At 49.8% G+C, this 60,948-nt stretch overlaps 3 protein-coding genes and 1 long non-coding RNA gene across 5 annotated transcripts; 3 read left to right on the top strand and 1 right to left on the bottom strand.

Moving 5' to 3' along the window:
• Nucleotides 1-11,129: 11,129 nt before the first annotated feature.
• Nucleotides 11,130-12,024, top strand: LOC123600968 (histone H3.3). The gene is given in 2 exon segments (XM_045483532.1): nt 11,130-11,393; nt 11,396-12,024. Coding segments are annotated over 2 exon segments (396 nt in total). The 5' UTR covers nt 11,130-11,251; the 3' UTR covers nt 11,650-12,024.
• Nucleotides 12,025-23,590: 11,566 nt separating this feature from the next.
• Nucleotides 23,591-30,803, top strand: TRIM17 (tripartite motif containing 17). Of its 2 annotated transcripts, XM_045483557.1 has the most exons (7): nt 23,591-23,722; nt 25,799-26,232; nt 26,935-27,030; nt 27,413-27,643; nt 29,621-29,643; nt 29,734-29,834; nt 30,079-30,803. In XM_045483557.1, the coding sequence occupies exons 2-7, from the start codon at nt 25,804-25,806 to the stop codon at nt 30,624-30,626; spliced, it is 1,428 nt and encodes a 475-aa protein (XP_045339513.1). In that variant the 5' UTR covers nt 23,591-23,722; nt 25,799-25,803; the 3' UTR covers nt 30,627-30,803. The 2 variants fall into 2 exon arrangements, with proteins under 2 accessions (XP_045339513.1, XP_045339519.1); XM_045483563.1 differs by lacking the exon at nt 26,935-27,030.
• On the bottom strand, nt 30,789-31,589 carry LOC123600995. Its single transcript, XR_006713920.1, has 2 exons — nt 31,297-31,589; nt 30,789-31,129 (listed from the first exon to the last, which is right to left on the bottom strand). It is a non-coding gene; the product is annotated as an uncharacterized LOC123600995 (long non-coding RNA).
• Nucleotides 31,590-31,705: 116 nt separating this feature from the next.
• On the top strand, nt 31,706-40,200 carry TRIM11 (tripartite motif containing 11). Its single transcript, XM_045483544.1, has 6 exons — nt 31,706-32,247; nt 35,148-35,243; nt 35,450-35,680; nt 38,048-38,070; nt 38,159-38,259; nt 38,780-40,200. The coding sequence occupies exons 1-6, from the start codon at nt 31,840-31,842 to the stop codon at nt 39,325-39,327; spliced, it is 1,407 nt and encodes a 468-aa protein (XP_045339500.1). The 5' UTR covers nt 31,706-31,839; the 3' UTR covers nt 39,328-40,200.
• The last annotated feature ends 20,748 nt before the right edge of the window (nt 40,201-60,948 follow it).

Consider the following 60,948-nt stretch of genomic DNA (forward strand, 5'->3'; position numbering starts at 1 on the left):
ACACACACGCAAGGAGGGATGACCTTGTGAGGACACAGGGAGAAACAGCCATCTATACGCCAGGGAGAGGAGGCCTGGGGAGGCACCAGCCCCCCCCCCCCCCCCCCCCCCGGCCTGGATCTCAGACTCCCTGCCTCCAGGCCTGGGAGACAATACATGTGTGTTGTTCACGCTGCCCAGGCTGGGGTATCTGTTATGTCAGCCTTAGCAAATCAATACACAGGGATTCTGGCTCAATGCTCAGCTCATGCTCATGGTTTTATAAGACTGCTTTGCTACTGCACACAGTCGCATGGTCGACACCAAATGAACAACGCTTTTTTAAAATTTTAAAGAGAAAGGAAAAGAGTTTTATTTGAGCCCAAATTGGGACAGCTGCCTAGATACACAATCTTCACAAGGAAGAGAGTGGTCCATGGAAGGGACATTTGGTACAGGGTTATATGTGCTTTTTTACATGAAGAGTCATAAGTCATCATGGTGAAGAACACTCCAGAAAGTCACAGATTTTATCTTATATTTTTAGTATGTGCAAGGCTGTGTGACTTTAACCTTTTTTAAAAAGTGTTTATTTATTTTTGAGAGAGAGAGACAGAGAGACAGAGCATGAGTGGGGAGGAGCAGAGAGAGAGAGAGAGAGGGAGACACAGAATCCAAAGTAGTTGTCAGCATAGAGCCAGCCTCAGGACTTGAACCCAGGAGCCATGAGATCATGACCTCAGCCGAGGTCAGACACTTAACTAAGCCACCCAGGTGCTCCTGTATGACTTTAATTTTAAAAACCAGGGAGGTTTTTGTTTTTCTTATCTTTGTGTTTGGAATGTTCCTTTTTGTTGTGTTTTGTTTTGTTTTGTTTTGTTTTGTTTTGTTTTGTTTTGTTTTTTAACAAAGCAGACATACAGAAATAGACACCACACTTTGAGGTTTTGCCGAATCATTATGGCTATGGTAAATGTTAAAGTATAGCTTCCCTGGGACCCCAGGATTGGGGCCCACAAACATTAAAAGTTGAAACAGTTCTTCATCAATGCTTATAAGCTCTGTGTAGGATACTGTTGAGAAGTTTTATTACTGCTTAACATCTGGAAGACAGGATCTTCCTGTTCTATCAGGATGATGAGTGTGATTAATTATATCCCTGAAATATCATACAAAATTCTTTCAGTCAACTGGGATGGCATAGGAACTCAGGGAAATATTTATGCATGAAATTATACAATATTTTGGATTTTATTTTTCAAAAGAATCTGAGCAAGAGAAGGAAAGACGTATAAAGTCAAAATTGGTCTTCAGCTGATAATTGTTGAAATCTAGTCCACCTGACTATTTTGTCTACCTTTGTATGTGTTTGAAATTTTCCAGTTTTATAAAGAAAAAAAAACAGTTATTTAACACATTATAGTTGACCCTTAAACAACACAGGTTTATGGGGTGCCTGGGTGGCTCAGTAGGTTAAGGCATCCGACTTTGGCTCAGGTCATGATCTCGCAGTCCGTGAGTTGGAGCCCTGCGTCAGGCTCTGTGCTGACAGCTCAGAGCCTGGAACCTGCTTCAGATTCTGTGTCTCCCTCTCTCTCTGCCCCTCTCTGCTCATGCTCTGTCTCTCTCTCAAAAATAAACAAACAATAAAAAATAAATAAATAAAAATAAATTAAAAACAACACAGGTTTAAACTGTGCAGGTCCACTGATACACAGATTTGTTTTTTAATATAAACATAATACAATACTATAAATGTTTTTTCTCTTCCTTATGATTTTATTAATAACATTTTCTTTTCTCTAGCTTTATTGTACAAATACTGTATATAATACATATAACATAGAAAATGCATGTTAATTGACTGTTAATGTTTTTGGTAAGGATTCCCATCAACAGCAGGCTGTTTAGTAGTTAGGTTTTGGGGGAGTCAAAAGTTATACATCAATTTTCAACTGCTTAGGGGATCAGCACCCTAAACCCTGCCTTGTTCAAGGGCCAAGTGTATTTTTGTTTTTCTTGAATCTGAACCACAGACTTTTTTTTTTACATTTTTTTCCAATATATGAAATTTATTGTCAAATTGGTTTCCATACAACACCCAGTGCTCATCCCAAAAGGTGCCCTCCTCAATACCCATCACCCACCCCCCATCAACCCTCAGTTTGTTCTCAGTTTTTAAGAGTCTCTTATGCTTTGGCTCTCTCCCACTCTAACCTCTTTTTTTTTTTTTCCTTCCCCTCCCCCATGGGTTTCTGTTAAGTTTCTCAGGATCCACATAAGAGTGAAAACATATGGTATCTGTCTTTCTCTGTATGGCTTATTTCACTTAGCATCACACTCTCCAGTTCCATCCACGTTGCTACAAAGGGCCATATTTCATTCTTTCTCATTGCCATTGAACCACAGACTTTTTAAGGTCACCTTATTTATCATGACCCTGATCATAAGGTCATAATGAAAACCATGGCCACACATGTGTTAAGCATACATCCTGGGAGGATGTAATTTTATTACTGCCCTCATTTCTTTCCAGTGAGAGTAGACATATTCTGCTGTGAATACATTTTGTACCCATGTGTAACCCTAATGTCTGTTTGCTCCAACTTCCCATGCATGCCCCCAGATTGTCCTATTCATTCACTCAAGCAAGAAAAATATTCCCACCCTGCAAAAACTCAGACCTAACAGTGCCTTCTTTTCCACGTTAGGGCTCTCTGGCACACCTGAGTTTCATCAGGTCGTTTTTCTGAAAAACAAAACAAAGTAAAAGGCGGCTTCCAGCTTTGTTATATCCCCTTTGATTGAGCCATCTGTGAAGGTCCATGTGGGATGTGAACCCTGCTTACACGTATGAGTCTACCTAGGGAAGAATGAGCTTTATTTTTACTACATAACCTCCCTGATTTGAATAATAGACGACTAAGTAGGTCCCAGGGGAAAAATCTGTTTATAGGTGTCTACAGTAGGCCGACTGCAGCCCCCACCCTCACCCGCCCCTGCAGGACCTGTCACAGGGCTAAAGGGACTTTGCAGCTGTCATTAAGGCTACAGATTGAAGATAAGGGGATCATCCTGGATGTCCCCCATATAATCACAGGCGCCTTAAAGGCAGAGAGGAAGAAAGACGCCGCACGGAAGTTGGACAGATTGGAAACAAGAGGGGGGTGTGACCCGCCCCTGCTGGGGGCACCTGGGTCACCAGAGCGGGACTGTGGGCAGGGTGTGGGCGAAAAGAGCCCGCACGCAGTCAGCTAGGAAAGGAAGCCTGGGGGCGATAATCCAGAGCCCCCAGGGAGGAAAGCAAGGTTGCGGACACCTTGATGTGAGCCCCTGAGCCTCCACAGAGGACCCGGTTGAGCCTCGACCTCCACTGGCAGAACCGCAAAAGAATAACTAGGCTTTGTTTTAAGCTGCTATTTTGGGAGGTAATTTGATACGGCAGCAATAGGAAACCAATATGAAATATTTTTATTTTTATTTATTTTTATAAAGTCTATTTTCAAAGTAGCTGGGAAGGTTTGGGTAACAGAGAGGGTCTTGGAATTTACCGCAGAAAAAAAGCAGCCCCCTTGCAGCTAGTGAGCCTGGGGATCTGGGCGTTTCCATCCTTCTAACACCAGCCACATCTCGCCGTCACTCCCTCCCAGGAGCAGAAATGCGTTTCCAGTGCAGACGGCGCTGGTCCTAGAGAAGGTGGATGGCACCCCGGTACTATTTATATGGATTATATGCAAATGAGGGATTGGGCAAACGCAACATGTGATTGGATCAAAGAACATTTTTAAATAGCCAGAGGCAGTGCGGCTGTCTGATTGGATAAAATTGCTGGGGATGTCAGCCAGTCAGAACACAGATATCCCCAGAAGCCTTCCAAATACCGCTCCGGCCAGGCACTCCCAGGATGGGTTACTGGCATGAGTTGGAGACTTTCCCACCTGGGGAAATCTGTGAACATAACCCGTGATGTTGATGGTAAATTCATGATTCCTCATTGTCCTAAAACACGTAGCTCTCAAAGCCCAGCAAGACGTATAGGTGAAATCTATCATTCCTCGAGTATCAAAGAAGTCAGGGACTATATTCTGGAATATTAGAAAATGTAGAGAAAGAGGGTTTGGGAGTGTTTTTGTGGGTTTTGTTTGTTTGAGTTTTTAATGCCTGGAAATCCTAGAGCAGTACAGAGTGTGGTCCTGAACCAGCATTGGGTCATTTGAGAACTTGTTAGGAATGCAAACTGGGGTTCAGCCCAGACCACTGAGTCACAAAGGGGATGCCCAGTCATCTGCTTTGGAAACCTTTTCAGGTGTTCAGATGGATGTGAACCTTTGAGAGCCAGTTCCCCCACAGAAACAACTAAAACACAATTGAAAGGGCTCACTGGGAGATTCAGCGACACACAAAATTATCTTTCCTGTCTCCAAATGAGTCAGTAAAAAATCGAATGGGGAAAACTTTGCTCATTGTGGTAAATAAACAAGGGTAATCTTGGAAAAAGTAGAATTTATTTTCATGAAAGTATAAACCTCATTGAGAGGTGGATAGAGGTTTAAATAAAAGAGGGAGATCCCACTTCCTTGGCTACTAAATTTGAAAAAAAAAAAGATCTATTTTCCCTTAAATTGATCTATAAATTCAGGATTTTATTTGTTATTTGAAAAAAAAAATTGTAAAGATCTTGTACAAGGAAATAGAAAACAGGCAGGAAAAACCCCTTAAAAGTATAAGAATTTTCTTTCTTCCTTTTAAAAATGTTTTAATATTTATTTATTGTTGAGAGACACATAGAGTGTGAGTGGGGAGGGACATAGACAGAGGGAGACACAAAATCTAAAGCAGGCTCCAGGCTGTCAGCACAGAGCCTGACGGACGCGGGGCTAGGACTCATAAACTCCAAGATCATGACCTTAGCCAGAGTCATACGCTTACCCAACTGAGCCACCAGGGGCCCTCAGAAATTCTACCTTAAAATATTAGGTACAACACTAAAACAACGCCAATGACAAATTTGAATTTCTTGGAGGAATCATAGAATCATTCAGTATTGGAGAGAACGTAAGTCACCTCAGTTAGGTCTGAAGAGAAAAGAGATGCATATAAGAGATGCTTATATGCATCTCTAATCTTTTATCATTTTTTGAAATTAATAATCTGTGAGTTAGGATCAGTGGAGGTCCAGCATCATGTTGCTGGTGAATTACTTTAGTGTGGCTGCCATTAGGGCTGGAAACAAATCAGAGAAGCCCACTGTTGCCATTAGTATTTACCTTTATCCTGGAATGTCCACTGTCACTCAGTATTTGGCAAAGAAGAAACTTTTAAAAGGTACCGGATATGCAGAAATGACAGAGTGCAGTTACACAAATACAAAACAAAAAACAAAAAAATAAAAATATAAACCCTGTGCCCATTAAGTAATCGATTACAAACAAGGAAGAGGGAATGTAATAAGGACATCCATTCAGTAGAGCACAATAAATATATACATAAATATTAATATATTGTTGAAAAATTTTACAGCTACAAATACCCTTGATGAAGTGTTTGCACATTGGGATGAAGAAAAGTGTGCAAGTTTGTAGATGGTTAAACATGATTCTAAGAAGCAGAAAGTGGGGCACCTGGCTGGGTGGGTTGGTGGAGTGTGCAACTCTTGATCTCCGGGCTGTGGGTTCAAGTCCCACATTGGATGTACAAATTACATAAAAATAAAATCTTGGAGTGCCTGGGTGTCTCAGTCAGGTGAATGTCTGGCTCTTGACTTTGGCTTAGATCATTATCCCAGGGTTGTGGGATCAAGCCCCACATTGGGCTCCATGCTCAGTGTGGAGCCTGCTTCTGATTTTCTCTCTCCTTCTGCCCTTCTCCCCTGCTCTCTCTCTCTAAATTAAAGAGGTAAAAATAAAATAAAATGTTTTAAAATATTCCCAGCTTCACCAAACTGCCAGAGGGGTTCATGAGGCCAAAAAAAGAAAAACAAAATTAAATTCTTGCTATCTCTTCACACTAAACAGAAAAAGAAAACCTCCCGAAGAGGCCAAAGTTACAAAGCATGATTAGGAAATGTATTTAACCACATGGCAGAATTCTTTCTTACTGTGGAGTCCACGGGGAATCACTGCAGTGGAGACAACCCCACACTGAGCCTCTTATGAAATGGGCTAAACGGGAAGAAGACCCTGTCCTGAGGACCCCATTAGGGCTGGAGAAGAACCAGGCGCATTGCATGGTTTCGGAGCACTTTGGTGCCATCTGCATCCTTTGAATGCTGCGAGGTGGCTGATGGTGTGAGTGACTGGGGCGAGCCCCATGCCCCTGGCACTGCGTGGGGTTCTGGGCGACTCAAACTGAATGCTGTCTGTGCTTCAGGCCCAGAGAATGGGAAGGCAGGACCTGGACATGGTCAATGGGAGTTTCCTATAAAGGGGGCCAGAGAAATGGGGTACTAGCTGGGGTATCAGCAGGGTCCCCCCAACAACTGGGAACCCTAGCGTCCGCTGTAGCTGTCAGCTCTGGAGGGGCTTTCGCACACTGTTTACAGGACCACCTGCCCCTGCAAGAACCCCACTCTGCCTTTAGACTGAGCTCCTGAAAGTCCAGATGGTTCCCAGCTTGCTGTCACGTGAGCAAGGGAGAATAGGGAGTTTTTATGCTAGAGAACGGCATCGTGTGTGTGTGTGTGTGTGTGTGTGTGTGTGTGTGTGTGAAAGAGAGAGATATGACGCACACGGTCAACCCCCTGTGACCTAAAATCCCCAAGGATCTACAACAAAGCACTACACACAACCCCATATTTCCTTAGTTGTGTGTGCAAATTCCATGAGTGATGAGAGCAAGGGAAGAACATTCCAGGTTAGGGAGGGTTGCCCTCCAGCACTGGATGGTAGTCGGTGCTTGGTTGCCAAGCGCAATGGTCAAGAATGAATTCTTGAGACGTTTTATGGTGCAAAAAGATGCTGTTATCATAGCACAGGGACCAGACACATTGGGCAGAAAGAGTTGCCCTGCGATTGTGAGGAGTTACTGATAATATATATTTAAGTTTGTGGAGGGAGGCTGAGTAGAGATAATGCAAGTTTCTAAGGAATTGCTGTACGCTAAGACTGACGTTTCCCGGACCTTGGAGGTCTGGCTGTTGTCAGGATAAGTTTGGTTTTAGTCTCTACTAAAACATCAGCATGAAGTCAGCCATGAGTTACTTGAGGAAGGTCATGCTCCGCATGCCTCAGGGATTAATGAGTGGCCTGCAAGTTGTAGGGACACTTAACGTTAGCTACATCTCTCTTCCCTTTGTTCTCCCCATCAAAGTGATCAGCACCAAATTTATGCACAGACCTGATCTATAACAAAGTGTACGTGTCCTGGACAAGTCAGTATTTGGGAGGAAATGCTTGCATCTGAAGCGCTCTTCAGAGAGACCAAATCTCTCAGGAAGTTTTTTTAGGGGATGTGTTTCCCTGGGCCTCAGTGCCTCTGAGGGAGTAGGAACCACATGGAAGTCGGTTGCTGAGATCATGAAAACTTGTCAACTGAACCAACTGCGAAGAGGTTTTTGTTTTGTTTTGTTTTGTTTTTAATTTGTTTAATGTTTATTTATTTTTGAGAGAGAGAGAGAGAGAGAGACAGAGCACCGAGAGGGGGAGGGACAAAGAAGGAGACACAGAATTCGAAGCAGGCTCCTGGCTCCCGGCTCCCAAGCTGTCAGCCCCTCATGGGGCCCAAACCCAGGAACCGTGAGATCATGCCCTGAGCTGAAGTCTGACGCTTAATCAACTGAGCCACCCAGGTGCCCCTAAAAAAGAGGTTTAACATGTGATAAAGGAAACTCTCAACTTTTCTTTTTTTTTTTTTTTATTTTTTAATGTTTATTTATTTTTGAGAGAGGGAGAGAGAGCACGGGCAGGCGATGGGCAGAGCAAGAGGGAGATAGAGAGAGTCCCAAGCAGGCTTTGCGCTGTCAGAGCAGAGCCCGACACAGAACATGACCCCGTGAACCGTGAGATCATGACCTGAGCCAAAATCAAGAGTCAGACACTTAACTGACTGAGCCACCCAGGCGCCCCAATTCTTGACTTTTCTGGTTTGTGGGATCTGCCTTCAGGCTCCCAGGGAAGCTATACTTTAGCCTTTACCAAGGTCAAAAAGACTTGGCAAGGGGTGCCTGGGTGCCTCAGTTGGTTGTGTCCGGCCCTTGATTTCCGCTCACATCATGATCTCACGGTTCATGAGTTCGAGCCCCGTGTCAGGCTCTGTGTTGACAGCATGGAGCCTGCTTGGGATTCTCTCTTCCTCTCTCTCTGCCTCTCCCTTGCTCTCTCTCTCTCTCTCTGTCTCTTTCAAAAATAAATAAATAAGCATTTAAAAAAACTCAGCAGAACCTCAAAGCATGGGGTCTATTTCTGTATATCTGCTCCATTAAATATATATATATATATATATATATATATATATATATATATATAACGAAAAAGGAGCATTCCAAACATAAAGAAAAACAAAAACCTTCCCTGGTTCCCATAAGATTAAAGGCATACAGCCTTGCACATACTACAAACATAAGATAAAGTCTATAACCTTCTGGAATGTTTTTCATCGTGATGACCTGTAACTCTTTATGTAAAAAATAAAGAATAATAATGATGATGATGATACTAATGTAACCCTGCACCAAATGTTCCTTCCTTGGAACACGCTTTTCTTTGTGAGGATGGTGTATCCAGGCAGCTCATATAAAACTCTCCACTCTTCAAAATTTAAATAGGTGGGGGAAAATTTTTTTTAAAGGTTTGCTCAATTTGCGTTGACACATGTAATGCAGATTATGGTTTCAAATCCCACTGCAGGTGGGGAGGGTGCATAATAGGCAGCCCCCAATTCCATGTTTTGTGTGTGTATTTGTTCAGACACATGGAACCAGGTAACATTTTGCCTCATGTCCGGGGAATGGACTCAAGTCCCCTGGGAATCTAGAAACATAAATCTAAAAACAGAACTGGGGCGACAGAGTGACTCAGTTGGTTGGGTGTCTGACTCTTGATTTTGACTCTAGTCATGATCGTGCGGTTTGTGGGTTCAAGCCCCATGTTGGCCTCTGTGCTGATAGCTCAGAGCCTGGAGCCTGCTTCAGATTCTATGTCTGCCTCTCCCCCACTCACACTCATTCTCTCTCTCAAAAATAAATAAACATTAAAAAAAAAAGTAAAAATAAAACTAAAGCTCTTGTGGTCAGAAGAGAAGGCCTTAGACGTGCACCCAAACAGTCTCAAAGTGCCGCCTGGGTTTCCATCCTCAGCCACGTAGCCCGAGTTGATCCCCAAAGGGCTCCTTCCTGGGTGCTCCTGTGCAAGTCACACCTGGTGCCAGAAATCCAGCATCCACCCACCATTGTCCCCTTTAGCCCTTGGGACACCCAGAGCTCTGGACTCTGTCTGCCCTGAAATAGGGACAGCTCTGGGAGATTAACCAACAAGTCCCTGTCAGACTGCGTCAGATCCACACCATACACAGCAGGAGACCTTAGGTGTGTCCCTTAGTCCCTCTTCCTGGTGCTCAGCCAACCCAACCTGACTCAGGGATGGCAGTGGGGATTCTGTGTGACAATCATTAGCAAATAAAAAAACATGCAGATTTAGTAAGGAGAGATTTTATCTGAAAGGATTATTACAAGGCAGGGGAAAGGACTATTAGGACAGGAAAAATTCTTTTTTCTTTTTTTTTCAACTTTACTTATTTTGAGAGAGAGAGAGATGCATGGGAGGAGCAGAGAGTGAGGGAGAGAGAGAGGAAAATTCTTGCCTCTACTCATCTTAGGACTTGGCAGGGACTCTGTAACCAAAGACAGATTCAAGGAAAGCTTTTAGGTTTTACTGTGACACAGGACCCTTCAAAAGGGAATGAAGACTTACAGAAGGGGCAAAGCCTAAATGCTTTTTTACACTGGGTTGAACAGAGGCAACTGTGGGAAAGTAACTTAAATGCAAGGGGTGGGGGCGCCTGAGTGGCTCCGGCGGTTGAGCGTCCCACTCTTGATTTCGGCTCAGGTGGTGCTCTCAGTTTGTGGGTTCAAGCCCCGAGTGGGGCTGTGCGGTGATTGTGTGGAGCCTGCTTGGGATCCTCTCTCTCCCTCTGACCTTCCCCCTGCTCATGCTCTCCCTCTCAAACTGTAAAACAAAGAAAAAAAAAAAAAAAAAAAAGACGTGGGCACACCGAAGGAAGATCAGAATTACGTCAGCAAGGCCTGTGAGTGCGGGGTCCAGTGGGTGATGATACAAACGCTTCTTTCCTCCAGGTACAGGTCAGTCTTCACACACAGGAGAATTACCTCCTGTTTTCAGGAAAGAAAACAGAGGCATCCGAGCTCTCCTCTTACGTCTGCCGTTTTTCAAGTGCCTTTAGCTCAGAATAATCCTTGCAGGGAAGTTGCATTTGAGGATGGCACATCGGGGTGCCCAAGTGTCACTGGGGTGGGGCAATGGGGGATCTCCTTCCATAGGATGAAAGGAACACGACAGGGCAGCTGACGGGACAGTGGGTCAGGGAAGGTTTGCCCTGGGCCGACGGGTTCCCAGGAGGGGCCAGGGATCAGGACACGGAGCAGCACGGACGCTTCACCACATCCGGGCAAATGGGCACCTTGTTTGGATCCGCCTATGGAGGCAGGCAGTTCAGCCAACTCTCCCTGGGGGAAGGGAAGGACGGGGATGTGGACAAGTTGTGCCCCATGGTGTCACGGGTCAGCAAAGGGGCACCCCTGATTCGCGTCAGAGTCAGGCAGACACGAGGGGTGGGGGACCCCTTTAACTGCTGGCAGGGAAAACTATGTGGTCACCCCGGAAAAGCTGAACTCAGAATGCAGGCTTCTAGAAGGGTCTTTGGGCCCTGGAGCGTTCGGGAGCCAAGAGGAGTGTTGAGGGGGAAAGGAGGGAGCTGTGTGGGAGAGGCAACGCCCACAACGACGCCTTAGGCGAGATGACCTGACCTTGACCCTTACCCTGACCCTAGCCCCTGGCCTGCAAGCGCAAGATCAAACACTCCGTGGAACCAGGAGATCCCCCTACTAACAGTCTTGCCGCAGAGGTGCGGAGATAAAGGGGCAGGCGGCCGAGTGGAGCATCCCGCGGGCCCATCAGAGCACAGCTTACCATCACGCCACCAGCGGTCGGCCAATGGGAAGGCCGAGGCCTCTATAAAAGCTGACACTGCCGTGGTTTTTGTTTTTGTCGATTTCCATAGGGACAAGTGGCTTCGGTTTTTTTCTGTAACACTGCAAGCCATGGCTCGCAGGAAGCAGACAGCGCGCAAGTCCACGGGCGGCAAGGCCCCGCACAAGCACCTGGCCACCAAAGTGGCCCGCAAGAGCTCGCCGGCTACCGGCGGCATCAAGAAGCCGCACCGCTACCGGCCTGGCACAGTGTCTGCCACTACCAGAAGTCCACCGAGCTGCTGATCCGCAAGCTGCCGTTCCAGCGGCTGGTGTGCGAGATCGCGCAGGACTTCAAGACCGATCTGCGCTTCCGGAGCTCGGCCGTCATGGCGTTGCAGGAGGCGTGTGAGGCCTACATGGTGGGGTTCTTCGAGGACACCAACCTGTGCGCCATCCACGCCAAGCGCGTTACCATCATGCCCAAGGACCTACAGTTGGCGCGCCGCATTCGCGGGGAGCGCGCTTAAGCGCCACGCGCATGTGTGGGCCGCCAAGCCCTGAGTCGTCGCTCTCCCCCTAAAGGCTCTTTTCAGAGCCACCACCAGTCCACAAAGGGTGCTGTGCCAATCTGGGGTTCTTTATGGCTGGTTCCAGCTTCCTTAGCTTCCAGTTAGCTGGTTGTGTTCCCTAGGGTTCACGCGGGGGTTTAACCAAATGAAAACCCTAACAACCGGGGTGGTTACCCATAAGTCCAAGAGTGGAGAGGAGCCCACCAGAGTAGGGCTACCTAGAGAATGCGGTTGGAGGGCTTTTTCCCACTGGGTGCCAGCATGTTTGGTTTTATTTTAATGTTTTTTATTTAAAATTTTTTAACGTTTATTATTGAGACAGCATGAGCAGGGGAGGGGCTTCAAGTCTTTAAGCTGTCAGCACAGAGCCTGATGCGGGGCTCGAACTCACCCGCGAGATCATGACCTGAGAGGAAGTCAGTTGCTTAACCGAATGGGCCACCCAGGTTCCCCTAATGTTTATTTTTTGACCCAGAGTGTGAGTGGGGGAGGGGGAGGGTAGCAAAAAGGGGGGGCAGAAGATCCAAAGCAGGTTCTGTGCTGACAGCAGAGAGCCCGGTGTGGGGCTCGAACTCCCCAACCGAGAGATCATGACCTGACCTGAAGTTGGCTGCCCAACCGCCTGAGCCATCCAGGCACCGCACAAGCATGTTCATAATTAAAATTTTAGGTTGATAGAACTCTAGGGGCTCCTGGGTGGGTCAGGCAGTTAAATGTCCAACTGGGCTCAGGTCATGATCTCACAGTTGGTGAGTTCCAGCCCCGCATCAAGTTCTGTGCTGACAGCTCAGAGCCTGGAGACTGCTTCAGATTCTGTGTCTCTGTCTGTCCCGTGCCTACTCATGTACCGTCTCTTTCAAAACCAAACTTTAAAATAAAATTTGTTTTTAAAGTTGGTAAAACCCAGTCGCTGGCCAGTGCTGGTCACCTGCAGACGGCCAGCCTACACTTCCCAGGTCCTCCTAGCTGAGTGAAGGCTCAGACGGAGAAACACTTGGTATGAACGTGTTTGCGTGACAGCCCAATGCTGTCTGTGTGCAAGGGTGAATTTTCAACCTCAGACCCAGTTTGTTATCCGTTAGACTTCATTCAAAAGCTTCAATGAAAGTAGCACATGCAGAAGTGTGTTTTGAATGTTGAGAAGAATCCTGAAGTTTTAGGATGTACACAAGCTTACAGTGTTCAGGGAAGCCCATGTTCTGGCTTGAAAATCAGTGCTAACCTTTAATGCTAGGCTCCTTCTAAGTAGATCCAAGTCTGGCCACTGTGTCTTTACTGTGCTCACAAGTCCCTTTTCTTGGCAAGGGTTTTTCCAATGCGGGAGAGCTAACCCTCCATGCCCTTCCCCACATTACCATATAACCTGGGGCTGGGCAACTAGCTACATCTGGGGAAACCCAGATGATGGGAAACCATGCAGATGATGTGTCCTTGGCAGGATAGGCTACATATCATGATGGAAGACCATGGGGTGGGAGAGCGGGGCAGGTCCACGTCATTCTGTTCTGTTCCAGAACAGACTCTGACAGAGCATGTTCTGCCCGAGGACCAGAGGTGAGGAGCAAAGAAAAACAAAGAAGTGATGATAAAGGAAGAAGGTAACTGACATCCCTCACAGTCATATAAATGGATAGTGAAGGAAGCCTTTCCCACACACTTATCTGAACCTGTGGTTGTGTCCCTGCAGCAGGGGTTGGGGGGGGGGGGTGGGAGGGGTGGGGGGGTGCGAGTTGGGGGGAGTGGCGGCGTTTCCTCATTAAGCAAACCCTCTGCACAAAACCACCCTCAGGAGATCTGATCTGGGCAGAGCCACTGCCAAGGGAGACACAGCCTCCTTGCTCTCCAGAGAATGTTCTGGCACCCTCGCAGCATGGCAGGGCACGAGAGAGAGGACCACGGGAAAAGTGGGAAAGGGAGACAGCACAGGGGCAGGACGTGCCAGGAGTTGCCTCACTTGTGGTGTAGCTGGGATCCGTCAGCAAACACATATATATGCACATCGAGGGAGTGCTGTCATCTGAAGTGCACAATTGCATGAATATTTGTTTCAAATTTTTTAATGTTTATTTATTTTTGAGAGAGAGTGAGACACAGAATCAAAGCAGGCTCCAGGCTCCAAGCTGTCAGCACAGAGCCCCACGTGGGCCTCGAACTCACGAACTGTGAGACCATGACTTGGGCCAATGTCAGACGCTTAACTGACTGAGACACCCAGGTGCCTCATGAATATTTTTTTAATGTTTATTTACTTTTGAGAGACAGATTATAAGCAGGGGAGGGGTAGAGAGAGGGAGACACAGAATCTGAAGCAGGCTCCAGGCTCCGAGCTGTCAGCACAGAGTCCGATGCAGGGCTTGAACTCAGGAACCGTGAGATCATGACCTGAGCCAAAGTCGGATGCTCAACCGACTGAGCCACCCAGGTGCCCCATTTTTTTTTATAATGGTTTATACAGATTAAATATTTTATTTTTTTAAAGTTTATTGAGAGAGAGAGAAAAAAAACACAATTGGGGGAGGGGCAGAGAGAGAGGACAGAGGATCGGAAGCAGGCTCTGTGCTGACAGCAGAGATCCTGATGCGGGGCTCAAACTCACGAACCATGAGATCATGACCTAAGCCAAAGTCAGATGCTTAACAGACTGAGCCACCCACGCACCCCTCAGGGACAGAAGTTGTAAAACTAAATGAAGGAAGGTAGGCCTGGACAGGATCGCTGGCTGGGGTTCAGAGTGGGACTACCCAGACAGACACCTGTGAGACAAGAACACACACACGTGCTCGAATTGATGAGAAAAAGCTAGGCTCTGATAAATTGAGATGGTTCATGGTGGGGAGGGGGCAGGATGGGGCACATGGTGGTTCAGACATATCCCGTGGGCCAGCGATGTTCCTTTTCTCATTCATCATACCTCATGCATACTGTATTCCGGTGTGTGCATTTACGGCTTAATAAAATGAATCTTTCTCCTTGTGCTCCTTACGGGCTGTGAATATATGCCCTAATTTGGGGCAGGGGTGGGGAGCAGGAGGGATCCTCAGTGCCTGAAATATTGCCAGCACACACACACACACACACACAAAGTGCCACACTGAAAGAAGAGGATGGGCCACGTGGATTCCAGCAATCCGTGGAGGACACAAGAGTGCTGGTTCAGGAGCCCCATGACAGGCCGTCGTGGAAAGGAGGGCACAGCAGGTGCATTCAAGGACAGCCCTGTGGGGCTGGCACTCCAGAAGGACATGGGACATAAATAGCTGGGGTTGCACTGGGCCTGGGGCAGAGTGGGGAGCAGGCTGGGCTTCCCGACTAGGGAGTCAGGAGGAATCAGGGGCCCCCCACCCCTGACTCTTCTTAAAGGACAATGTTGGGGAATGACATCAAAAGACACAACCACCGTGACACCTGATTAAGCATCTGACTCTTGATTTTGGCTCTGGTCATGATCTCACCGTTCGTGAGTCCGAGCCCCATATCCGGCTCTACACTGGCGTCGTGGAGCCTGCTTGGGATTCTCTGTCTCCCTTTCTCTCTCTGCCCCTCATGCACGCACTCTCTCTCTCTCAAAAGAAATGAACATAAAAAAAAAAAAAAACACATGACCACTGATTGACCCGAGAGCTGGCCCCAGGCATTCAGAGGCCCCTCACTTCCACCCCTTGTCTTAGGAATGTGGCTCCCATTTGCCTTTCCCACTCCCAGAGGCTGCTCCAAGATAGAGCCTTGAGATGCTGATGTGGTGTTGAAACAGCTACGTGATATACATGGCTGAGTCCAGTTAAGGCCCCTTTACAAGTGTTTCAGATCTGGTGGGCCTGTGTGGGTATCTATTTGTCTTGCTGGCCCCCAAGACAAGCCTTGGGTGTAAGTTCCCTTTGCTTACCACAGCTGCCTCCTGCCATCCTCTCTTTTGGATGCCCCTCTGCCTTCTGAGTCCAGGGACCCATTCCAGATTGCACCTGGGGAGCTCCCCGGGGGGTTACAAACCAGCAGATGGCTCCTGGTCATCTGCCAGCCCCACTGCCTGAGATCTCCAGCCATCCCACTGAGCCTGTCCTGCGGTTTTTGAAGGACATAATACCTTCATTTGAGTCCCTGACTCAGGTGTGCATATCCACCCTGAGCTGGGCCACAAGCCCTGGGCATAAGAATGTCTGTTCCCAGACCAGAGGGTTCCCAGAAAATCACATCAGAAAGTCCCACTAAGGGGATGCCCAAGCGTGTCCACTCCCTGTTATGGGGTGAATTGAGTGTACCCCCAAACCCTGCAAAATTCCTGTGCTGCAGTCCAACTCCCAGGACCTCAGAATGAGACTGTGTTTGGAAATGGGGCCTTTAAAGTGGTGTTAAGATAAAATGAGGTCACTATGGTAGGTCCTAATCCCCTAGGACCAGTGTCCTTATAACAGGATAGGACACAGACACGCACAGACGGGCGACCGTATGAGGACACAGGAAGAGGATGGCTGTGATGCTGTGATTGATAATGAGACATATTTGGTCTCCCTCTGCATGCCTGGCATAGAGCTCCCAAAACCTTTGGAATTTTCTGTAATGAGAGTGATGGATTTCATGATGTCCATAACAGTCCCCTGTATCTGTGTTGTTGCAGTGACTTTGGAAAGCCCCCAGGGATGGTGGCTAGTGACTGGGGGGCCCAACAATGGGACCAAACGGTTAGAGGCTTCAGTGCCGCCTCCTGACCTCTGGGGAGGGGAGAAGGAATCAATCACCAATGGGCAATGGGTTAATCAATCATGCCTGTACAATGAAGCCCCCATGAAAACCTAAAAGGATAAGGTTCAGAGGGCTTTTGGGTTGGGGAACAAGAATGCATCCACATAGTAGGAGGGTCGTGCTCTCTCCACTCCATGGGGACAGCAGCTCCTGCAGGCGGGATCCATCCAGATCACGCTGCTGATTCATATGCTTTCGTTTCTTCTGTAATAAGCCACGAATCTATCAAGTGAAACATTTCCCTGAGTTCTCTGAGCCCCTCCAGAACATCAAACCCGAGGAGGGCCCATGGGAAACTCTGATCTGTCACCTGTGGGTCAGAGCACGGTGACATCTGGACTTGGGATTGGCGTCTGAAGTGGGGATGGTCTTGTGGGGCTGAGCCTGTGGGGTCTGATGCTGACTCCATGTGGACAGGGCCAGAGCAGAGTCCACATAGATGGTGTCCTAACTGAGTTGTGCTGTAGGACCCCCACATCTGCTGTCGCAGACTTGCTGGGTGTAGGGAAAGAACCCCTCCCTCCCTCCTACATATATGTGGTGATTAGAAGTGTCAGAGGAGGGGTACCTGGGTAGCTCAGTCGGTTGAGCATCTGATTTCAGCTCAGGTCACGATCTCCTGGTTTGTGAGTTCAAGCCCCGTGTCGGGCTCTGTGCTGACAGCTCAGAGACTGGAGCCTGCTTCAGATTCTGTGTCTCCCTCTTTCTGCCCCTACCCTGCTCACACTCTGTCTTTGTCTCTATCTCTGTCTCTTTCTCTCTCAAAAATAAATAAAAGCTAAAAAAAATTTTTTTTTAAAGGAAGTACAAGAAACACACAGAAGTGCATTTTTTCATAGCAGGCTCATCTACACACCAGGGAGAGACACCTGGGGACGAACCAGCCCCGCCACCACCTGGGTCTCAGACTTCCTGCCTCCAGGCCTGGGAGACAATGTATGTGTGACAATACACATCCAGGCTGTGGTATTTGTTATGCAGCCCAAGCTGACTGATATGCTATCATCACAATTAAAATCAGCACTCAAATTAGTTGTTTTTCTCCCTCCCACTAGACAGAGGTTTCTAGATTTGGGGGCAAGAGAGACTTGCCTTACTCTTGTTCTGGTGGGTGAAGCTGAGACTCTGGGGCTGTTGGTCATGCCATTTAGTGTCATGTGAAGCTGGCCCAGGAAGCTGGGACCTGGATTCTAGGCTTTGTCCACTGCCCTCCTGCTTCTCCCTGTTTGATGGACCCCACCAGGAACTCCCTCTGACGGTCCCCTGCCCCGTCCCCAAGAAGAAAGACAGGTGCTACCCGGGGGGCAGAGGGTGCACAGTGGATAGAAGGGCACATACAGAAGATGGTCACCCAGGAAAGGATAACATCAGACCCCAAAACAGGAAAGCCCCCGTGGTCTCAGCTGCCTGGATTGGGATATGGGAAGGAGCTGAGACATGGTCCTGGGGAGGCTGTCACCACCTGCTAAGGCAGCAGAGGCCCAAACAGACACTGCCAGCCATCACTGCAGAGCCCTGGGCCTCGGGTCCCAATGGCTCAGATTCATCGGGGGTCTCATTAAGCCAGAGGAGCAACCTTCCCGCATTTTCTGGAGTCACTGGCTTTGAGAGCTGGTGACCCCCGTCACGTGGTAGAGGCTGTGAACTGGCCTCCTGACTGAGGATGTGTTGCTGTATGATCACTGAGAGGCTGAGGGAAATGGGGCTATGCTACCCCAAAATACACCACCTTGGCATCCTGATGATTTTAGCTGAAGGCAATTGAGAAACAGCAAACACAGGAGGAGCTCTCTGCCCTCCCACCTATTCCACTTAAAAGCAAAGCAAAAATCCCCATTTGGTCAGGAAATTTCCATTGACAAAGGTGCCCCCTCTCCTGTACCAGAAAGAGGACAGGGTGAGCTCCTGTCACCAGAGATGGGACAGAGATGAGTCTGTGTAAACAACGCTTACCTATCATTGGTTCCTCCTTCAAGTTTCCCAGACACCCTCCTACAATTCACCTCCAGAAGCCCCAATCCCCTTTCCTTTGTCTAGTTACTTCTCCACAATCTGTCACCCATAAGCCAATTTGTGTTTTTGCTTCCTTTCTGTGAAGGCCCATACACATAACATTACAAACATAAGATAAAATCTGTATGCCTTCTCTTCTATTAATCTGGCTGTTGTCACCTTAATTCACAGACCCCAGGTACAGAAGGTAAGAGGGTAGGAGAAAAGATCTCCCTCCTCCCCTACAAGGTCCCTGGTGCCCATATAGTGAGTGTGAGAAACAACCCTTGCTGTGGTGAGCCTCCAGGATGCAGAACTGTGTGCCTCTGCCACAGAATCCTCACAGATACAGCTGGTTCTGTGGTAACTGCAGATAAAAACAATCACGTTAGCAAGAAATTTGGAAACCAGGGTCTGCAAGAAATGGTGACAGCAATGCAGGTAGGGGGCTACAATCTGGTAGGCAGGGGACAGGGGGAACGGGGTGGGGTAGGGTGAGCCACAAAATTGAGACCTGCAGATATTTGAGGGACTACACGAGGTAGAAGAAGACAAGGATGACTCTGTGCAGTTTCCAAAGGAAAAGCCAGAACCCCACCTTGAAGCTGCAGGGTTGCCAGCACTTGACCTAAGGCCGCTCCCCCCAGATTCCTGGTACAGGACAGAAAAGCATGTCGCTCTCCAGGAGCCAGATGCCCATTGTGAGGGTTCCTGCAGGAAGGGTCCTGCTGTGTCAGGAGGGGGAGGGGAGGGGGAATGGCCCTCCAGCTTCCCCATCTACATCCCACATCACAGCTCTGAGGGCGTTCAGCTCATGCTTCAGTGCTGACCAAACCAGCCAGGCCCCCTTGAGTTCTCTTCTCCACGAGTCACCTGTGGGACCTCACCCGTGGACTTCTGTGCCCATCCCAGCAGAGCCCAGCTATAGCAAGAATCCTGCTGAGTCTGCCTGGTGATAGATCTCACCCTGCCCCGATGCTTGATGTCTGAGTAAGTTCCTCACCCCCCATCTTTTTTTTTTTTTTTTTTAGGTTTTAAAATTTATTTTGAGAGCGAAAGAAAGCGCAAGTGGGGAGAAGCAGAGAGAGAGGAAGAGAATCCCAAGCAGGCTCTGGGCTGTCAGCACAGAGCCTGATGAGAGGATCAAACCCACGAACCACGAGATCGTGACCTGAGCTGAAGTCAGATGCTTAACTGAGCCACCCAGGCACCCCCCTCACCCCCCACTTCTGACATTTTTGTATATCCTTGACCCGCCTGAGTAAGAATATTGAAAACCCAATGCCACCGACTAAAGGTTTGTGTCTCTCCAAAATTCATATGTTGAAACATAACTGCCAGTGTTGTGGGTTTTGGAAGCAGGGTCTTTGGGAGCTGATGAGGTCCTGAGGGTGGAGCCCCACTGGTGACATTTGTGCCCTTATAAAAGAGACTCCAGACAGCAGCACCGTTGCTCCATCCACCAGTGAAGACACAACGAGAACACACTTCCCAGAAACCAGGAATTAGGCTTTCACCAGATACTGAATCTAGCAGCACCTTGATCTCAGACTTTCCAGCCTCCAAAATTATGCAAAATATGTTGTTTATAAGCCACCCTGTCTATAGTAGCCTGTTAGGGCTGAGCCCCTCTCTCACTCACTGATAGAAATCTCCAGCTGTCTCTGCTGCATTCAGAGTTCAGCTCAGTTGAAGTGAAAAGAGCATCTTTCCATTCTTGCTGAATAAAATGCCTTTACCACCTTTACCTAGTAACCAGCTCTGTGCATCTCAGATCAAATATGTCAGGGAATCAAAATATGTCACCCCTGAACATTCCACTTTGGCATAAGGGTTATTATGAGCACAGGATGGGCTTTCTGCTCTTTTCCTATCTGCCTAAAAGCAGGGCATAAATCCCCCTTGTGAAGGAAACGGAGAATGACCTTATTACCAGAGATGGAGGCAGCACGGAGATGAATCTGCATAAGAAAAACCTTACTATAACCCTTTTTAGTTGGTTTCCCCCACATATATTTACCTTCTCATGATTTAACATCCAAAGAAGCCCAAACTCCCTTTTGTCAGTTCTGCACAATATATCACCCTTTGTTAAAATTGCATACAGACCCCCAAGTCTGTTGCTCTGGGTTTTTCAATTCTTTTCTATGAAGCCCCATGCACATAAAAAAATAACACTAAATCAAATTCATAGGCTTTTCTTCTGTTATTCTGTCTTTGTCAGTTTAATTTGCAGACCTCGGGCTAAGAATCTAAGAGGGTAGAAAGATTTCCTTTCCCTACACCTCAGAAGTCCTAAAGACTAAACACTACAAATGCACAAAAATCATCATTTGAAACTTTGTATTTCCTTTCATACTTTAATTTTGTGTTTCTGTTCCTCTGACTAAAAGTGGCAAATGTGGATAGAAACCAAACATCAAAATCTTTAAGTAAATCAGATCATGCTCTAAACCAACAGTTCACAACAGTTCACAACAGTGGCAGCAAGTTAATGCTGGGGAAATATAATGAAATGCAATGAAATTTGCTCCCAACCCAGTGAAACAAAGAGAGAAACAAACAAAGAAAGAAAACAATTTTGTTGTCGAATGAACATTCAACCAGACCACCCACCACGTGTTCCCAGTCCCTTCTTCAGACATTGAAAGGATGCATTTCAAAAGCACCAGGAGAAAGGAAGTCTCTTATTTTCAACACAGAGAACCAAACCTCTTGTTTTTTATTGTATTTTTTCTGACAGTGAGAGGCTTTCTGACAGCTTTAAAAATAGTGGTGCAGGGGCGCCTGGGTGGCTCAGTCGGTTAAGCATCCGACTTTGGCTTAGGTCATGATCGCACGGTTCATGAGTTTGAGACCCGCGTCAAGCTCTGTGCTGAGAGCTCAGAGCCTGGAGCCCACTTTGGATTCTGTGTCTCCCTCTCTCCCTGCCCCTTCCCTGCTCATGCTCTATCTCTGTCTCCCCAAAATAAATAAATGTTAAAAAAAATAGTGGTGCCAGATCCTTCCACAGAGATTCCGAGCTGCCCCTGCACAGAGTTGTGTAAAGCTCCCCGGGGGAGGGGCCCCTGGGTAGCTCAGTCGGTTAAGTATCTGATTTCGACTCAGGTCATGAACTCACAGTTCCTGAGTTCGAGCCCCATCTCAGGCTCAGTGCTGACAGCTCAGAGTCTGGAGCCCGCTTCAGATCCTCTGCCTCCCTCTCTCTCTCTCTGCCCCTCCCCAACTAGTGCTCTCTCTCTCTCTCTCTCTCTCTCTCTCAAAAAAAAATCAACATTAAAAAATTTTTTTTGAATTAAAGCTCCCTGAAGAAGACCGAGGGAGTCCCCACTGTGTAGCCCTCTTACAAAGCTCAGCTCTAAAGCAAACCTTCCTTGGCAAGGAGTTCCCAGGAATGACAGTCGATGGTGGTTATGTAAAAAACCCAGTTTTGGAGATGTGTGGGAAGTGTGGGGGCCACTCCGGACCCCAGAACTGCCACATTATTTTAAGACAAAGTCACTTAAGATTCAACAGATGCAAAAGAAAGCTGCCTTGGGGCTTCTCTTGTTTGACTAAAAGCAGCAAGTTCTGGGAACGAGGTTGCTGGAAACCTCTCCATCCCCAAGGAGACGGAAAGACCACTGGCAGCTGTGGAGACAAAGCTTATCTCCTGTTCTCTCCCAAAACCCACTTGCCTTTCCTAAAGGAACCTGTTTTTCCCACAGAGGCTACCTGTCCCCCTCCCAAGGTGCGCATGAAACTCACACCCCTTCTAACCTTTTTTGGCTCCCCAAGGATACACAGTAAGGTAGTTTTTTGTCCTGTCATTCTGTCTGTCCTCCTCCAGGTATTGTCTGGAGCAGGCAAAAGATGAATCCAGTACTGTCTGGGGTTTGCTTAAACAACACAACGTTTAGGGCGCCTGGGTGTTTCAGTCAGTTAAACGTCTGACTTGGGCTCAGGTCATGATTGCACAGCTAGTGGGTTTGAGCCCCGCATTGGGCTCTGGTGCTGACAGCTCAGAGCCTGGAGCCTGCTTCAGATTCTGTGTCTCCCTCTCTTTCTGACCCTCCCCTGCCTGTGCTCTGTCTCCCCGCAGACAAAACAACAGGCCAGATACATCAAACGCGGTAAAAGGCTCATCTGGGCACTTTATGCACGGGATTCGTTGCTCTCCTGTGGGTCTTCCTGACACCTTTTTACTCAAGGTTTGAACATTCCATGATTCTGTTTCCTGAAGGGAAAGACATCCTCCGCCCAGAACGCCCCAGCTGATGGAAAGGGCAGCAGAGGGATCATGGCTCTGGGAGGGGGGATTAGAATCAGCATCAGGCTGTCCACCTGGAGCCTCTTGCACCGCCCAGGCCCAGGCGCACATAAAAAGGGTGAGCGCCCAGCCTGTCCTGGTCCTGTGCGTCTACAGCCACATGCCTGTTTTCCCCGCCCTCCTGCCCTGGCCCAGCCTCAATTTCCTCATCTGTCGGGTCCCCCAGACCCTAGGACTTGGGGGTGCTCAGCCACCAGCGAGCTCTAGGTCCGGGTTGAGGGCAGCTACCCGCCGAAGCAACCTCCGGGCGGGGGCCGGACCCCAAGGGGTCGACCGCTCCCAGTGCCCGTCCGATATGATCCTCCTTTCCTAACCGGGGATCTGGACAACGCCCCCTCCCCTGGACCCGGCTCTGAGCACTAGCGAAGTCACCACCGGAGAGGTGGGGCTGTTGTGAGTGGGCCGCCCGCCCTGCTGCCTCCTCCAGCGACCCCACTTCATCCCCACCCGCACCCAGCGATCCCTTCACCTCCCGCACCTCCCTCCCCCCCTCCACGCCGCGGGGAGCCCAGACTTGCTCTGTCTTCTGCTCTCATCTCTTCCCCATTGTGGATCCACCCCTTGCCCCTTCCCCACCTCCCCCCTGCCTGCAACCCTCTTTTCCCACATCTCTCAGAAAGATTACCCCCCACTGGCCTTTGTCCCTGCAATCCCTATCATCCCTCTTCCCTCCTCCCGGCTGGGTTGCCAAAACCGCCTCCTTCCCACCCTTGAACCACTCTGCGCTGGCCCCCGCCCCATCCCCAGGCTGCTGACAACCCGCCCCACAAAGCCTCCCGCCCCCATCCCCTGCCCCCACCTGATAACTAGCGCCCCCCCCCACGCCGCCCTTGCCCCCGCCCCTGTTGACGCCACAAAGCCCAGCACCCCCGGGGCCCCCACGCCCTCTGTGACCACCGCCCCATGGTCTTCACTGCGCAAACGCAGGCTTTCCAGGGCACTATTTGCGCGCGTGGCTGAGGACGACCGCGGCCTGTGGCCCCCTCCCCGGTTGTGAGTACCGGTCCCTCCAGGGAGGGGGCAGGCGGCACGTCACCCCTTGTGCGCTGAGGCTCTGGTGGGAACTTCGTGCGCTGCCCCTGTAGCAGACACAGCTTCCAGGATGGTTACCGCCTGGGACCAGACGGGTGAACTGGTTTTGCCCCTTTACAGAAAAGCATTCTCCGACGGAGGGTGGCCTGTCCATCCTCACTGACCTGGGGCCCTTGGGCGTGTCACCTCCATCCTGAGCCAGACCCCCAGCCCACCAGCTTGCCCCGCTGGCCCGCGTTTCTGTTGGGTGGGCAGCAGTGCCCCTTAGGGTGGAGAGAGCAGAGGGACACCCTGACCTCACAGTGTCTGCAGAGACAGCTCCAGATAAATTGAACCAGGGTCTGGGACGTGGGAGGCCTGAGGCATCCAGCCGTGCTCACTGCAGATGACTGCAGAGAAAGGAGCTGGGATAGTAAAGTCCAGAAATGATGTTCCAGTCCCCTAACAGGGCTCGAATAACACCCTGTGACCTGCAGAGGGGGCTTTGGACCTCCCTGGCATAGGGTCAGGGGTACAGCCACACCCAGTGTGACCATGTGTGTGCATGTGTGTATGTGTGTGCTCTCATGTGTGCATGCATGTATGCATGTACGTGTGTGCGTGTGACTGTGTGTGCATGTATGTGTGTGCCTGTGAGACTATGTGTGCGAGTGTGTATGCGTGTGCTCTCATGTGTGTGCATGTATATCTGTGCGTGTGCTCTCGTGTGTGTGTGTGCATGTGTGTGCATGTATGTGCTCTCGCATGTACGTACATGTGTGCATGTATGTGTGTGGCCGTATGTGGGTGTGCTGTCGTGTGTGCGTGCATATTTGCATGTATTTGTGCATGTATGTGTGTGCATGAGTGACCGTGTGTGTGCATATACGTGTGTGCATGCATGTGTATTTGTGTGCATGTGTGCACTGTGTGTGCATATGTATGCTCTCGTGTGTGTGCACGTATGTCTTGCGTGTGTGACCATGTGTGTGCGTGTGTGACCGTGTGTATGTGTGTGTTCTCATGTGTGTGCATGTGTGTACTTGTGTGTGTGCTTGTGAGACTGTATGTGTGCATGTGTGTGTATGTCTCTGTGTGTGCATCTGCGCGCATGTACATGTGTGTATTTGTGTGCATGTGTGCATGCATGTGCGCGCATGTGTGCGTACATGTGTATTTGTGCGCGTTTGTGTGTGCATGTGTGCTATGTGTTCTGTGCAAGTGTGCACACGTGTGTACATACATGGTCTCTGCACATGTGTGCTCTCGTGTATGTGTGCATATGTGCGCATGTGCGTGTGTGCTCTCATGTATGTGCATGTGTGTGCATGTGTTTGCATTGCGTGTGTATGTGTATGTCTGCTTGTGTGCGCATGTGCATGTGTGTGTGTGCACGTGTGTATGTTTGTGTGTTCATTTGTGCACGTATGTGTGCAAGCATGCATGTGTATTTGTGTGTGTGTGTGTATACATGTGTGTGTGTGTGTATGTTCTGTGCATGTGTATGTGTGTATATGTGCGCGTGTGTGCATGGGTGCGCTCTCGTGTGTGTGCATATGTGCACGTGTGTGTGTTTGCTCTCGTGTGTGTGCTCTTGTGTGTATGCATGTCTGTGCATGCACTCACGCACACCAGGTGTCTTTTCTGCACTGCACCATGTGGCAGAACACCAGAGCTGATGCGTAGTCAGGACAGTAAAAACAGACTTTGTTCAGGATTACTGTAATAGGGGATGAGAGATCCCAGCAAAGAACTGGCTCAACTCAGTATAGGGTGGACCAGTGGGGATTTATGGCGGTTCAGGGGAAGTGAGGGTTAGTGATGAAAAATCTCTGATAGGGAGATTCTTGCCAAACTGGCCGAACAGGATTCTTGCTGTAGACAGGTCAGTGGGAGGTGAGGAGCCAGATCAGACATTATGTAGGGGGTGGGGGGTTGGGGGACGCTCTAATGCAACCTAGCAAGATTCTCCCTACAGTGGGTGGGGCCGGCCACAGACAAGGGTTTGGTGTGGAGAGGATCAAGGAGCATGTGAGGGACACTCCACTCCCTGCCCAGGAAGCATGGATGCCTTGGAACTTGCCAGAAAGCTGCAGGAGGAGGCCACGTGCTCCATCTGCCTTGACTACTTCACGGACCCGGTGATGACCTCCTGCGGCCACAACTTCTGCCGCGAGTGCATCCGGCTGGCCTGGGAGAAGGTCAAAGGCAGGAAAGGGGGGAGGAAGCGGAAGGGCTCCTTCCCATGCCCCGAGTGCCGGGAGCTGTCCCCCCAGAGGAACTTGCGGCCCAACCGCCTGCTGACCAAAGTGGCTGAGATGGCGCGGCAGCACCCGGGCTTCCAGAGCAGGGACCTGTGCGCAGAGCACCAGGAGTTGCTGAAGCTCTTCTGTGAGGACGACCAGATCCCCATCTGTGTCGTCTGCAAGGAGGCCCGGGAACACAGGACCCACAGGGTGGTCCCGGTCGAGGAGGCCGTGCAAGAGTACAAGGTGGGTCACAGGGACATCCTGGTGCACATGTAGTAGGCAGGACAAGAGCCCCCATAATGCACAGCCCAAACGTCCACAAAGCTGGTGGCCTGGAGTCCACACTATTGGAGGCCCTGCCCCAGGTCGGTGCAGTTAGGGCTCCAGGACCATGGGCTGATAGCCCTCATCCTGGTTCCCTGTCCTCTCTGGGGGGGAGCTCTGTGGGGTCTGTTGTATGATCACACTAATCCCATTCCTGGGGGCATCACCCTCATGACCTGATTGCCCCCCAGGAGCCCCCACCTCCTCACTCCGCGCTGGGGGTTCGTATTCAGCATGTGGGCTTGGAGAAATGTGCCAAGCACAGCAGAAAGCAAATATAGGGAAACTCACGGAAGAGAAGGGTTGTTAGTGCACATGCATCGGGGCACCAGCTCGCCACCTTCCTGTAGGGCCATAAACCTTCCTGGGATGAGACCCCTGGCCCTCCTCTTCCTCTGGCCTTTACTCAGTTAAGGGGAGCCCCGGGAAGGTCTATTTCTGCAGTGCTGATCCTTGATTGGCCCCAGCTCATAATAACCCTCCTGCCCAAGGCACATGTCTCGGGTGCCATGTGTTCTTCCCCAGGACCCCATCACGTCCTTCTCTGGGGTGGGGGCACTGGGCAGATGCCAGGGCATAAGGGCCTCTGACCCCACACTCTGCGGTCCATGTGTCTCACAGCTGAAGCTGCAGGCCGACATGGGGCACCTTCGGGAGGAGATGATGAAGACTGGGAGGCTGCAGGCCAGGGAGAGACAGACCTTGGCTGAGTGGCAGGCAGGTGCCCAGGGACGGGGTGCACACACAGGAGCCCAGTGGGTTCGGACAGGCCACACAAGAGCTGTGTGGATGCGAACACATAACCGGAGCTCAGGATTCCCGCTAGAATCAGGATCCAGAACACACGCCCAGCCCAGGCTGGCCACCTTGGAGATGCAGGGATGCTTGGGTGCCGCTGCTTGGGGCTCAGCAGGTGACCCCCACAGAGGGGCTCCCTCCCCTGCTAGGCTAGCTTCTTCTCTGTGGGTCACCAGGACCCTGGGGGGTTACAGCATCCTGGGAGCTGCCCTCCCATCTGGCTGGCGGGGAAAGGGAGTGGACACGGGTCCAGGGTCCCTCACACCCGCAATCCCCCCTCTCCCACCGCTGGCTCCTGCAGGAGAAGGTGAAGGAGCAGAGGCGGCGCATCCTGGTGGAGTTTGAGAAGATGGGGCTTTTCCTCCTGGAGGAGGAACAGCGCCTGCTCCAGGCCCTGAAGACTGAGGACGAGGAGGTGGGAGCCAGGCTGCGGGAGAGCTCTGCCATCCTGGAGCAGCAGGGCCACTCCCTGGAGATGCTGCTGCTCCAGCTGGAGGACAAGAACCAGCACAGCCCACTGCAGATGTTGCAGGTGAGGGGGCGCCCTGCTCTCTGGGGGGAGGAGAGTCCTCAGTACGCCTGCTCCCTAGGGGTGTGGCGAGTCCTCAGTGCACCTGCTCCCTGGGAAGGAGTCCTCAGTACACCTGCTCCCTGGTGGGGGTGGGGGAGAGTCCTCAGTACACCTGCTCACCTGGGGGTGTGGCGAGTCCTCAGTGCACCTGCTCCCTGGGAGGGAGTCCTCAGTATACCTGCTCCCTGGGGGGGTGGGGGAGAGTCCTCAGTACACCTGCTCACCTGGGGTAGGGGAGACCCCAGGACCCCTGCTCACTTGGGGGGGAGACCTCAGGACCCCTGCTCACCTGGGGAGGAGGGGAGACCTCAGCAACCCTGCTCACCTGGGGGAGTGGAGACTTCAGCACGCCTGCTCCCTGGGGGAGGGGAGTCCCCAGGACACCTGATCCTGGGGGAGGGGAGACCTCAGCACCACTGCTCATATTGGGGGGTGGGGAGACCTCAATACAGCTGCTCACTTGGGGGGGAGGGGAGACCTAGCACCCCTGCTCACCTGGGGGAGGGGAGACCTCAGTACACCTGCTCACCTGGGGGGGAGGGAAGACCTCAGTACACCTGCTCACCTGGGGGGTAGGTGAGACCTCAGCACCCCTGCTCACCTATCTGGATAGGGGAGACTCATGCCCAGGTGGGGGGGACTCATGCCCAGGTGTGGTCAGGTGGTGACTGCAGTAACTAGTACACACAGGGGAAGGCTCTGTCTCAGCTCAGGCTGCCTCACAAAGACCACAGGAGGTGGCTCACACAGTGGACTGTGTCTCCTGGTCCTGGAAGCAGGAAGTCTGGGATCCAGGTGCAGGCAGGGCTGGTTACTCCCCAGGCCTCTCTCCCTGACGTATACCTGGCCATCTTCTCCCTGAGTCCTCGCAGGGTCATCCCTCTCTGCCTGTCTGTGTCCTAAACTCCTTTTCTTGCAAGGACACCAGTGTTAGGGAATTAGGGTCCAACCCTAGTGACCTCACTTTACCGTAAATCGGCTCTTTAAAGACCCAATCACCAATACAGTCCCCCTCTGAGGTCCTGCGGGCTGGGGCTCCAGTGTGTGAATCTGAAGCCCAGTCAGCCCATAACAGGCTCTCGTCCTGCAGATGTGTGTCCCCTCCCTTCCTAGCCCAGGGAGGTGGCCTGGGGGCGGCTGTCATTAGTGAGGTGATGTGGAGCACAGACACACTGGCCCAGATAGACACCCACGACTTCACAGGCAGGAGGGAGTCATGTGATTGCACGCCAGGATGGCAGTCACGAGAGGTCACAGCTGGCCTTCCAAGGACAGACCAGCCCACCGAGGCCCTGAAAGCAGGGGGTTATGTTGGCCAACAAGTGGGTGATTCACCAACTATGTGGAGGGACGGAATCCACGGCGACAGATAAGATTGCACACACTCCTGTGTGCATGTTTCCACAAGAGAAGCAAATGCCACATGCAGGGAATCCATGCATCCATCCCGTTTGCCTGGCTCAGGCCCAGGTTTTTGTCTGTTGTCCTGACCTCTGTGGATTTTGTCCCCAGGAAGGGGCCTGTTCTAGGTGACAGGTTATATGGTAGCTCAGGCTACGTAGCTCAGAGGAACGTTTTGTCTTCTATTAAAAAGCAACCTATCTACAAACTAACATGTGGACCTTTTTGTCACTCACAGTGATGCTGAACTACAAAAGGCACATTGATGGTCACCTGCCCTGTGCTCCCAATTCCACCCATGGGTTCACTGGCACAGCTTCCATGTCCCCAGGCATTATGTGGGGAGAACAGGAGGCCTGGCCGGGCCAGCGCGTAGGATTCCTGTGTGCAGCCAAGACCGGGTTATGTTCTGGAAAGTGGGCACAGGGCTGTGGGAAAACATCTTAGCCTTTCTAGCACTACAGACCAGAAATGCAGGCACAATGCCCCAGATTCCTCACGAGGCTTTGCCAATCTCCCTCCTTCTGTGTCTTGCAGGACATGAAGGAGCTCCTGAGCAGGTACGTGGCCAGCTGCAGGGAAGGCACTGATGGGCGCAGGGAGGGCTCCGCGTGGGGTCAGAGGGGACAATGACCCTGTGTCCACTGGAGGAGGAACAGCTTGAGTGTACAGTACCCAGAGGCCACCCCAACTGTGCTGAGGACAGTCTGCAGGGTCCCTGGGCAGATAGAGGTGCTGAAGAGTTTCCAAGGTAAGCAGGGGCCCAGCCGGGGGGACTGTCCTTTATGGGACATTCACACTCTGTGCCCTTTCTGTTCCTATGGGGACACACGGTGAGGTGCCCAAATGGCCCCCCAGCTCCCAGCTCGTTAGCACCACCAATATGGACAGTTGGGGGAGGGACCCCAGTGGCCCAGGTGTACAGCTGGACTCAGCCCTGGGGCCTGGTTAGGGAGAGCAGGGATGATTCGCTGCCCCCTTCCCTCCATCTGCAGAGGATGTGGTGCCGGACCCCGCCACCGCCTACCCCTACCTCCTCTTGTACGAGAGCCGCCAGAGGCGCTACCTGAGCACGCCACTGGAGGGCGCGCTCCACAGCAAGGACCGGTTCCTGGCCTACCCCTGCGCCGTGGGCCGGGAGACCTTCTCCTCGGGCAGGCACTATTGGGAGGTGGGCATGAACCTCACCGGTGACGCTCTCTGGGCCCTGGGCGTGTGCAGGGACAATGTGAGCCGGAGGGACAGGGTCCCCAAGTGCCCCGAAAATGGGTTCTGGGTGGTGCAGCTGTGCAAAGGGAAGAAGTACACACCCGGCACATCTGCCCCAACCCCTGTCACGCTGGCCGAGCCCCCCAGCCACATGGGGGTCTTCCTGGACTTTGAGGCGGGGGAGGTGTCCTTCTACAACCTGAAGGACGGGTCCCACATGCACACCTACGCCCAGCTGCAATTCTCCGGCCCCCTGAAGCCCTTCTTCTGCCTGGGGGCCCCCAAATCAGGCCAGATGGTCATCTCTACAGTGACGCTGTGGGTGAAGGGATAGGGGCACAGGCCGGGGGAAGGGGGGCGCGGGCGTCCCTGGTTTCTCCAGAAGGTGAGGTGGCTCCACTCAGCGCAGGCCACCTGGCAGACATATCTAAGGTGGTGGAGCGCTTGTGAGCCACTGGCTGGCTGCTCTCAAAGCTGAAGTGTAATCGCGATTAAAGCCTTTAAATATCAAGAGACTGTATTCACACATGCGTCATAAAGGAGGCTTTGAAAACCGCTGGGTTTCACAGTGGGCCGATTCTAAGTGAGGACCTCCCGTGCCCGGCGCAGCGTGGGGTGCTGGTGTTTAGCCCCCACTTCGACACACGCCCACGCAGGGATGCTGCCTGCGCATGGGCTGCTTGTGACTCGCAGAGCAGGGCCCACCTTGTCTTCCAAAACTTCCACGTTTGCACGCACCTTTCGCGGGTGTCATGGGGAAGGGGGGACCATGGGAAGATGACACTTTTCAAACTGCATCGCTGCAACCCTCAGAGCAGTCCAGCCTTGAAGGTGCACCTGCAGGGATCACGGGTCACGGGGGGGGGGGGGGGTGGTGGTGGTGGTGGTGGTGGGAGGAGAGTCCTTTCTGGCCCCCGCCCCCGCAGTTTCAGGCTCATTCACCGCCCTACGCCAGGCCGGGCACCCAGAATCCCAGTCGGTGTATGTCTACCTTAAGTGTCTACCTTAAGGCCAGAGTGCCTACAGGCCGAGCCCCTTCCTGCACTGATCCTGATCGTGCCCGGCGCAGGGGCGCACGGGAGACTGCTTGGGGATCGCCGCCGCGGCCTCAGACTCCCCTTGTCCTCGAAGTCGCTGTGCTGTGCGGGGAACCCAGTGAACGTGTGAGGCGCCCGCCGGCCCGCGTCCTGCAACCGGTCCTTCCCGGGACGCCAGGGAGAGGTGACCCACAGCCTGGAGCGCACGCGCGCGCGCGCGCAGACAGCGGAGGCTACGCCACGAGGTCAGCGGGCATGCAGCCTCCAATTCAGTTGGGCCCGCGGGCCGCGTGGCCGGCCTCAGCCAATCCGGAGCTAAAGCGGGTTGTTCCAAATAAAAAAAAAAAAAAAAAAAAAAAAACCAGCTGCTTCCTGCTTCCGCCGCGGCGCCTCTTCCTCCGCGCGTCCCTGGAGTCCGCGCGTCTCCGAGTGCTACCCGGAGTCTCGGTGACGGAGGCCACACCGCCCGAGCCGGCGGAGAGCGCCGCCCATCTCCGCCCGACCGGCGCCATGGCCGCCCCCGACCTGTCCACCAACCTCCAGGAGGAGGCCACCTGCGCCATCTGCCTTGACTACTTCACCGACCCCGTGATGACCGACTGTGGCCACAACTTCTGCCGCGAGTGCATCCGGCGCTGCTGGGGCCAGCCCGAAGGCCCGTACGCCTGCCCCGAGTGCCGCGAGCTGTCCCCGCAGAGGAACCTGCGGCCCAACCGCCCGCTCGCCAAGATGGCCGAGATGGCGCGGCGCCTGCACCCGCCGTCGCCCGTCCCGCAGGGCGTGTGCGCCGCGCACCGCGAGCCTCTGGCTGCCTTCTGCGGCGACGAGCTGCGCCTGCTGTGCGCCGCCTGCGAGCGCTCGGGGGAGCACTGGACGCACCGCGTGCGCCCGCTGCAGGACGCGGCCGACGACCTTAAGGTGCGCGGCGGGGCCCGGCTGGAGTCGGGGCCCGGGGGTGGGGGCTCGGCCCGGGCGGGATCCCGGGGGTGGTGTGCTCCTGGCTCGGGTACAGGGAGTGCACGCAGCCGGCTTCACACAGCACCCTCTGGTTGTCGGGGTTACCCTGGCCCGGGTTCTAAGGAGCACGGGATGTGAGTGCAGCAAGCCCACACCAGCATCCTCCTGGCTGGGGGTGCACCCTGGCCGGGTTGTAGGGGTGCGCGTGCAACAATGGAGACTGGTACCCTCTTGGGGGGGTGTGTGTGCAGCCAGTCCCAGACCGGTACCATCCTGGCTGGGGTTTAGGGGAAACAGGGTCTGAGTGCAGCAAGCCTACACCAGCACCCTCTGGCCAGCGAGTAGGGGACACAGGGTACCTGTACAGCCGGTTTAGGCTGGCACCTTCCTGGCCAGGGTCTAAGGATGAGGCACAGGGTGTGTGTGAAGCCTGTCCCAGATCTACTGGCTAGGACACCATTCACCAGTGGGACACCGGCCTGAAAATCAGGAATGGAGCCCAGAGAAGGAGAAAGCAGGAAGAGAACCTTAGGTTCTCTGCGTAGACAGAAGTGGGCTCAGCCCTCAGAGGGCCATGGGCGAGGCAAGGCTGTGGGGTGGAGACGAGATTTGAGGAATCACTGGGTTGGGATGGGTGGGGACACAGCCATTGCCCTGGGAGGCAGGTGCCAGGGTCCCCGCAGCCCGTCAGGCTTTCCGAGTGGGATGCTTGGAGCCACTTGTGCCACCTGACATGGCAAGATCCACCCGCTTTGTTCTGGAAACGCATTTCCTCAAAATCCAGGCCAGCCCTCGCCCGACTGCTGAGAGCTCGGGGCAGACACCCATGTGCGGTCCTCACTGGGCCTCAGGAGTGTTTGCTCCTGGAGCCCCAGGTATTGACTACACGGCTGACACCTTGCCAACGTTTGGATTGGTGTGTGTTGTGCTTCATGGCCCAGGGCATCTGCTGGCTTGCTCCAAGGACGTGGCGTAGCCACGTGAACCAGTACTTGGCCAGTTTGTCACTGTTCTAGAACCAACAGGACAAACTTGGATCCTGATCTGCATCTGTGGGCTTGTCCTGACGGAGACCCCTGAAGTCTTGCCTTCCACTTTGAGGCACTACACGCGGATGCCCCACCCCTTTTGTCGGTCCAGCAAATGTGCTCTCCTGTCACTGAGCAGAAAGTGACCATGCCGCTCTCCAGAGGCCCCTCTCGGTTGGCCTGATAACGCCTCTTGGGGCAGCACTTAAACCCCTTCCTATCGTAGGGGAGGGCAAAGCTTTATGTTCAACTTGTTAGGTTCAGTGACTGAGGCTTGCAAATTAAGCTAACAAAGGCAGAGTAACAAGTGAAAAAAAACATAATTTTATTAGTCTTTAAAGAAAAATTTTTTTTAGGGGTGCCTGGGTGGCTCAGTCGGTTAAGCGTCCAACTTCAGCTCAGGTCATGATCTCACAGTTGGTGAGTTCAAGCCCCACGTCGGGCTCTGTGCTGACTGCTCAGAGCCTGGAGCCTGCTTCGGATTCTGTGTCTCCCTCTCTCTCTGACTCTCCCCTGCTCGTGCTCTGTCTCTCTCTGTCTCAAAAATAAAATAAACATTAAAAAAATTTTTTTTTAATTTTTTTTAATGTTTTATTTATTTTTGAGAAAGAGACAGAGGGTGAGCAGGGGAGGGGCAGAGAGAGAGGGAGACACAGATTCCCAAGCAGGCTCCAGGCTCTGAGCTGTCAGCATGGAGCCCAATGCAGGGCTCAAACTTGTGAACCTTGAGATCATGACCTGAGCTGAAGTGTGACGCTTAACCGACTGAGCCACCCAGGGGCCCCATAATTTTATCAGTCTTTTATTTATTTTTTTTTTTTCAACGTTTATTTATTTTTGGGACAGAGAGAGACAGAGCATGAACGGGGGAGGGGCAGAGAGAGAGGGAGACACAGAATCGGAAACAGGCTCCAGGCTCTGAGCCATCAGCCCAGAGCCCGACGCGGGGCTCGAACTCACGGACCGCGAGATCGTGACCTGGCTGAAGTCGGACGCTTAACCGACTGCACCACCCAGGCGCCCCAAGTCTTTTAAATGTTCTATGGCACAAGAGCTTCACAGAGGCAAAATGAAAAACCCTTTTAGATATGGGATTATGTTCTATTTTAACAAAGGGTGATGATAAACTGGGGAGAAGTGGCTAGGCAAAAGAAAGGGAATTAGGGCTTGTAGGGTCAGTAAGTTGTGGGAAAGGAACTAGGGAATATATGGGGGGAACAAGTGATAGGTCAGGGTTATCTGAGTCATAAAGTCCCTTCAGGCACAGTCCTGTCTGACAGACATTGTGATGAGTGCCGTTCCCTTCTGGGTACAGACAGGGAGGGCACCCTTGTGCGAAATTTCTGCTCTGCCTTGAGGCAGAAAGGAGGAGGGCAGAGGGCTCTTCCTACATCTCCAGAGAGTCCTTGTGCCAAAGTGGCTCCCTCTGGGCTGGCACCTTCTGACCTCCTTCCCTGTACTAGCAGGTAGCTACCCTTCGTGCTAGGGGTGCGCAGCACACCATCTTTACCTGCCCCCAAAGGGCTGTTCCTGGCATTTGCACACCCTGGGGTGCTGGGTCCCTCAAAGCGCCACCTCTCCGGGCCTCAGTCCATCTAGAAGTTGGAGGGAGAGCGCAGTCAGGTGGAGAGGTGTGGGGCCTGCGGGGAGCCCAGAGCAGGCCTGGAGAAGGAAAGGGGACTGAGTCAGGGGAGGGCAAGGGGCCTCGGTGCTGGGGGGGAGGGGACTCGTAGGTTAATTTGAGGCTGTCCCATGTGTCCTGCCTGGCCGGGTTGACTGGAGCGGGGATGGGGCCCACCCAGCCAGGGTCACACTGGCCTTACCTTCCCGTAGGGTAAGCTGGAGAAGTCCCTAGAGCATCTGCGGAAGCAAATGGAGGACGCGCTGCTGTTCCAGGCCCAGGCCGAGGAGACCTGTGCCTTGTGGCAGGCAGGTGGTGCGGTGCCCCGAGGTGCCCAAGGTCGGGGGGTGGGGGCGGCAGGCAAGCGGGCGCCTGCCTCGTGCTGTGTATGAGGAAGGCTCCCTGCGTGTAACCCGCCCAGGAGGGTGAGGCTGGGGACTGGACAGGACGTGGGGGCCCCAGGTGGGGGATGGATGAGGTCCCTGGGCCCTCAGCTGCCCTGTTCACCCTGCAGAAGATGGTGGAGAGCCAGCGGCAGAACGTGCTGGCAGAGTTTGAGAGGCTGCGCCGGCTGCTGGCAGAGGAGGAGCAGCGGCTGCTGCAGAGGCTGGAGGAGGAGGAGCTGGAGGTCCTGCCCCCGCTGCGGGAGAGCGCTGCCCGCCTGGGTCAGCAGAGCGCGCAGCTGGCCGAGCTCATCGCAGAGCTGGAGGGGCGCTGCCAGCTGCCTGCGCTGGGGCTGCTGCAGGTGAGGCACGCTGCGCCCCAGGTGTGCGCGTGCTGGCTCTGAGAAGGGATGGGCAGCGCTGTGCCCTGGGGGTGCCTGCGGGGGGGCTCTGGGCAGGGATGGGCTCACGGGGCAGAGGGAGGAAAGCAGAGAAAGCCACAGCCGGATGGGGCAGTCTGCGCGCTCAGCTCACCCAGGTGTCACCCACCTGTGAGAGGTGAGGGCGGGGTGGGGGGGGTCGGGGGGGTAGCTGGGACGGGCGATCCACATGTGGCTGCGGGTCCTGCGGAGTGGGTGCAGATCTGGAACTGCTCCATTGCCTGTCCTGTAGCCCTATTGGACCGTGTGACAGGTGGCATCTGGGGTCTATGGGTCACCAGGCTAGCTCCAGAGGTTCTGGTCCCCTGTACTGCGAAGGGCCGGCAGGAGTCCTGTAGGATTCCTGCGCCAGCCCTGTGGGGCCCTGAGACTCTGCCTGGCTCTTGGCAGAGGGTGGGAGTGAGGACGCTGTGTGTGTAGCCCTGGGCGTCTCCCACGGGTGGTGACCCTCCTGCGTCTCACTGACCAGGCAGAGGCTCCTGGCTGCCCTCCTGGGGTCTGAACTTGGTCCTTCCGCCCTGCTGAGACACCAGGCAGTTTCAAGCCTGGGAAAGAGGAAGAACCCAAGACCAAGTATCTCGCGGGGTTTCAGGCAGAAATAGGCTGTGGTCAGTGAGGCAGAGTCTGAGCCGCCAGCCAAGGAGGTCAGGTGAAGTGAACCAGGGTGGAGAAGGCAGGGACACCCCAAGTTCTGGAAAGAGGAGGGGTCAGTCCCAGACGTGAGATGATAACCCCAGGTCTGTATGAAACGTGATTTGGGACAATGTGAGATGTCCCAGTGGGTTCACTGGAGGCTCCAGTGGCGCGGGCACTGGGTTCACTGGAGGCTGTGGGTGGGTGGGTGGTCTTGACTGGCCTGCTGCACTCCTGAAAGTGGCCACCTGCCCCCCAGTGCCCCCTGCCTGTTCCCCCACCTGCCCTCCACTGCCTCCCCCAACCTGCTCACATCTCCTGGCCTGGATCTTTAGCTGGCTGGCTGGCTAGCTAGAGGGAGGACCCCTGTCCCTTCTCCTATCACCCCCCAGCCCCAGAGCCCCCCTTGCCTGTGCTAGGGGTGGGGTGGGGTCTGCCGTTTGGAGGGGCAGGAGAGCAGACCCCAGCAGTACCCTGTGTACTGGTGTGAGGGAGCGAGGTCAGGTGCACCTGCACCCTCGGACCTCAGTGTTAGGCGGAGGACTGCTGCATGGGTTCTGGCACCTGGGTGGGTGGGGATGTGCACCCTCATGGACAGAGGAAGTGAGGGTTTGGGTGACTTCCAGGAACCCACACCTATGAGTCCCAGCTGTGTGACAGAGTCTGGGGGTCCCAGCTTCCCCCGCCAGGCTCACCCTGTAGCCATCCTCGGTCCGCTCAGAGCCTTTTCCTAAAGGGATATATGTGTCTCCAAGGGGCCATGTGGTCTGCATGGAGGCCAGCCCCTTTCCTGGAGCTCAGGGCCCTCCACATGACCCTCAGGGTAGGTAGGGCCTTGCTCTCGCCTCAGGCCTTGTGACAACCAGAACTGCCCCCGTCATTCCCCAGTGCCCCCTGGGTGGGCTGCCCACCCAGCAAAACTACCAAGGACAGGCTGTTTCTGCTTTGCATGCTACCCACACCAGGTTCCTTGTCTCCTCCCTGTATCTTCACATGGTTGTCCCTTGTCTGTGCCCCAGTCCCCTCTTCTGATAAAGACCCCAGTCATGTGGGATCAGGGTCCACCCTAGTGACCTCCTTTTACTCAAACCACCTCTGTAAAGTCCCCATCTCCAAATCCAGCCCCGTTCTGAGGCCCTGGGGGTTAGGCCTCCAACATTTGGATTCGAGGGACACAGTCAATCCCTCATGCTGAGTACAATGCTTGTGTGTGTCATTATGGGAGAGAGGAATGTCCAAGTGGAGAGGCCTCACCTGGAAGGTGGGTGTGAGTCTGGGACCTGTGGGAGGGCAGGCAGCAGACAGCCAGGTACCCTTGAGCCCTGGAGGCCAGGACTCCGCCCACGTGTCCCGCCACCCAGGGGTGCTGGGGGCTCTGGGTGGGCAAGCAAGTAGCCAGTGCCCTGCATCCTCTAAGCACATGGGGGGTGTGAGGCCAGGTCTGCACGGTGGCTGAGCCCAGGGTCTTTCCAGGGTCCCCATGTCCAAGTTGCACTTGGGACAGCCCACCGCTGGTTCCTGATCACTGGTGTATGAGTGTGTGAGTGAGTGTGAGACGGGGGGGCAGAGCTGGGTCTTGGGGGACACTGGTGGCCGGGGCGTGGGGGGGCCCAGGGTCAGGGGACAGGCGCTGACTGGCGTGTGTCTCTCCCACAGGACATCAGGGACACCTTGCGCAGGTAGGAGCCCCGGCCTCTCCCCGGGGAAGGTGGGCAGGGTGCAGGGCAGGGCTGCCATGGGGGATGACGCATGCTCTGCCCCCTCCAGGGTCCAGGACGTGAAGCTGCAGCCGCCTGAGGTGGTGCCCATGGAGATGAGGACGGTGTGCAGGGTCCCGGGGCTGGTGGAGGCCTTGCGGAAGTTCCGAGGTGGGTACCCTTGTGGCCCAGAGGACGCACTGGTCCTGAGCTCCTGCAGGCATGCAGGGTGGGTCTGTTCCTGTGGCGGACCAGTTCACAGAGACCTGGAAGGTTCAGGCACCAGACAGCAGCTAAGGGAGGGCCGGTCTGGCTGCTGGCCTGGGCGTGTAGGAAGAGCAGAGGTCAGACCACCGCCGGGGTGGACAGGTCCACCCGCACGGACCCCAGCTGTGGGGAGTCCAGGATGCGAGTAGGCTGGACACTCCTCCCTTGCCCCAGGAACTGGAGGAGTGGCTGCAGGAAACCCTTGGGGTTTCACAGGTCCTCTGAAGGAGGGTGCATCGCGAGGGAGCCTGGACCTCCTTCTGGAACATTCCGAATTGCAATGGCAGGTGGTTAGGTGATAGCTTTCAGGGAGAGAGGCAACATGGGGCGTGGCCAGTGCACAGCCAGCCCCCACAGAAGTCCATAGGGGCGCACAGGCAGGGCTGCCCACTTGCTCCCCCAGTGACCTCCACTCCATCTGCAGGGGATGTGACCCTGGATCCTGACACCGCCAACCCCGAGCTGGTCCTGTCAGAGGACAGGAGGAGCGTGCGGCGGGGGGACCTGCGGCAGGCGCTGCCCGACAGTCCTGAGCGCTTCGACCCCGGGCCTTGCGTGCTGGGCCGGGAGGCCCTCACGTCAGGTCGTCATTACTGGGAGGTGGAGGTGGGGGAGCGGGCCAGCTGGGCGCTGGGCGTCTGTAGGGAGACAGCCAACCGCAAGGAGAAGGGCGAGCTGTTTGCCGGCAATGGCTTCTGGATCCTGGTGTTCCTGGGCAGCTACTACAACTCATCTGAGCGCGCCTTCGCCCCACTGCGCAACCCGCCGCGGCGCGTGGGCATCTTTCTGGACTACGAGGCCGGGCACCTGTCCTTCTACAGCGCCACTGATGGCTCCCTCTTGTATGCCTTCCCTGAGACCCCCTTCTCGGGGACCCTGCGAGCCCTTTTCTCACCTCTGTCCAGCAGCCCCACGCCCATGACCATCTGCAGGCTGAAAGGTGGGCCCGGGGACGCGCTGGCTCCCCAGTGACGGGGGAGCCTCGTGGCTCCTCACCCTGGCTCCGGGATCGGGGACTTCTGGCTACACAGGACCCTGGGTGGGTAGTGCTGTCCTCTGAGCCAGGGAGATGCACACGGTGCCGTGCACAGATGTGCGCACAGCGGAACTGAAGTGCGCTCGCTCCTGCAAGCGTGCGCTGGCATGTGCGGGGCCAGCTGCGTTCTTTCCTGAGGGCCACAGGGCACTGAGACATCCCCAGTCATCAGCTCTGGTTTCAGAGCCCTACAGAGGTCTGGGGAGAGGCACCACGGCCTGTGGGACATTCTCCGGCTGAAGCCTGAGCCCCCGACGGCCCTGGAGCTGCTGGCAGGAGGCCACTCCAAGCCTGCCACCCTGTGTCCAGGTCCCATCCACTACAAGGCAGGGCAGAATGGGCTTCAGAACAGCCAGGTACCGGGTGGTATGCGGAGGTGGCCAGAGGAAGCTGGGAGCGCAGGTTAGGGGGCCGAGTGACCACGCCCCTCCCCCAAATGCAGACCACTTGGGTCTTCCGGAAAATGCCCTTCCCTGGCTCCCGGTCAGGTGCAGCAGAGGTTAGGGCCCCCGAGGTGAGCAGGCACAGGAGCCCACGGTCTCCCCTGGGCTGAGAACCACCAGCTAGACAGTCACCCTCTCGCTGATCCCAGAACTCTGTGTACCCGGTCCATAGGCATCCCTGCCCTGCCTGGGGAAGGCTAGGCTCAGAGAGCCCCCCCCTTTCCTGCTAACAGTCTGGGATTTGTCTTTGCTTTGTTCAGACTCTTGGTCACCCTGCTTAAAGGTGTGCTGCAAATTCTTTGTACCCTAGATTTTATTTATTGTAAGGACCGATGTCACAGCAAATAAATTAACTGTTGTCTGTAATCTGCTGTCTGCAGTTGTGGAGGTGAGGAAATGCGCCAGTGAGGGGGATGGCCCCGGGAGGATGACACATAGGCAGGACCCCCAAGGGCAAAGTCAGGGGCACAACTCACCCCCATGGGCACAGCAGACTCCCAGCCGCGTTCTTCTGTGCGTTCATCTCATGCACCTGCCTCAGGAACATTTTTCTTGTTTTGTTTTGTTTTTCCAGATACCCAGAAAGTGCACAGTAGCTAAGTGCTCCATTTATTTGGTTATGCATTCTCCCATTTTTTGACTTCTTGCTATTGTTACTTTTCTTTTTATGTTTATTTTGAGAGAGAGTGTGCGTGCACAAGTGGGGGAAGGGCAGAGCGAGAGAATCCCAAGGAGGCCCACGCTGTGAGCACAGAGCCTTATATGGGCTCAATCCCACAAACCACGAGATCATGACCTGAGCCACCATCAAGAGTCGTGTGCTTAGCGGCCTAAGCCCCCCCAGGTGCTCCTTGGCTATTGTTATAAATTTATACCACTTTGAACATCCTGGACAGCTCCCTCACGTTACATACCAATGGGTGAGTATTTTCTCAGTATAGCGGGGGTCTGGCAGTGTTTCCTACCTCTTCCCAAGTGACTTCCTGCTGCGTCACTCCTGCTTGAGGATCAGGGAATACTGGGTGCTCCCACCTGCAGCAAGATTGGCCCTACGGTTTGGGACTTGGCACAGTGGCCATCGGGAATGCAGCCGGCAGCAGGACAGCCTCAAGGGCAGGAGAGTGGACAAGCACCAAGCCACACCCAGGACACCAGGACAGATGCTCTGGCCACGGCTTTAGGAGGGCACTGGGTGCTGGTGTAAGGGTGGAGACCTCATTTTTCCTCTGCCCCTCTGACGGCTTCACTGTGTTTTCGATACAGAGACTGATAGGAGATACCTATGGAAAATGAGTAACTCAGACCAGCAGCTTAGAAAGGTAGTTTAGGGGCGGCTGGTGGCTCAGTCGATTAAGCGTCCCAATTCACCTCAGGTCATGATCTCTCGATCCATGAGTCCGAGCCCCGCATCGGGTTCTGTGCTGACAGCTCAGAGCCTGGACCCTGCTTCAGATTCTGTGTCTCCCTCTCTCTCTGTCCCTCCCCTGCTCACACTCTTGAGTCTCTCTACCTCTAAAAAATAATAAACATTTAAAAAAAAAAGTTTGAAAGTATGACTTCGTGCAGACGTCACAGGACACAGGAAGTGGCATCAAGCTTCAAGGTGCCACGGGAAGGTAAACCGAAAAGGCTAGTTAGTGGGATCATGTGGATCGCCCTCCCGCCTTGCCACATTCAGGCTGACTGTCTAGAGCTCTCTCCTGTGACTGGTAGTCCTTCCTGGCATGGAGGACAGATGGACACCTACATTTGAGTCCCGCTTTTAGGGACATAAAGGAAGGGTACAGAGCTCTTCTCATCTGCCTCCATCTCAAAATAATCCTAATGCCAAAGTGGGATATTTTCAGGTGGCGTATTCTGGTACCCTTCACCAGGCGAAATGAGAGCAAGCTTCAGTGATGCCCATTCACAAGCACACACCCTAAATTCACACACTCACTTTTCCACCTGGTCTCCCTGCTTGACTCCAGCGGCCTGAGGGCGCCATCCACTGTTCTAGATGGTGGACAGACCACAGCAACATGCCAGCTCCTGCCTGTGGGGCTGATGCCCTTGTGCGGGGGGGGGGGGGGGGGGGGGGGGGGGGGGGGGGGCGGGTGATGACCAGTGCATGATGTCCTACACTGGCAGCAGCGGGTGTGAGCCCCTCCTCTGGTTTTCTCAGCCCCCTCATCCCCTCAGAGTGATGAGTGCTCTGGAGGCGGATAACTCAAGGCTGGAAGCAGAGAACCAGGATGCGCACCCCGTGTGCTCAGCCAATCCAGAGGCTTCCACAATAACCCAGCACAGAGCCTACCACTTCCTAAAGTTCCCAGACGCCTTGCTCCCTGGTGGCTCAGCCGTCCAACGGGGAGACAGCAGAGAAAGCAGGTAAAGAAGAGAAACAGGCATTGTGGGTTGTAATTCGTGGAATGAAGAAAATATTCAGGAAGGGAGCGCCTGGTCTAATCTCAGGGCATGGCTCCGTGGAGGTAAAAAGAACATTAAGAACTAAAACCATCCCTGCTGGTGCTGGCTGCTGGTCATTCCCTGCAAGCCCTTCCCCTCCTGCACCTCTTCTGGTCAGGAAAGCCTCCACAAGACTGTCTTAACAGACAAGCGTCTTGTTCCCTGCACCTGCGGGACACATTCCTGCATCTAGTGCAGCGGCCAGTAGTGAGGTCAGCACCATCCTCCCTCACACCCGCACAATCTCCTGGAGCGCTGCCTGCATTCCAAAAGCTTTGCTGAGGACTCATTGTACCCCAACTTCACCTGCTGCAAACGTACAACTAACTGGGTGATTTCCGTAAACTTGGGCAGAGTTGCGCAACCATCCGTGCGCACCGCGTCCCACCTCCCCCGCGCGCTGGAATCCCTCCCGGGGTGGAGCCCCCCACCCCCAGCGTCCCTGGCCTGGGCCTCACCTGCTGCGTCTACGCGCCCTGGAGTCCACACGACCCGCGGTGCGTTCGGGGGCTGCCGCGAGTCTCCGCACCTGCTGCGCGCGGGCGCGGAGACCCTGAAGGACCCGTGGAGGACAGCTCGGTCCCACCTGCGCTGCACTCGACAGCCCCGCCCAGCACCCCCACAGACTGGGCACGTCCCCGGAACCTGACAGGCTCTACAATTTCCTCCCCTCGCCCAGATCCCTGTGTCCTAACCCCGCCCCCGCGGTCCTCTGAGATCCCCGTGTGCTCTGTGGCTCCAGACCCCGCCTCGCAGCCCGCGCATCCCCCGCCCTCCATGCCTCCCACGTACCCCACAGCCTCCCTGCTCCCCACGCCCCAGTCCCCCACGTCCCCTGAGTGAGCGCGCCCGCCTGGCCCCTCTGCTTGGACCCCTGCACTGACCCCTCCCCTCCTGATTACCCCAGGCCCGAGGTCTAATTTTCACGCCAAAGAATGCAGCTGTCCCAAGCGCACACTGGAGGGATTTTTACTAAATCCACCCATCTTGCCTTCCTGGGTAAATCCCACTGGCTCGTGTTCCTCTTCTTGGACTCCGTGAGCTCGTATTGTGCCAGGGGGCTTGCATTCATACCTGGGGACCGGGGTCTCCGTTCCCCCGCCACTGTTTTCTGAGAACTAGCTGGCACAGGACTGTGCTGTGACCTCATCCGATTCCGGGGATTCTGGGGAGTCTCTGTTCTTTTGCTACCATCTCAGTTTCTTTGCTGTGGCAGGTCTGTTCAGATTTTACATTTCTTTCTTTTTCTTTCTTTTTTTTTTCTTTCTTCCTTTTTCTTTTCAATGTTTATTTTTGGAGAGAGAGAGAGAGACAGAGCGTGAGCAGGGGAGAGGCAGAGAGAGGGAGACAGAATCCGAAGCGGGCTCCACGCTCTGAGCCATCAGCACAGAGTCCGACGTGGGGCTTGAACCCACAAACCCTGAGGTCATGACATGAGCCGAAGTCGGACACTTAACCCACTGAGCCACCCAGGCGTCCCTGCTCCTCTCTATCTGCTTCTTAAAATTGATTTCAGCGTCTGTTCTGACGCTGGCATTTGCAGCTATAAATTTCCCTTCATGCCCCACTTTAGCTGTGCCCTATAACTACTGTTTCCATTCCCATCTGGCCCAAAACGCTTTCTAATTATGTTCATGATTTCTTTCTTGACACATGGATTATTCGCAAATATATTGTCTAGTTTGCAAATGCGTGTGGCATTCCCAAGTTTCCTTGCATGGCTGACTTCTGATAGATTTTGCATGCCATTAGCTGTGAACAGTCTGGGGCAGGGCGTCCCCTGGAAAATGTTCCAGGCACACCTGTGTTGTCCTGCTCATTCTGCTGCCAGTCAGTGTTATATTGTGCGCACACAGTTTAATTTATGGGGTGACCTGCTGAGCACTGGAAAGAATCCATTACTGATATGTCTCAAGAGAAAGGGGCATGCCAAGCCACCCAGGGCCACTTCAGGGAAACAGCAGTTTTGGTAGGAGGCAGAAAAAAGTAGTGAAGGGAGAGACCCAGGTTTGCTCCCCTGGTTTCCACAGGAAAGAGAAGGCAGGATGGGGTAAACAGCTTAGCTTGGCTGGTTTAAATAATTCTAGTGGGCTGTGGGGCAGAGGGGCTAGCTGTCCCATACCTGGTCCTGCATTGACTCAGGGCAGGGAGAATATTGGCTTGGTGGCTGAGAATCCAAGTTGGCTGGTGGTGTGGGATCTGCTCTGGATACCTTGCTTACAAAAGAAGAGCATTTTCTATCTCTAAGAATTTTTCAGCCTGGGAAGAGGTGGTCTTTCCCCCTCACCCCCGTCAGAGAGGACATAAACACCAGAGCATGAAAAATACAGAAAATAAGAAAATATATGGGGCACCTAGGTGGCTCAGTCTGTTAAGCATCTGGCTTTGGCTCAGGCCATGATCTCACAGTTGGTGGGTTTGAGCCCTGCATCAGGCTCTGTGCTGACAGCTCAGAGCCTGGAGCCTGCTTCAGATTCTGTGTCTCCCTCTCTCTGCCCCTCCCCTGTTTGCTCTCTCTCTCTCTCAAAATAAATAAACTTTATGTATAGATATATATTTAATACAAGTGGCACTATGAGGCCAAATAGACAAATCTAGAATCTGAGAAAACACAGCATACTTATGGATGTCAGATTTGCCAGGTTGCTTGATGGTGTTTGGTAATTCCATATTCTTGCTGTTTGTTTTCTATTTATCCTGTCCATTACTGAGAGGAAGCTATTGAAATTTCCAGCTGTTATTGTTCAAGTGTCTGTTTCTCCCTTTAATTCTGGCACTTTTTGCTTTATGATTTTTCAGACTCTTTTGTCAGGTGCATACATGTTTATAATTGTCATATCTTTGTAGTAACCTTTTTTTTGTTTTATAGATTATTTTTGATTATTTTATTATAACCACTTTAGCTTTTATTAACCATAAGACAGTTTGCAAGTTCAGCCTTTTTGATTTCAATCTATTTGTGTCTTAAAGGGTGTCTCTTATAAACACCACTTCTATTTGTTTGTTTATCTATTTTGCTTTTTTGATCAGGGACAATCTCTGCCTCTTAACTGGAGTATTTCATGAACTTTCACTTCAAATTATTTCAAATTGCTTTATGCAGGTCTATCAATTTGCCATTTATTCTCTGTCTCATGTTTTCTGTGTTACCCTGTGCTCCTTTACCAATTTCTTTTATATTAAAGAAGTGTTTTCCAGTGGTCATTTTTATTTCTATTGGTGGTTCTTACTGATTGCTTGTGACATGGAAATATGCATCTTAATTTATCACAATTTACATCAGATCAATACTTACTTAATCCCAGTAAAAAACAGAAGATTTTATTCATTGTAACTCTATTTACTCTCCCCTTCTGTGTGTGTATGTGTGTAGATAAATATAAATAGGTAGGTTGATAGATGACAGATAGATGATGTCTATATGTTTTAACCCAATGATACAATGTTTTCATTATTGCTTTATATAATCTTAGGTATTTTATTTCATTTTATTTTTTAAAGTTTATTTATTTTGTTTAGAGATAGAGCAAGGGAGGGGCAGAGAGGGAGAGAGAGGATCCCAAGCAGGCCTTGCACTGTCAGCACAGAGCCCAATGAAGGGCTTGAACTCAAAACCATGAGATCATGACCTGAGTCAAGATCAAGAGTCCGATGCTTAACCAACAGAGCCCCTAATCTTAGGTATTTTAAAGAAGTTAAGAGAAGTAGAGAGAAACATATTCATAGAGACTTTTACATTAACCTACATGTTTCTCATTTTTAGTACTTTTTTTTTTCTTCCTCTGGGTTAGCATAACTGTTGTCAGTGCCTCTTCAGTGTAGCTCCATTCCTCACTTCATTCTGTGTGCTTTTCTTGTTATATATGTTAGATATTTACGTATTATCCTCCCAGATGTACAATTTTATAAATATTGTTGCATGTGGTTGTTTTTTTAATCAGTTAAAAACAAATATTAGGGGCGCCTGGGTGGCGCAGTCGGTTGAGCGTCCGACTTCAGCCAGGTCACGATCTCGCGGTCCGTGAGTTCGAGCCCCGCGTCGGGCTCTGGGCTGATGGCTCAGAGCCTGGAGCCTGTTTCCGATTCTGTGTCTCCCTCTCTCTCTGCCCCTCCCCTGTTCATGCTCTGTCTCTCTCTGTCCCAAAAATAAATAAAAATGTTGAAAAAAAATTAAAAAAAAATTTTTATTGATATTGTCTTTCATATCCTCCCATGTAACTGTCTTTACTGTGCTTTTTATTTCTTCAGGTCAATTTGAGTTTTCTTTGGGGTCAATTTCTTTCTGTCTGAACAATGTTCTTTGGTATTTCTTGCAAGGGAAGTCAGCTATCAACAAATTCTCTCTGTTTTTGTATATCTGGGAATATCATTCTTTCCTTTTCCTTTGTGGAGGACAGTATCCATCTGTTTCCTGGATATGATTTCTCTGTTTTGATCATTTTCATCTATATGGATCATTGTCATCATCCTTACAATTATTTTTATTTCTGTATTGAAATGCCTACTGATTTCTTTTTTTAGTTTTTATTTACATTCCAGTTAGTTAACATATAGTGTAGTATTAGTTTCAGGTGTAGAACTCATGATTCATCACTTCTGTACATCAGCCTGTGCTCATCACAACAGGTGTACTCCTTAATCCCCATCACCTATTTCCCCCACCCCACCCCCCACCTCCACTCTCAGAACTATCAATGTGTTCTCTAGAGTAAAGGGTCCATTTCTTGGTCTCTCTCTCTCTCTCTCTCTGCTTATTTCTTTTATATCTTAAATTCCACATATGAGTGAAATCATGCCTACTAATCTTTTAAAAATAAGGCTAAAAGCATCTAACAAAATTTGCCATCTTCACCATTTTAAGTGCACAATACAGGAGGATTAATTATGTTGGAATTCTATACCCAATGGTTGAACAACAATTTCCCTCTTCCCCCTGTCCCTTCTGCTGCTGGCAACTACCACTCATGTTCTTGTGTCTAAGAGTTTGAGTAGTTTAGATACCTCACAGAAGTGGATTCATGCAGGATTAATTTTTTTCTGTCTGGCTTATTTCACTTAGGATAATGTCCTCAAAGTTAATCCATGTTGCAGCAGATGTCAGGATTTCCTTCTTTTTAGTGGTCAAATAATATTCCATTATATGTATAGACCACATTTGCTTTGTCCATTCACATGTCCATTGCCAGTAAGGTTTTTTCCACCTCTTGGCTATTGTGAATATGTTACAGTGAACATAGTTATACAAATATCCCTCTGAGATCCTGTTTTCAAAACTTTGGGGTACATACCCAGAAGCGGAATTGCTAAATCATATGGTAATTTTATTTTTATTTTTTAATGTTTATTTATCTTTTTTTTCTTTTTTTCTTCTGTTTTCAATATATGAAGTTTACTGTCAAATTGGTTTCCATACAACACCCAGTGCTCATCCAAAAAGGTGCTCTCCTCAATACCCATCACCCACCCTCCCCTCCCTCCCACCCCCCATCAACCCTCAGTTTGTTCTCAGTTTTTAACAGTCTCTTATGCTTTGGCTCTCTCCCACTCTAACCTCCTTTTTTTTTTTTTTTTCCTTCCCCTCCCCCATGGGTTTCTGTTAAGTTTCTCAGGATCCACCTAAGAGTGAAAACATATGGTATCTGTCTTTCTCTGTATGGCTTATTTCACTTAGCATAACACTCTCCAGTTCCATCCATGTTGCTACAAAGGGCCATATTTTATTCTTTCTCATTGCCACGTAGTACTCCATTGTGTATATAAACCACAATTTCTTTATCCATTCATCAGTTGATGGACATTTAGGCTCTTTCCATAATTTGGCTATTGTTGAGAGTGCTGCTATAAACAGTGGGGTACAAGTGCCCCTAGGCATCAATACTCCTGTATCGCTTGGGTAAATTCCTAACAGTGCTATTGCTGGGTCATAGGGTAGGTCTATTTGTAATTTTTTGAGGAACCTCCACACTGTTTTCCAGAGTGGCTGCACCAATTTGCATTCCCACCAACAGTGCAAGAGGGTTCCCATTTCTCCACATCCTCTCCAGCCTCTATAGTCTCCTGATTTGTTCATTTTGGCCACTCTGACTGGCGTGAGGTGATATCTGAGTGTGGTTTTGATTTGTATTTCCCTGATGAGGAGCGACCTTGAGCCTCTTTTCATGTGCCGGTTGGCCATCTGGATGTCTTCTTTAGAGAAATGTCTATTCATGTTTTCTTCCCTTTTGTTCACTGGATTATTTGTTTTTCAGGTGTGGAGTTTGGTGAGCTCTTTATAGATTCTGGATACTAGCCCTTTGTCCGATATGTCATTTGCAAATATCTTTTCCCATTCCGTTGGTTGCCTTTTAGTTTTGTTGGTTGTTTCCTTTGCTGTGCAGAAGCTTTTTATCTTCATAAGGTCCCAGTAATTCATTTTTGCTTTTAATTCCCTTGCCTTTGGAGATGTGTCAAGTAAGAAATTGCTACGGCTGAGGTCAGAGAGGTCTTTTCCTGCTTTCTCCTCTAGGGTTTTGATGGTTTCCTGTCTCCCAATCAGGTCCTTTATACATTTTGAGTTTATTTTTGTGAATGGTGTGATAAAGTGGTCTAGTTTCAATCTTCTGCATGTTGCTGTCCAGTTCTCCCAGCACCATTTGTTAAAGAGACTGTCTTTTTTCCATTGGATGTTCTTTCCTCCTTTGTCAAAGATTAGTTGGCCATATGTCTGTGGGTCTAGTTCTGGGGTTTCTATTCTATTCCATTGGTCTATGTGTCTGTTTCTGTGCCAATACCATGCTGTCTTGATGATTACAGCTTTGTGTAGAGGCTCAAGTCTGGGATTGTGATGCCTCCTGCTTTGGTCTTCTTCTTCAAAATTCCTTTGGCTATTTGGGGCCTTTTGTGGTTCCATATGAATTTTAGGATTGCTTGTTCTAGTTTCGAGAAGAATGCTGGTGCAATTTTGATTGGGATTGCATTGAATGTGTAGATAGCTTTGGGTAGTACTGACATTTTAACAATATTTATTCTTCCAATCCATGAGCATGGAATGTTTTTCCATTTCTTTATATCTTCTTCAATTTCCTTCATAAGCTTTCTATAGTTTTCAGCATACAGATCTTTTACATCTTTAGTTAAGCTTATTCCTAGGTATTTTATGCTTCTTGGTGCAATTGTGAATGGGATCAGTTTCTTTATTTGTCTTTCTGTTGCTTCATTATTAGTGTATAACAATGCAACTGATTTCTGTACATTGATTTTGTATCCTGCAACTTTGCTAAATTCATGATCAGTTCTAGCAGACTTTTGGTGGAGTCTATTGGATTTTCCATGTATAATATCATGTCATCTGCAAAAAGTGAAAGCGTGACTTCATCTTTGCCAATTTTGATGCCTTTGATTTCCTTTTGTTGTCTGATTGCTGATGCTAGAACTTCCAACACTGTGTTAAACAAGAGCGGTGAGAATGGGCATCCCTGTCGTGTTCCTGATCTCAGGGAAAAAGCTCTCAGTTTTTCCCCGTTGAGGATGATGTTAGCTGTGGGCTTTTCATAAATGGCTTTTATGATTTAAGTATGTTCCTTCTATCCCGACTTTCTCAAGGGTTTTTATTAAGAAACGTTGCTGAATTTTGTCAAAAGCCTTTTCTGCATCGCTTGACAGGACCATATGGTTCTTATCTTTTCTTTTATTACTGTGATGTATCACATTGATTGATTTGTGAATTTTGAACCAGCCCTGCATCCCAGGAATGAATCCCACTTGATCATGGTGAATAATTCTTTTTATATGCTGTTGAATTTGATTTGCTAGTATCTAATGGAGAATTTTTGCATCCATGTTCATCAGGGATATTGGCCCGTAGTTCTCTTTTTTTACTGGGTCTCTGTCTGGTTTAGGAATCAAAGTAATACTGGCTTCATAGAATGAGTCTGGAAGTTTTCCTTCCCTTTCTATTTTTTGGAAGAGCTTGAGAAGGATAGGTATTATCTCTGCTTTAAACATCTGGTAGAACTCCCCTGGGAAGCCATGTGGTCCTGGACTCTTATTTGTTGGGAGATTTTTTTAATTTTTTTTTTCAACGTTTATTTGTTTTTGGGACAGAGAGAGACAGAGCATGAACGGGGGAGGGGCAGAGAGAGAGGGAGACACAGAATCGGAAACAGGCTCCAGGCTCTGAGCCATCAGCCCAGAGCCTGATGCGGGGCTCGAACCCACAGACCGCGAGATCGTGACCTGGCTGAAGTCGGATGCTTAACCGACTGCGCCACCCAGGCGCCCAAGAGTTGGGAGATTTTTGATGACTGATTCCATTTCTTAGCTGGTTATGGGTCTGTTCAAGCTTTCTATTTCCTCCTGATTGAGTTTTGGAAGCATGTGGGTGTTTAGGAATTTGTCCATTTTTTCCAGGTTGTCCAGTTTGTTGGCATATAATTTTTCATAGTATTCCCTGATAGTTGCTTGTATCTCTGAGGGATTGGTTGTAATAATCCCATTTTCATTCATGATTTTATCTATTTGGGTCCCCTCCCTTTTCTTTTTGAGAAGCCTGGCTAGAGGTTTATCAATTTTGTTTATTTTTTCAAAAAACCAACTCTTGGTTTCATTGATCTGCTCTACAGTTTTTTTAGATTCTATATTGTTTATTTCTGCTCTGATCTTTATTATTTCTCTTCTTCTGCTGGGTTTAGGCTGTCTTTGCTGTTCTTCTTCTATTTCCTTTAGGTGTGCTGTTAGATTTTGTATTTGGGATTTTTCTTGTTTCTTGAGATAGGCCTGGATTGCAATGTATTTTCCTCTCAGGACTGCCTTCGCTGCATCTCAAAGCATTCGGATTGTTGTCTTTTCATTTTCATTTGTTTCCATATATTTTTTAATTTCTTCTCTAGTTGCCTGGTTGACCCACTCATTCTTTAGTAGGGTGTTCTTTAACCTCCATGCTTTTGGAGGTTTTCCAGACTTTTTCCTGTGGTTGATTTCAAGCTTCGTAACGTTGTGGTCTGAAAGTATGCTTGGTATGATTTCAATTCTTGTATACTTATGAAAGGCTGTTTTGTGACCCAGTATGTGATCTATCTTGTAGAATGTTCCAAGTGCACTCGAGAAGAAAGTATATTCTGTTGCTTTGGGATGCAGAGTTCTAAACATATCTGTCAAGTCCATCTGATCCATTGTATCATTCAGGGCCCTTGTTTCTTTATTGACCGTGTGTCTAGATGATCTATCCATTTCTGTAACTGGGGTGTTAAAGTCCCCTGCAATTACCACATTCTTACCAATAATGTTGCTTATGTTTGTGAGTAATTGTTTTATATATTTGGGGGCTCCCGTATTCGGCACATAGACATTTATAACTGTTAGCTCTTCCTGATGGGTAGACCCTGTGATTATTCTATAATGCCCTTCTTCATCTCTTGTTACAGCCTTTAATTTAAAGTCTAGTTTGTCTGATATAAGTATGGCTACTCCAGCTTTCTTTTGACTTCCAGTAGATTGATAGATAGTTCTCCATCCCCTCACTTTGAATCTGAAGGTGTCCTCAGGTCTAAAATGAGTCTCTTGTAGACAGCAGATAGATAGGTCCTGTTTTTTTTTTTTTCCATTCTGATACCCTATGTCTTTTGGTTGGTTCATTTATTCCATTTACATTCAGTGTTATTATAGAAAGATATGGGTTTAGAGTCATTGTGATGTCCGTAGGTTTCATGCTTGTAGTGGTGTCTCTGGTACTTTGTCTCACAGGATCCCCCTTAGGATCTCTTGTAGGACTGGTTTAGTGGTGACAAATTCCTTCAGTTTTTGTTTGTTTGGGAAGACCTTTATCTCTCCTTCTATTCTAAATGACAGACTTGCTGGATAAAGGATTCTCGGCTGCATATTTTTTCTGTTCATCACATTGAAGATCTCCTGCCATTCCTTTCTGGCCTGCCAAGTTTCAGTAGAGAGATCAGTCACGAGTCTTATAGGTCTCCCTTTATATGTTAGAGCACGTTTATCTCTAGCTGCTTTCAGAATTTGCTCTTTATCCTTGTATTTTGCCAGTTTCACTATGATATGTCGTGCAGAAGATTGATTCAAGTTACATCTGAAGGGAGTTCTCTCTGCCTCTTGGATTTCAATGCCTTTTTCCTTCCCCAGATCAGGGAAGTTCTCAGCTATGATTTCTTCAAGTACCCCTTCAGCACCTTTCCCTCTCTCTTCCTCCTCTGGAATACCAATTACGCGTAGATTATTTCTCTTTAGTGCATCACTTAGTTCTCTAATTTTCCCCTCATACTCCTGGATTTTTTTTATCTCTCTTTTTCTCATCTTCTTCTTTTTCCATAATTTTATCTTCTAGTTCACCTATTCTCTCCTCTGCCTCTTCAATCCAAGCCGTGGTTGTCTCCATTTTATTTTGCAGCTCATTGATAGCATTTTTTTTAGCTCTTCCTGGCTGTTCCTTAGTCCCTTGATCTCTGTAGCAACAGATTCTCTGCTGTCCTTTATACTGTTTTCAAGCCCAACGATTAATTTTATGACTATTATTCTAAATTCACTTTCTGTTATATTGTTTAAATCGTTTTAATCAGTTTATTAGCTGTTGTTAGTTCCTGGATTTTTTTTAGGGAATTCTTCCGTTTAGTCATTTTGGATAGTCCCTGCAGTGGTGAGGAACTGCGGGCACTTCTCTGCTGTCTTGAATAGCTTGCGTTGGTGGGCAGGGCCGCTGTCAGACCTGATGTCTGCCCCCAGCCCACCGCTGGGGCCACAGTCAGACTGGTGTGTGCCTTCTCTTCCCCTCTCCTAGGGGCAGGATTCACTGTGGGGTGGGGTGGCCCACCTGGGCTACTTGCACACTGCCAGACTTGTGGTGCTGGGGATCTGGCATGTTAGCTGGGGTGGATTGGTGGATCGGCAAGGTGCAAAGGGGTGGGAGGGGCAGGCTCAGCTCGCTTTTCCTTGGGAGATCCGCTTTGGGAGGGGCCCTGCGGCACCGGGAGGGAATCAGACCCTCTTCCATTGGCCTCTCCTCTGCGCTTGGCTCCAGAGACTCTGTTCTGCTAGTCTTCTGGCAGTTTTCTAGGTTATTTAGGCAGGTGTAGGTGGAATCTAAGTGATCAGCAGGACGCGTGGTGAACCCAGCGTCCTCCTATGCCGCCATCTTCCCAGGATCCCTGTTTATTTATCTTTGAGAGACAGAGCGTGAATGGGGGAGGGGCAGAGATAGAAGGAGAGAGACAATCCCAAGCAGGCTTTGTGCTCAGCACGGAGCCCAACGCGGAGTTCAAACCCACAAACTGTGAGATCATGATCTGAGCTGATCATGATCTGAGCCAAAGTCAGACAATCAACCGACTGAGCCACACAGGCGCCCCTTATTTTTAATTTTTAAGGGAAGCTCCATATTGTTTTACATTAGAACTATACTATTTTACATTCTCACCAATCATGTATAGGAGTTCTGGTTTCTCCACGTCCTCAACAACACTTGTCATTTTCATTGCTGGATACTGCCATCAATGATTGCGCAGTGATATGTCACTGTGGTTTTGATTGGCATTGTCCTGGTGATTAATAACATTTAGCCTTTTTTTAATGTTAATTAATTTTTGTTTTTTAGAGAGAGAGAGAGAAAGAGAGCATGCTCCCATGAGTGGGGGAGTGGCAGAGAGAGAGAGAGACACAGAATCCGAAGCAGGCTCCAGGCTCTGAGCTGTCAGCACAGAGCCTGACTTGGGGCTCAAACTCACAAACCGTGAGATCGTGACCTGAGCCAAAGCCAGATGTTTAACTGACTGAGCCACCCAAAAGCCCCAACATTTAGCCTTTTTTTAAATGCTTGTTGACCTTCTGTATAGCTTCTTTGGAGAAATGTCTATCGAAGTTGTTTGCCCATTTTTAACATATGGTTACTTATTGTTTTTGTTGAGTTTTGGAGTTCTTTACATATTCTGAATATTAACCCCTTATCAAATCTATTATTTGCACATATTTTATCCCATTTCATAGGTAGCCTTGTCACTCTGCTGCTTATTTCCTTTAATGTGTAGATTTTTTTTTTTTTAATTTTGACATCGTCCTATTTATCTTTGCTTTTTTTGCTTCTGCTTTTGCTGTCATACTCAAGAAATCATTGTCAAATTCAATGTCATGAAACTTTTACCCTATGTTTATTCTAGGAATTATACAGGTTTTCTTTTAATTTTTTTAATGTTTATTCATTTTTGAGAGAGAGTCAGAGAGAGAGAGGCAGAGAGAAAGGGAGACATAGAAACCGAATGAAGCAGTCTCCAGGCTCTGAGCTATCAGCACAGAGCCTGATGCAGGACCTGAACCTACAAACTGTGAGATCATGACCTAAGCCAAAGTCAGATGCTTAGCCAACTGACCCACCCACGTGCCCCAGGAGTTATACAGTTTAGATATTTGACCCACTTTGAGTTAATTTCTGTATATGGTATAAAGTAAGAGTCCACGTTCACTCTTTTGCCTGTAGATATCCAGGTTCCCCAGCAGTATTTATTGCAGAGAAAATACCCATCAATTAGCCTTGGCACCAGGATCATCTGGCAGTATCATAGCAGGATTCTCACACAGAGAGTCATAACGCGGAGGCTTTTTTAATTTCCAGGAAGCAACTTTATTTGTGCCGGCACTGCTCAGTTGGGTTCGTACCCAAAGAACTAAGCGCCAAATGTCATGTGGCATAGTTTTTAAATATATTTTCTATTTCTTTGTCTCCCATATATGGTAACACACAAACATGTAGTCTGATTAAGTAGTCTCAGTTTACAAGGTCATGAGAGATGTTGTCATGTAGGTGCATAGCCAAGTTACCTTGAAGTTTTATCTCCCTTTTTTTCTCTCCTTAGGGAGGGGATCCTACCACACTATATGCAAGAGCTTGTTCTGTGCCTTTGGTCTATGTCTGTCTTTATGCCAATACCGCACTACTTTTATTACTGTAGCTTTGGAATATGTTTTGAAATCAGGACTTTTGAACTCACCAGCTTTGTTTTTCTTTGTCAACATTGTTTTGGCTATTTTGAGTCCTTTGAGATTCCACATGAATTTTAGGATTTTTTTCTCTTTCTGTACAAAACAAAAATGTCATTTTAACAAGAATTGAATTACTTTGAATCTGTAGATGACTTTGGATGGTATGGACATTTTAACAATATCAAGTCTTCCAATCCATGAACATAGGATGCTTTCCATTTTTATTTGGATTTTCTTTAATTACTTTTGGCAACATTTTGCAGTTTTTAGTATACAAGTCTTTTGCCAATTTGGATAAGTTTATTCCTAAATATTTTGTTCTTTTTGATGCTATTTTAAATTTTCATGTTTTTGACCCATAACTTGCACTCTGGGTATAAATCCAATTTAGTTATGATGTGTTTAGTTCATGTGTTGCTGAATTCAGTTTCCTCATATTTTGTTGAGGATTTCTGCATCAATATTCATGAAGGATATTGGCCTGAAGTTTTCCTTTCTTGTCATGGCTTTGCCTGGCTTTGGTAATGGGGTCTAACTGGCCTCACAAAATGAGTTTGGGGTGTTCTTTATTTTTTAAAAATATTTTTAACATTTATTTACTGCTGAGAGAGAGAGAGAGAGAGAGAGAGAGAGAGAGCATGAGCAGGGGAGGGGAAGAGAGGGAGAGAAACACAAAATCTGAAGCAGCATCCGGGCTCTGAGCTGACAGCACAGACCCTGACACAGGGCTCTAACCCACGAAGTGCGAGATCATGACCTGAACTTAACCCACTGAGCCACCCAGGAACCCCTTGGAGTGTTCTTTAAAGTTTGATGAAATTCTCCATTGAAGCCATCGGGTCGTAGGTTTTTCTTTATTATGAAGATTTTGATTCCTGGTTAAATCTCTTTATGAGTTATAGGTCTGCTCAGGATTTTTATTTCTTTGTGATTCAGTTTTGCTACATTGTATGGTTCTAGGAATTTATCCATTTCTTCTCAATTACCCAATTTATTGGCATTCATTGTTCACAATAGGGTCTTGATCCTCCTAATTCATCTGGCATCAATTGTAATGTTTTCCTTTCATTTCTCAGTTTCGTTATTTGATTCTTCTTTTTTCTCAATTATTCTAGCTAAAAGTTTGTCAGTTTTGTTGATCTTTTCAAAAAACTAACTCTTAGTTTCAATTATTTTTCTATAGTTTTCTATTCTGTTTTATTAATTTTTCCTCTAATATTACCTCTCTTCTGTCACCTTTGGGTTTAGTTTGTTCTTTTTCTAGTTCTTTGAGTTGTAAAGTTAGGTTACTGATTTGAGACCCTTTTTTTTAATGTAGGCATTTACCACTATAAACCTCCTCTCGCACTGCTTTTGCTGCATTCCATATGTTTTGGCATGTTATGTTTTCATTTGTCTCAATATATTTTCTAATTTTCCTTGTGATTTCTTCTCTGGCCCACTGGTTGTTCAAGACCATTTGTTTAATTTCCACCTGTATACGTCCCCCCCCCCCCCCCATTTTCGTTTTGGTATTGTTCTCTAGTTTCATTCTTTTGTGGTCAGAAAAGACACTTTGTATGACTCAGGTTTTTTATTTTTATTATTTTTTTTTAAATAATTGATTGTCAAGTTAGCTAACATTCAGTGTATACAGTGTAGTCTTGGCTTCAGGAGTAGATTCCCGTGATTCATCACTTACAAACAACACCAAGTGCTCATCCCAACAAGTGTTCTCCTCAATGCCCAACATCCATTTTCCCCACCCCCAACCCTAACCCCAGCCACACATGAGTGAAATCATATGATATCTCTCTTCTTCTGACTGACTTATTTCACTTAGCATAATATCCTCCAGTTCCATCCACATTGTTGCAAAATGACAATATTTCATTCTTTTTCATCACCAGTCACTGTCTTTTTAAGTTTGTTAAGACTTGTGTTGTGGCCTAGCATGTGATCCATCCTGGAGGATGTTCTATGTTCACTTGAGAAGAGTTCATATTCTGCTCCTTTGAGGTGGAGTGTTTTGTATATTTCTGTTGGGTCCAATTCATCACTAGTGTTGTTCAAGTGCTCTGTTTCCTTACAGACATTTTGTCTGTTGTTCAAGCCATTGCTGAAAGTGAGGTACTGAAATTTCCTACCATAATTATATTACTGTCTATTTCTTTCCTTCAGGTCTGTCACCTCTGACCTCATGTATTTGGGTGCTCTGCTGTGGAGATGGGGAACAGAGCCACTCCAGGCTAACATGCCCCAGATGCCCCATCCCCATCCTTGCCAAGGTTCAGGATATTCTGTTAAATAAATATTTTAAGTTTGGTGTATGCTTTTTGTCAATTTTCAGTTTTTATATAGTTGCTTTGACAACTTTGTCCAGTTTTATTTTTTTTTTTAATTTTTTTTTCAACGTTTATTTATTTTTGGGACAGAGAGAGACAGAGCATGAACGGGGGAGGGGCAGAGAGAGAGGGAGACACAGAATCAGAAACAGGCTCCAGGCTCTGAGCCATCAGCCCAGAGCCTGACGCGGGGCTCGAACTCACAGACCGCGAGATCGTGACCTGGCTGAAGTCGGACGCTTAACCGACTGCGCCACCCAGGCGCCCCAACTTTGTCCAGTTTTAATGTTACTTTTTGGGGAGAGAATTTGCTGAGTTCCTCAGTCATCCATTTTTTAAGTGGCTGGGCAGGTTCTCCACTGTTCCCTTATTCATACAGGGATGAACGAGGCACTGGGAGATGGATTTCATGGACCTTGGAAGAAATATGTGCCCTGAAGTCTAGCTGTGTCCCCCTCAAACATACACCCCTCCCAGGATCCATTCAGGCATTGGGACAATGGGTCACAGACCAACTAAGTTATCTTGGGGCCATCAGCTCCATATCCTTGCCTCAATGGCCACTTTACTCCCTCCAACCAGGTCCCCAGCACCCAGAAGACCCTAAGTGTACACTTCCAGACACTTGCAACCCAACTCCAAGCTTCTTGTGATGGTACAAAATTAACGAACATTGGAGACAGTTACTTCCTCATCTTTTCCTATCCCATTTGGCATAAATTGAATTTTACTCAAATTTTATTTCTAGATGGTTCTGTATGATTCTCTAAACTAATTAAAAATATTTTCGCATAAGCATCCTAGATTAAGAATTGTCTGTATAAGAAGTAGTTATGGGGAGCCTGGGTGGCTCACTTGGTTAAATATCCAACTCTTGGTTTTGACTCAGGTCATGGTATTATACTTCATGGGATTGGCCCCTGCATTGGGCTCTGTGCTAACAATTCAGAGACTGCTTGGTATTCTCTCTCCCCCACTCCTGCACTCTCTCTCTCTCTCTCTCTCTCTCTCTCTCAAAATAAATAAATAAATTTTAAAGAAGAAGTAGTTATAACAAAAGTACTCTGATACTATCAGGTTTGTAAATTCTAAATTAATATTATTTGAGATTCATCCATTATGCAACTATAAAGACATACCCAATAGCTCAAGATTTACAGTAATGACACTATTTATCTCTTGTACAGATTATTTCATTTTTTTTTTAATTTTTTTTCAACGTTTTCTTTATTTTTGGGACAGAGAGAGACACAGCATGAACGGGGGAGGGGCAGAGAGAGAGGGAGACACAGAATCGGAAACAGGCTCCAGGCTCTGAGCCATCAGCCCAGAGCCTGACGTGGGGCTCGAACTCACGGACCGCGAAATCGTGACCTGGCTGAAGTCGGACGCTTAACTGACTGCGCCACCCAGGCGCCCCCAGATTATTTCATTTTTAAAAATGTTATCATTAGGGATGCCTTGTTGGCTCAGTTGGAGGAACATGTGACTCTTGATCTCAGGACTGTGAGTTCAAGCCCCGCATTGGGAGTAGAGATTACTTAAATAAATAAATAAATAAATAAATACTTTAATTAAAAAAAATAAATAAAATGCTATCCTATCATTAATATGCTGGCCCAGTAAACTCCTTTAAAATCTTTGGTTTTCATTCTAAATTGTGCTTGTCCAAAGATAACATTCATTTACTCATCCAACCAGCAAATATTTATTGGGCACCTCTTTTAGTCTGCTTTCACCCCCATAACAAAATACTGTAAGCTGGAGGGGATTAAACAACAGATATTTATCTTCTCATATTTCTACTGGCTGAAAAATCCAAGATCGAGGTGCCAGCTGATTTTATTCCTGGTAAGAACTTCTTCCTGGCTTGCAGATAGCCACTTTCTTGCTGTTCCCTCACATGGTGGGAAGAGAGAGCTCTGGTCTCTTCCTTTTTTTATAAGGACACTAATCCCATGATGGCTGCTCTACCCTCATGACCTCATCTAAACCTAAGTACCTTTCAGTGGCCCCACTCCTAACACCATCACATTGGGAGTTAGGGCTTCAACATAAAAATTTTTGTAGGAACCCAGGGATGCCTGGGGGCTCAGTCGGTTAAGCGTCCAAATTTGGATCAGGTTGTGAACTCTTGGTTCATGGGTTCGAGCCCTGTGTTGGGCTCTGTGCTCAACAGCTCAGAGCCTGGAGACTGCTTCAGATTCTGTGTCACCATTTCTCTCTGTCCCTCCCCCACTCATACTCTGTTTGTCTCTCTCAAATATAAACATGTTTTTTAAACTAAAAAATAAAATTTTTTGTAGGAAGACAAACATTCATCCCATAATAGTGCCTGTATCTGCTGGGCATTACTTATGGTGCTGGCGACAAACAAGTGAACTCAGATCCTCTATCCTCATAGAGCTGGAATGTGCCTCCTAGAGAAATTATTAATAAAACGGAGAGTCTTACATTGCGTGAGGTGGGAAGGACAGGCATATTTACACCAGAGAACACATTAGAGTTTTATATTTGTAAGGTGATCATTAGGTCACATCTTCATAACAAGTGATTTAAACCGAATCTGGCATGTTTCATAGCAACCTGAAAGGCCAACTGGGAGGGCATGGAAGAATAAATCCCATGGTGGTATAACAATAACCAGAATAACATAACTATTCTAGAATAACACAGAACAACCCAGAATGTTTGTTCCACATGTGTGTGGTTAAGTGTCTGCTGGGTTCTGAGATGTCAGAATGGACATGGCCCTAGCACAAGAGGGAGACCAGCCAGATGGACATGGAAGAGGAAGTGGAGCTATGAACAGAGAAAAGATTCCAAGAAAGTGGCATGGCTATTTGAGTGTGCCTTACAGAGAACCTACTGGGGCATGAGGAGGGGTTGGGGAGGGGACATAGGAGTTTGCAGGTGAAGATAAGTAAGGATTGACCTTATTCTATAAGCATTGGGAAGCCACTTGGGGGGGGGGGACAGGATGAAATTTGTGTTTTCAAAAGTCATGGTGGTATGGACAGCAGGTTAGGAAGCTAATTGGATGCAGAGGCAGTGGATAGGATACTGTTGTCATAGAAATGAGAGATGTTGGCTTGAATTGGAGTGATGGTCATGCATGTGGGGTAGGGGAGGGAAGATCTGACAGACTCAGGACATGAGGGACAGGGTGGAGGGGATGATTGGGTATGGGAGTGCTATTTGCGGAGAAATTTTGGTACCTGTTTCCAGATTGAACATCTGAGAAATGATAGAGCCCCGGATGAGGTTTGGGCCAGGTCGGGTGTATCAGGTAGAGACTGCATTGTGAGTTTTGTTTGATGCTGAATGTGTGGGGGTCTTCGAGGCCTCCAAGAAGAAGGGTTGAGCTGGTAGTTAGCCAGGA

Source organism: Leopardus geoffroyi, chromosome A1, assembly GCF_018350155.1.
Source record: "Leopardus geoffroyi isolate Oge1 chromosome A1, O.geoffroyi_Oge1_pat1.0, whole genome shotgun sequence".
Classification (NCBI taxonomy): Eukaryota; Metazoa; Chordata; class Mammalia; order Carnivora; family Felidae; genus Leopardus; species Leopardus geoffroyi.

Bases quoted from the DNA above. Each gene is read 5' to 3' on its own strand.
- TRIM17 (XM_045483557.1), top strand. From the start codon at position 25,804: ATGGATGCCTTGGAACTTGCCAGAAAGCTGCAGGAGGAGGCCACGTGC. The intron at 26,233-26,934 runs GTGGGTCACAGG...TGTGTCTCACAG, and splicing joins AGGCCGTGCAAGAGTACAAG to CTGAAGCTGCAGGCCGACAT. The intron at 29,644-29,733 runs GTACGTGGCCAG...TGTCCACTGGAG, and splicing joins ATGAAGGAGCTCCTGAGCAG to GAGGAACAGCTTGAGTGTAC.
- TRIM11 (XM_045483544.1), top strand. From the start codon at position 31,840: ATGGCCGCCCCCGACCTGTCCACCAACCTCCAGGAGGAGGCCACCTGC. The intron at 38,071-38,158 runs GTAGGAGCCCCG...TGCCCCCTCCAG, and splicing joins ATCAGGGACACCTTGCGCAG to GGTCCAGGACGTGAAGCTGC. The intron at 38,260-38,779 runs GTGGGTACCCTT...CTCCATCTGCAG, and splicing joins GGCCTTGCGGAAGTTCCGAG to GGGATGTGACCCTGGATCCT.